The 72089-nt window shown below is 43.1% G+C and overlaps 2 non-coding genes across 2 annotated transcripts; one reads left to right on the forward strand and one right to left on the reverse strand.

Annotated features, from left to right (window-relative positions):
- The first annotated feature begins 29529 nt into the window (after positions 1 to 29529).
- trnam-cau (transfer RNA methionine (anticodon CAU)) lies at positions 29530 to 29601 on the forward strand. The gene has a single exon. It is a non-coding gene; the product is annotated as a tRNA-Met (tRNA).
- Positions 29602 to 31278: 1677 nt separating this feature from the next.
- Positions 31279 to 31350, reverse strand: trnag-ccc (transfer RNA glycine (anticodon CCC)). The gene has a single exon. It is a non-coding gene; the product is annotated as a tRNA-Gly (tRNA).
- Between the last annotated feature and the right edge of the window lie 40739 nt (positions 31351 to 72089).

Here is a 72089-nt window from a genome sequence, read left to right on the forward strand (position 1 = left end):
TTACTTCACTTCCGGTTGTTAATTCCTTGTTTAATCTCATTTCCACTTTCGTTTCTTTCTCTTTCATTTTCTGGACCACCCAGCTAATCTCTGTGTGTAATTGTTGCTTTATCCCATCTTGCACCTCGTTCCCGATATTTTACCATTGAATGTGGTTTTATCCTATTTAATTGTTGACGTGGACAATTCATCTCTCGTGTGCCTGCTTATAAAAACGACATTTTGAGCCACACTCGGGAGTCACTACGTTCACTCCCGAGGTTCCGTTAACGTTCCAATCCTGTCTTGATCATTGAATAAATGTTCGATTCCACGTTGAACCAGAAGTTCACCTCGTCTCCCTGTGAATGGAACTCGCGCATTTAGATGCTGACTTGGTTTCCGCATTGCAAGCACGTACCTCAAACAATTCCTTCATCGGGATTTAGTTAGACCATAAAACATAAGAAAAGAAATCGGTCATTCTTCACGGCTGATCCCGGGTCCCACTCAACCCCATACACTTGCCTCCACCGCTGTCTGCGGCTGAGCATTCCACAGATTTGTTACACTGTCTAAAAAGCAAAATCCCCCTTACCTCAGTCTAAATGGTCGCCCCTCAATTTTGAGGCTGTGCCCTCTAGTTTTGAACACCCACGCCAGTGGAAACATCCTCTCCACGTCCACCTTATCCTGGTTCTTCAACTTTCAGTAAACTTCAATGAGAATTATAGTTGTTGCACTAAAGTTCAGAGCATCACGGCTGAGCTTTCTTCCCATCCATAAAAGGTGGGGTGCTTTTAGAATTTCCCTACCAAGGACTGATAAGGAATGAACCATTTTTAACTGTCCCACGTCTCACAGGCTTATCCCGGCGTCTGAACGACGGCAATGAAAGGGTAACCATCCTGCGGGATATTTCTTCATCTGGGATTTTCCGCCCAGGTTTCAAACTTCACAAACAACAGTGTGGTAATGCTGCGTTTGAACCATGGACTTCACGCATGCGCTCCTCCACTGAGCTACGTCCCCAGCGGCAAGTGAACGATGGTATCTTCTGTCTGAGACTCTGATCACAAAAGATGGCCGTTGAAAGATAGAAAATAGAAGTCGGAGTAGGTTATTCGGCTTTTCGAGCAATTCCGCCATTCATTTCGATCCTGGTCGCTCACCTAACCTCAGTTTCTCCTCCCGATCACTACGCACGCACCTTCATCCCTTCTGTATATGAAGATATGTCTGACCTCTCCTTTATTTATTCTCATTGTGGGGAGCTGCTTCAGGGACAAAAAAGGGGACGGGACTGTCTGACGGTCCCACACCACTGACCTGTAAAATTTAAGGAATTTAAGGCAAAGAGCAAACAGGCTTCTTAAATCAAAGTATTATTTTAAAAGGTCGACGTAAAGGCGGATGAAGTAAATATTTCACCAAAGACTGCATATTAGTGCTATATAGAAACAGGAAATTTTTGGAAATTCGCATCCACGCCAAATTAAAGAGAGAATATTTTAATCGGAAATCACTTGTCACATTCTTGCAGACTGAAACAGAATGATCATTAACTACCCAAATTAACATTGTTCCTTGCAGTCGGGAATGCCGTCAACCGAGTCGTGAGGATGTCAAGTTGTGGATTTACTTAACTTGCACGACGACGTGAACGAAACATCCGGACTCTTGAGCCACGTGTTGAGAACAGGATGGGAACGTTAATGGGACCTCGGGATTGAACGTAGTGACTCCCGAGTGTGGCTCAAAATGTCGGTTTTATAAGAAGCCACACAATTAGGATGAATTGCCCAAGTCAACAACTAAATAGGGTAAAAGCACTTTCACTGGCAAAATATCGGGAACGAGGTGTAAGATGGGATAAAGCAAAAATTACACAGAGAGAATAGCTGGGTGTCCAGAAAGTGAAGAAGAAACGAAAGTGGCGACAGAACGAGGTAAAACAAGGAATTAACAACAGAAAGTGAAGTAAGTGGGTAGGAATAAAGGGGGGGGGGTATGGAATTGATGCAACATGCACAGACACAGATGGAGACCCAGACATATAAAGACATAAAGAGAGAGAGAGACAGTAAGGTCAATAAATCAGCCAGCTGCCACAGAGGCCATTGAGGGTCTTGGTCTTGCGTTACAGTCAGCTGCCACCAGAGGGGACCGAGGAGCTGAATCCGATATAACCGCCGCAACACGCAGAACAAACTTCAGATTTTCTGGTGGCAAATGAGAGTTTGTATTGGTTGCATATTCATGTTCTGTCCATTCATTTCATGACAAACTGCATGAAAGGAAAGGCAATTGGGGGTAGTATTCTATTTTATATATGTGGTTATCGCTTTTAATAAGTAAAATAGGAACACACACAACAGACAACAAAAGCTGCAGGATTTCTAGAGACTATGAGTGGCCTCGACCACTGATGTTCCGACTAACAGCGCAAGGTTCTGATCGATAGCGCCACAGAGACATCCTGAAAGAAATTGGAATAAATCGGCTTTCCTGGGTTTAGATACGATGACCAGATATTGGTGTTTGGAGCGGTTCTTTTAAAATCTGTGTCCGTGAGACGGATCAGAGATTCACGAATAATATAAAACAAAAAAAAAGGAAGCGACAGGTAATTGACAGGATTCGACCCTATGCAGGGTCAACACAATCCATGTGTTGCACATCGCCTTAAACGTTCGGCCACAATAACTATGTTCCCATGTAACAGGAGTAGCAGTGATCCAGAGTCAGAGAAACAGAAGTGATCCTGAAGTGAAAACAGAAACTGCTGGAAATGCTCAGCATCTGTGAAAGGAGAAACACAGTCCACGTTTTGCTCGGTGACCTTACACCCTAAATTCCATGGGGCATTTGGGCGGGAGAAAAACTCTATAATAGCGGGATAGGTTTTCATCATATCGCGATTATAAACCCAAAGATCCCCATGTGGGCCTCAGCAGCGGGGACAAAGGCGTTTTCCGATTCCCAGCTGTCCTGGAGAAGGCGAAGCCGGGTCTGATTCCTGTCACGTGTGCTGACGGAGCCCACAATGGGCTCTCAATGACGGGGCGCCAGGACTGACTGCAAAGGTAAAGTCGGCAGTGTAGCAGGGGCCGCCGTCCCGGACTTGTTTCACTCTCCTACTTTCTCCCATCAGCTGCATTAGCACCACCTACTGTAATGGAGTAGGAAGGGACGCTTGATGGGGATCAGATGCGACGTTCCAAATCTATTTTAACTAAAACGTTCGCCAGGTTTCTACATGAAATAACTGTCCCTGCCTCAGGTACCAGTATACCCTGCAAATACCAGCTCCACCCATTAAATGCCTAAACAGCTTCCTACGTTCCAAAGAATATCTGTGGCACATCATAATCACATGATCCACCGTCATCTTCACCATTACAAAAACCACGTGACACATTCACCTACTACCCAACAAGTGCCAACGAGGAGTGCAAACCCGTATGTCCGACCATTAGTCTCATAAACCACACATCTTCCCTCCTATTCCTTCCCAAAAGGTACCACTCTTGGACTGATGGAAACAAACTATAATACCACCTCCCTGTGCAACTGTTATCCCAGACTGTCTGCTATTTCCCAACCCCAGGCAACCTAGTGCAAAATTTGACTTCATGCTTTCCCATATGAACTATAATATCTACCTCAGAATTAGCAAGCGTTTAGCTGTAACATCTGCCCTTTAATTACCCGACACACCCACATGTGCAAGTATGTAAGAAAACTGAACAACACTGGTGAGTGTACTTGGCCTTTTCTCCTTTGAGCGACGGTGGATAAGAGGTGACCTGATAGAGGTGCATAAGATGATGAGGGGCATTGATCGTGTGGATAGCCAGAAGCTTTTATCCCCAGGGTTGAAATGGCTAACACGAGGGACATAGTTTTCAGGTGCTTGGAATTAAGTACTGGAGGGATGTCAGGGGTAGGTTTTTCACACAGAGAGTGATGAGTGAGTGGAATGCACTACCGGCGGCGGCGGTAAGAGGCGGATACTTTTAGGGGCCTCTTAGATAGGTATATGGAGATTAGAAAAATAGATGGCTATGGACGGGAAATTCTAGGCAGTTTCTGGAGTAGGTTACATGGTCGGCACAACATTGCAGGCCGAAGGGCCTATAATGTGCTGTAAATTTCTATGTTCTGTGTTCTGTGTTCTTCCCGCACACTTCAGAGCATATAGATCATAATACACTTCTATCAACAGATCAGACATGGTCTTCTTAAAGACTTCGATTCCAAACTCTACAGTTCCAAGGCAAATCACAACTCCGTTTGAATTAACTTGTTCAACCCATTGCAGACTAATGATAATGGCCATAAATTCTGCTGTACAGACAGACAACCTTTTCCCACCTCAACATTAAACCAGGGGATAAATATCCCTGAGGCCATCCGGTCACTAACTGGGTTTTTTGAACCATCTGTAAAGATAGGCAAAAAGGAAATGACACTGGCTGACGTAAATGACCAGATGTCCTCTCACCACCACAAGAGTTTGTTTGTCCTCTATAAATCTCAAATCTATTCCCACAGCTGGAAATGATGGACCACCTGGCCAGAACCCTTGTCCAAATATCCCTAAGACCATATTCCCACCCATAGTCTGTAAGTGTCTGCAGAAAACATTTATCAGCTATGCTGGTATATTCCCAACAACCCATTAAAACAAAATTAGTCCGACGTGACGTCCTCACCCGATTAAGCAGGTCCAGCTTGCAAGGCTCATTTTTTCCTCTCGGCACGTTAAGAGGCATCTCGCCTGTTTAACCTTCGATGCATCTCTACCTGCGGTCCACTACAGATTCAAAATACTCTGGTCTGTAGAGTGTTACGTCCGTAGACCCCTACTTTGTGAGAATCGCCAGATCACTGTTGGGTTGCGTCAAACGGGGGACCCAAGACATGAGGGGGAGACGTGCAGGATGTCACGTCCCCCCACCCCCACCCCGCCATAGCGATGTAAAGCTACGGGACATGGCCATTGTCTCTGGGAGACAGATTTGTGGTTTGAGATGCTCTGCTACGTGAATGCCCTCGGGCAAAGTGGGCTGGTTGAGGGAGAGATTGCATCACCCCCAACCTGATTGACATCTATGACCCTGCGAGTCAGAATAAAAGAGAGGCTGTAGGATCAACCCCTCAGACGCACCAGAAGAAACGTTAAGCGACCACGTAACAGCAGACGGCCATCGGACACCAAGCCACGTGCGTTCAATTCCGTGGCTGGAATTGATGGCTGAAACCACGGAAAACGGCTTTTTTAGCTAACAACGGGGAAACCTGCTCCCCTGTCTCAACGGATTGACATCATAAAAGACTTGGGCAAGTTTAAGCCGCATCACTTTTAAACCCAACAACGCTGCAGCTTGAACGAACCGATAGTGACTTTCCATCGGACAATACAGTAACCCCTAGACAACGATAGAGTTTTTTTCTTATCGGTTATTATGATACCCGCGCTTAGATTTAGTATTGACGACGCATATTTTCTGTATGTTTGCATTAATCTTCTTTTTGTGCCCTTTATCAATAAATACTTTTAAAAATAGTACCATCAGACTTCAACGGACCTCTCTATCTTTGCTGGTAAGTGATCCAGCTACGGGAATTTCGTAACAAGAGCCTCCGACCTATATAAAACTGAATGAGCTGCCTTTTTACAAATGAAACAACCTGTATTAAAGGACAATAAATTGTCAACAGAACACATCTGGAAGAGCCACCGTCATGTCCAGTTAATGACCTGTTTACATTTATCCGCCAAAAACTTTATATAAAACTTTACATATGCTTTCCACATCAGCCAAAGCCCGATATATTCAAACACAGGAACACTAGACAGCAAACTCTCAAACACTGTAAGGTGAATACAATCCGCACCATGTTTCAGAGTAAAACACACTCATTTCGATTTAGACACAGAAAACTTAAAACCCAGTCCAAAGATCATTCTTCCATTGCTGTTAACACTGCTTGTACAAACCATACCACACAGACATTATTGCAACCCCTTTTCCGCAGACCCCATCATCTGCACACAAAGCCAAACTAAGCCCAGGCCCAACATCATGGATATATTATTAATTCTCAGATGAATGAATATTGGACAAATTACACCATCCTGGGTGTGAGGCGTCTGGAAATTCTGATGACATTTCTTCACAACCCGCCACCACCCTGAATGACTGGCCAAAGAAAAAAAAACAATGCCCAGTTGTCAAGAGTATCACCAATGCAAAGAGCGGGGCAGAATAAGCTGTCAGTCAGAGCAGCTAATGGGAATCCTGCAAATGATGAAAATAATTCATGGAAAATTCTAGACCTACCAGACGGACTCGTGCGAGCATCAATATGAACACAGTGTTGCAGCATTGGCTAACAACACAGCCATAATCCTATATAAAAAAAGTCTTGTCACCAAAGACATTTCTAACAAAGTGGCAGAATGCTGCAATGTGGCTTTTCAAAACAGAACAGCATTAAACTTTCTGTTGGATGAGAGAGGAGGTAGTTGTGCCATCATTGTCTGGGATGATTCATAAACATCCTTGCTATATCGGAGAACATCACCCACTTGGAAGCTATTAAGGTTAAGAAGTTTGGACAAGAGAGACACGCCACTCGATCATCACTTCTGGAATCCATTTGATTAGCTTCATTCCCTGGTAGGGAATGGTTATATTCTTGCCGGTTTTGAAATTTGTTCTAATGTCTTTCCTGAGAGCACTCGCTGAAGTGATGGTTTAAAGAACATCTGCCTCCATTATAGATCAGCAATCCTCCTCTTCAGATAGTCGATGACAGGATCACTGAGGACACCCGAATTCTCTGTGCAGTTCAGCTGCAGCCACAATCCATGCTGTCCTTCACAGGACGAAAGGGAAGTGGGGAGTGTGGAAGTTACAGCAAGTTAAATTAATGTCGCGCCTTGGCAAGGAAAGTTTACAGATAGTGTGCAGTCAAACTTGGCAAGAAAGGTCGTCAGAGGCCCTGGTTCACCTTTGAATAGCAGGGTAACTGGAGCTATTTGCATACCAAATCAAGATGAGAATGCAAATGACGAGTTGTAGGGTGAATTTCAATTTTGGTCACAAACAAGAGACATCTGCAGATGCTGGAAATCCAAGCAACACACACAAAATACTGAAGGAACTCAACAGTCTGGACATCATCGATGGAAAAGAATAAACAGTCCACGTTTCGGGTCGAGACTCTACATCAGGTCTGATATTGTTCAGTAACTTTACTAAAGTGCTGGGACCATGCGGGAGTTGATAGCTGACAACAAAACCACCGGATTAAATGTGTTTGAAGTGATACAACGAATGGTGCTGAGATACTGACTCTCGGGTTATTTTTGAGGAAAGAGGTTGAACACAATGTCTCTCTCTTCTGCGATCCACCGTCCCGATCTCACAGCAGCCGGGCTGTTCCATCTTTCCAATGTCCTTCAACTCCGAATTCCTTGTCCGCACTTATTTTTTTTAATTCACTATTCCTCGCATATATATAAGAATACAGAAGTGTAAATATAAAGATTTTGATTTTTGTTGACTGCAATATTGAAGCCTTTCACTCGTGTTCTTCCCACAGAAGTGTCTCAGGTTTCTCCAGCCATTCAGTCACCTGCTGTGCTCGAAGATTATCAGAACAAACTTCTCACATTAAATCCCAATTCCCTGTTGTTGGAAACCTTATTTATAATCATATTTATATTTTATTTCTGGTTCTATAATGCGATGGGCAGAAAACAATGTGTAACTCTTCGAATTTAGAAGGGATAACTCCCACTTCAGTCCGATTCCGGCTGATTATTCACTGGTTAAACACAAAATATACCGCAGATGCTGTGGTCAAAGCAACACGTACAACAGGCTGGAGGAACCCAGCAGGTCGAGCAGCATCCGTGGAAACCAGCAGTTAACGTTTCCTGACAAAGGGTCCCGGCCCGAAATTCTGACTGCTCGTTTCCACAGATTCTGCCCGATCTGCTGAGTTCCTCCAGCGTATGGTACGTGTTGCTATTCACTGTGTGTTGTGCATCTCCGGTCTGCCGGAGGGTGGCGAAATCAACTGGACATACCAGGAACTGCATCAGAGTGAGGAATCAGAGTGACCAGAGACAGAAAGCAGCTCGATAATGGTAAACACAAAATGCACTGCCGATGCTTGGTCAAAGCAACACACACAACACGCTGGAGGAACTCAGCAGGTCGGGATCAATCGACGTCATACTACACTGGAGACAGTCAGTACCTGAGTCTCCGGCAGAATGATGGACCAATGGTGATATGAAGGTTATATAAGGAGATTTTTTCCCCAGGTTTTTTTCCTGTTATATAAAAGGTAAAATAGTGGTGAGAGTTGATTTGGACCACAGGGAAATTATGCTGGTGAGGTAGTAATAGGAGACAAAGATATAGCAGAAGAACATCATCGGTACTTTGCTTGTTTCTTCACTGCGGAAGACACCAGCAGTGTGCTGGACGTCTGTCACCGTCACGGAACAGGAGTGACTGCCATTGCTATTACAAAGGAAAATGTGCCATGCAACCTCAAAGGCCTTAAGGTGGATTAATCACCTGCGACTGATGGAGGACATCCCAGAGTCCTGACCGAGGCAGTTCAAATGGTGACGGATGCATTGGCAATGATCTTTCAAGAATCGCTTGATTCTGGCATGGTCCCGGAGGACTGGAGCATTGGGAATGTCACTCCACTCTTTAAGAAGGGAGGAAGGCAAAAGAAAGGAAATTATAACCCAGTTAGCCTAACCTCAGTGGTTGGATAAGTGTTGGAGTCTATTATTAAGGATGAGGTTCCGAGGTACTTGGAGACCAATGATAAATCAAGTCAAAGTCTGAATGGGGAAATCTTGCCTGGCAAAGCTGCTAGAGTTCTCCGAGGAAGTAACAAGCAGGATGGACAAAGGATGTAATTTACCTGGAATTTCAGAAGATGTTTTATAAGGTGCCACGCATGAGGCTGCTTATCAAGATAAAGTCCTATGGAGTTACAGGAAAGATACCAGCATGGATAGAGGAATGGCTGACAGGCAGGAGGCAATGTGGGAATAAAACGGGCCTTTTCTGGTTGGCTGTTGGTGATTAGTGGTGTTCAGTCAGTATTGAGACTGCTGCTTTTCACAATGTTTGTCAATGATTTAGATAATGGAGTTGATGGCTTTGTTTGCGGATGATATGAAGGTAGGTGGAGGGGTTTGATAGTGCTGAGGAAACAATGCGATTGTAGTAGGAATTAGACGCATTAGAAGAATGGACAAAAAGTGGCAGGTGGAATACAGTGTTACGAAATGTGGGTACAACACCTCACACTTGTCTGCATTAAATTCCATCCGCCAATACAAAGATACAAAGTACTTATTTAGTATCTCATCCACTTACTTTGGCTTCTGGCAGAAATTCCCTCGTTTCTTTTTGCGAGGTCTTACATACTTTATGGTAACCATCCTGTTTTAAAAGCGTATAAAAATACCATTGAATGTTCTTAATCTCACTCATGACATGTCATGTTCCCTTTCTTGGAATATGGAACAAACAAAACAGTGCAGTTTTGGAAAGGCCATTCAGCCCATGATGTTGTACTGATATTGATGCCAATTCATACTAAATGCACTCCTGTTTATGATCCATATCCCTCCAGTCACTTCATATTCACCTGTTCATCTAAAAGCCTCATAAACTCTCCTAAACACTGCCTGCATTACTATCAAATGATCAAAGCATGTCGTCTGCTATTTGGATTTCCATGGGGAATTGATTCTGACTACCTATCCTATCTGATAGGAAATGAACTCACTGGTCTATAATTTCCTGGGCTATCTCTACTCCCTTTCTCGAATAAAGGAACAACATCCACAACCCTCCAACCCTCCAGCTCAGCAATCTCCTTCTGGAACCAGAAGGGGCCTTGGTGGCAGGATTAAGGAAAACCCCAAGTCATTCTGCAAGTATGTGAAGAGCAAGAGGATAAGATGTGAAAGAATAGGACCTATCAGGTGTGACAGTGGGGAAGAGTGTATGGAACCAAAGGAAATACCAGAGGTACCTAATGAATATTTTACTTCAGCATTCACTATGGAAAAGGATCTTGGTGATTGAAGTGATGACTTGTAGCAGGCTAAAAAGCTTGAGCATGTAAATATTGAGAAAGAGGATGTGCTGGAGCTTTTGGAAAGCATCAACTTGGAAAAGTCATCGGGACCGAATGAGATGTACCCCAGGCTACTGTGGGAGGCGAGAAAGGAGATTGCTGAGCCTCTGGCGATGATCACTGCATCTTCAATGGGGACGGGACAGATTCTGGAGGGTTGGAGGGTTGTGGATGTTGTTCCTTTATTCGAGAAAGGGAGTAGAGATAGCCCAGGAAATTTTAGACCAGTGAGTCTTACCTCAGTGGTTGGTAAGTTGATGGAGAAGATACAGAGAGGCAGACTTTATGAACATTCGGAAAGGTGTAATATGATTAGGAATAGTCAGCATGGCTTTGTCAACGGCAAGTCGTGCCTTAGGAGCCTGATTGTATTTTTTGAGATGTGACTAAACACATCGATGAAGGATGAGCAGCAGATGTGCATATATGGATTTCAGCAGGGCATTTGATAAGGTACCCCATGCAAAGCTTATTGAGAAAGTAAGGAGGCTTTGTGGATCCTGAACTGGCTTGCCCACAGAAGGGTGGTTGTAGACCGGTTATATTCTGCATGGAAGCCGATGATTAGTGTTGTGCCTCAGGGATCTGTTCTTGAACACATACTCATTGTGATTTTTATAAATGACCTTGATGAGGAAGTGGAGGGATGGTTTAGAAACTTTGCTGATGACTCAAAGGTTGGAGGTATTGTGGACAGTGTGGAGGGCTGTCAAAGGTTACACCGGGACATTGATAGGTTGCAAAACTGGGCTGAGAAGCGGCAGATGGAGCTCAACCCAGATAAATGTGAAGTGGTTCATTTTGGTAGGTCAAATATGATGGCAGAATATAGTATTAATGGTAAGACTCATGGCAGTATGCAGGATCAGAAGGATCTTGTGGTCTGAGTCCACAGGACGCTCAAAGCTGCTGCGCAGGTTGACTCTGTGGTTAAGAAGGCATATGGTGCATTGGCCTTCATCAACCATGGAATTGAATTTAGAAGCCGAGAGGTAATGTTCCAGCTATATAGGACCCTGGTCAGACCCCACTTAGAGTACTGTGCTCAGTTCTGGCCGCCTCACTATAGGAAGAATGCACACGCCATAGAAAAGGTGCAGATAAGATTTACAAGGATGTTGCCTGGATTGAGGAGCATGCCTTATGAGAATAGGTTGAGTGAACTCGGCCTTTTCTCGGAGTGACGGAGCATGAGAGGTGACCTGATAGTGGTGTATAAGGTGTTGTGAGGCATTGATTGTGTGGATAGTCATAGGCTTTTTCCCAGGGCTGAAATGGCTGCCACAAAGGACACAAGTTTAAGATGCTGGGGAGTAGGTACAGAGTGATAAGTTATTTACTCAGAGTGGTAAGTGCGTGTAATGGGCTGCTGCCCACGGTGCTGGAAGCGGATACGATAGGGTCTTTTAAGAGACTTTTCGATAGGTACATGGAGCTTCGAAAAATAGAGGGGTATGTGAAATCCTAGTAATTTCTAAGATAAGGACATGTTCGGCACAACTTTGTGGGCCGAAGGCCCTGTATTGTGCTCTAGGTTTTCTATGTTACTGTTAACTTAGTTTGGATTAAAATTTTGGTTTTGACAATATTTTTCCGTAAAGGTCTTCTTTCATAAAGGGTTCAGTGATCTAGTTACAACGATTTTTACCCCAAATCATAAAAGATTATACACACAAAAATGTAGAAAATACAAATATTAAATATTTATAAGACCGAAGAGTCAAATTAAAATGTGAGTACTACTGTCTATTACACAATCAATTCCCGTGGGGGGGGGGGGTGTTCACTGTTCCCTAAAGTTCCCCTCACCATTTCTCCAAGATGGCGGCGCGACGCAGCTTGCAGCCGTCACTCCAGAGCTGATTATCTGTTATTTGTGAAGTGGGGTGTCGTGCGCAATCATAATCGATTGAAAACGGACATGGGAGCACAGAGGACCATAGGGAAATCTCCAGGAAAACCGTCTTCGTGCTGCTGATGCTGTGAGGTCCGGGTCTCTGCTTGAAAGAACAGACTCCCAGTGCTCGGCGTCGCGTTGCCAATGGCCGATGGCGCAGAGGAAGAGGATGATGCTCGGAGAAGCTGTGCCGGAGGGGATGGTCGTCGGCTCAGAGGTTCGACGGAGTCGGAGTCCGTGCGGTCAGGTCGCTTCCGGTGTGTGCTGCGTCTGTGAGGCTGGGTTTGACGGAGCTTTCACTGCGTGCTGCGTCTGCGAGGCTGAGTCGGGCGGCGCCGTGGTAGTCCATAGCGGGGGTATTCTCTTCTGCCGCCGGCGTGGGACGGCGAGTCTGTCGGGACCCTGGGGACTTGTGGAAACTGTGTGGTGACTTATTTTGAACTTATAGTCCTTTAACATCTTTAGATTATTTTTACTGTGCCCATGGTCTGTTTTTTTTTTTATCAATTATGCTATTGTTTGCACTGTTGTAACTGTGTGGTTTTGTGTAGGTCTTGTTGCTTCTGTTTTTGGTCTTGTTTGTTTGGTGGATTTGGAGCTCCTTTCCGGGGAACGCGCTAAAACGTTAGCGCGATATTAATACGCAACTGCCTCTCCGGACTCTGGATTGGGGATTGCCAAACGTTATGTGGATTTTCTGGTGTAGTCTGTTTTGTCATATATTTTTGAGATATCATTCTGGAGAAACGTTGTCTCAGTTTTTAACTGCATTGCATTTGTGGTTTCTAAATGACAATAAACTGAATCTGAATCTGTACCCACTCTGTTACAATGTGCCCAATTTTTCAGCCTCTCCATTGATTGACAGCTGTCTCAGCCCTGCCTCCCGGGCTGTTGACTCAGCGTCACGTGATACCGTGTTGCTCATTGCTGATCTGTGACGGGCTGACGTCACAGATAACCCACAGTCACCGACGTCGTTTCCTGGGGAACGGTCCGGTGCGGGCGTTTAGTCCGGGTTGGTGGACACGGGGTTGTAGTAAAGTGGAGTCGGTCTCTACTTTGGGTTTCGGCTCCACTGTGGGAATCTGCCTCTCCTCCTACCCATGGAACAGTGACTGTCTGTCAGCGCCTCAATGCACCGGCTCTCTGCCTCAGGTACAATATTTAAACCGTATTTGCACAGTTACATGGATAGGAAAGTTTGAGAGGGGCATGGACCTAATGCAGGCGGATCGGAAGAGTTCAGGTCGACAACTTCGTCGGCGTGGATGACTTTTACCGAGGGGACTGTTCCAGTGTTTTATAAGTCACCTACTCTATTTTAGGCAGTTCAACCAGGACAGGATGAACACAGTGAATGACAGGTTCCCGGAAAGTTTTAATGAACAAAGACTTTGTGGGTTTCTGCTCCCACACCTCCTCTGGCAGCTAATTTAGGATAGCAGCTATTTTCTGTGTGAAGTGTGTACCCTTCAGATCCCCTTAAAATCTGTCTTTAAAAAGTTTTGTACAATTCTAATGAGAGCTGTTCTTTGGCTGATAAGGCAAGTAGAACACATAACCTTGTCTACCTGTGATGCCACATACAGGGAATTGTGTAACAATATTAGAGACACATGCACAGGTGAGCAAGGCCTGGAGGGATATGAAACTAATGCAGGAAAGTGGGATTAGTATAGCTGCAAACACGAGAAAACCTGCAGATGCTGGAAATTCAAACAACAACACACACAAAATGCTGGTGGAACACAGCAGGCCAGGCAGCATCTATAGGGAGAAGCGCTGTTGACATTTCAGGCAGAGACCCTTCGTCAGGACTAACCGAAAGATATATAGCTGTGCATGATGGGGAGCATAAATGTGACGGGCCAGAGGGTTTGTTACTGTCCTGGAGAACACTGCAGTTGGGTTTGTTACTTTCATTCTCAGCTGTGAGCTTTTTCCACTGAATCCCTTATCCCCTGAAAGGGTACTTGCATCCTTCCATTCTGACCAAGCTGTCCACCATCTCTCCTGATATGAACCAGTGTTCTTCACCAAATTCCCATTTAAAGGTCCTGTTACTAGTGCACGTGGAATGGGAGCATTTAGGTAGCCTTTTGAGGGGGGTGATTCACTACTAACCCTATTGCTTTAATACCTTTGTCCAACAAAAATCCATTCTCCTGTGTTCTGAGTGTTTTAGGTAAGTCCAGCCTGAAGTTCTGTGTTCCAGGTTCCCACTGAACTTTCACAGTCAGTGGTTTCTGCATGTCCATACTGACCAACGAGAATCTGTCTCAACTAACTCAGCACTTGATCTGTCTCCTACTCTGCCCTGGTGATTCAAATGCTCATCCAGATGCTCCTTAAATACCAGCCTGCACCACCCCCTCAGGCAGAGTGTTACAGATTGTAACCTTCTTCGTTTTTCCAGCTGGTCCACATCCCACATCAAGATTTTCTAGCCGCCTTTGCTGTCCATCATACCCCTAATCTTGGTGTCATCTGCAAACTTGCTGATCCAGTTTACCACATTCTCATCCAGATCGTTCATACAGATGGAAAACAACAATGGACCCAGCATCGGGGAGTTAAACCAGGGCAGGATGAACACAGTAATGACAGGATCCTGGGAAGTGTTCATCAACAGAGACTTTGTGTGTTTTTGCCTCCACCACCTCCTCTGGCAGCTCATTCGGGATACCAGCTATTCTCTGTGTACATTTGTATTAACAACATGCACCGTCCTCTATGATGTCCGGCTGCTCAAATTTTCCTTCGAAAATCCTGCAGCTGCTCCGAGACCATCAGACAATAAAACACAGGAGCAGAATCAGGCCATTTGACATCTGCAGACCCATTCTGCCAGGAATAAGAGATCATGACAGATCTCTTAACCCTCTCAAACCCTCTTTGCCTCCTGACAATCAAGAATCTCCACATTAAATATACCCAATGAATTGGCCACATCCGTCCGTGGGGATGAATTCAGAGTCAGGACCAGAATCAGGTTTATTATCTCCGGCAGGAGTCAGGAATTTTTTTTAAATTTAGCAGCAGCAGTTCAATGCAGGACATGATAATATGGAAAGAATAAATAAATTACAGTATGTGTGTGTATATGGATAAGTATATAAGTGAATTAAATATAATGCAAAAACAGAAATTATATTTAGAATACTTCTACAGCAGCTTTTGAGTGTTTTAAAGTGATAAACCCAAGTATCTTCAAACTCCTGATGAAATATATCCGCTGTCTTGCCTTCTTTATACTGTAGCTACACCCAGGAACATGAAATTGTTCACTGTCCACTTCTGATCCCTCTGAAAATTGGTTCATGTTCCCTCATCTTACCCTTTCTTCAATCAGCTGTTTTGTCTTACTGACATTAAGCCCAAGGTTGTTGCTGCGACACCACTCAACTAGCTGGTATATCCCACTCCTGTATGTCCGATAATCTCCATCTGAGATTCTGCCAACAATGGTTGTATGAGGCATATTTATAGATTGCATTTGAGCTATATTTAGTCACATAGTCATGGGTTTAGAGGGAGTAGAGCAGTTGGCTAAGCACACATACTTGAGGTGCATCAGGGCCAGTGTTGATCGTCAGCGAAGAGGAGACATTTGAATTTGAGTTGACTTTATTTCTTGCATCTTTCACACAGATGAATAAAAATCTATATTACGTCTCTGTCTAAATATGCAATGTGCAATCATAGTAATATATAATAATTGATTAAACAAAAGAACAGCCAATGTATCAGAGAGGTACCCTCAAATGAGTGGGAGTGAATCAATCTGATGGCCTGGTGGAAGGAGCTGTCCAGAAGCCTGTTGGTCCTATCTTTTATGCAGCGGTACCGTTTCCTGGATGGTTGCTGCTGGAATAGATTGTGCTTGGGGTGATTTGGGTCCACAATGATCCCTTGGGCCAGCTTCTCACACCAGTCTTTGTAAATGTCCTGAATCATGGGAAGTTCACAGCTACAGATGCACTGGGCTGTCCGCACCACACTCTGCAGAGTCCTGAGATTATGGGATGTACAGTTCCGATACCAGACAATGATGCAACCTGTCAGGATGCTCCCAATTGTGCCCCTGTAGAAAGTTCTTAGGATTTGGGGGCCCATAGCAAACTTCTTCAGTTGTCTGAGGTGAAAGAGGTGCTATTGTGCCTTTTTCACCACTCAGCATGTACGTACAGACCACATGAGATCCTCGGGTGTGTTGCTGCTGAGGAACATAAAGCTGTTTACCCTCTCAACCCCAGATATTTTGTTGTCAATAGGGGTTAGCCCATCTGCATTAATCCAGAAAATCTATGTGGATTATCACCAATCCTCACAGATTGTTGTCTTCTGATTAGGAAGTCGAGGATCCAATTGCAGAGAGACCAGGTTCCGTAGCTTATTGATCAGGACTGTGGGAATGATGGTGTTAAACGCTGAGCTCTCGTCAATGAACAACATTCTGACAGGCAGCACAGATTCACTGCCCTTTACTAAGGAAATGGCTCCATGTCTTTGTTCTAACGGTGTGTCCTAGTATTTTGAGGCTGTGCCCTGTGGTCCTAGACTGCCCCACTATCGGAAATACCCTCCCCACTCCATTCTAGACCTTTTGATATTTGATTGGTTTCAATTAGATTCCCTCATTCTTCTGTAGTCCAGAGAGTACAGGCCCAAAGCCATCAAACAATCCTTATTCATGAATCCTTTTATTGCCAGGATAATTTTTGAGAACCTCCTCTAGACCCTCTCCTATGTGAGCTTTTAGCTTTGTAGATAAGGGGCCCAAAACTGTTCACAATACACCAAGTGTGATCGGACCAAGGCCTTATAAAGTCTGAGCTGATCCTATATATCCCTACCACTCCAGTAATATTCCTACCACTAATGTAAGAGTCACCAGGGTACAGTTTCCCTGTTCCTGTCGTGGTCACTCAATAATCTGCAGCCTGACCTCAGGTGTGACCAACTCACTGAATCTCCGGTCTCAGCATCCTGGAAACTCTCGGTCCGTCCATCTCCTTCTTCATTTCCTTCACACTGTCAGTCAGGAGCTGCACCTCGGTGCCCTTCACTCATGTGAAGTTATCGGGGACACTGAGTGACTCCCTGATCTCCCACATCCTGAGGTGGAGCATACCAGTGCCATAACTGTAATTCCAGATACTCCAATAGTGAGAGGAATTCCAAAGAAATCCTCTGACATTTGACTTCCCAGAGTACACCGACTTAACTCCCATTTCCCTGCCCACATTTCCAGCTGGTCTATGTTCTGCTGAATCCTTTGACAACTTCCCTCACGATCCATAACTGCACCAATTTCTGTGTCTCTGCAGACCAACAAATCAGCCCTCCTTCATTTTCATCCAAATCATTTCACAAAGAGCAGAATTCTTTGTGGGGCACCACTGTTCGCAGGTTTCCAGTCAGAATCAGACCCCTCAACCATTACCTTCTTTTTTTCTCTGACCAAGCTACATTTTGAACACATTTCACCAAATTTCTTTTGAGTCATGTGCTTCCATGCTCTGGATCAGCCTACCATGGGGACTCTCCTTGAAAGATTTACCAAAGTCCTTGTGTCCTAAACATACTACCCAGCTCTCATCAATTGAATTTGTCACTTAAAATGTTCGGCCAAGTTTGCAAGACTTGATGTTGCCCATGCAAAGCGATATTGGCTACTCTGAAATTGTTTATGCTTTTTCAGATGCAAGCTGATCCTATCATTAAATATATTTTCCAATAATATCCCTCCCACAAACGTATGAGTCACCAGGGTATAGTTTCCTGTCTTGTCAGTATTGCATTTCTTAAAAAGGGGAAAAATATTTGTAATTTTCCACTCTTCTGCATTCTGGCCTGTAATTAAAAGAGCATCAGTTTTAAGTTTGTTAAATTTTTGTCCTTATTTTATCCTTCAAGCATCAGGTTTTTGAATCAAAGTTCAAAGTAAATTTATTATCAAAGTCCGTATACATTCTACAACTTTGAGGTTTGTTTTAAACAGGTTGCCATAAAACAAAGAAAGCCAAAAGAACCCACTAATAAAATAAGACGACCATCAGACACCCAATGTGCAGACATAAAGACAAATCCTGCAGACAATAAACACAAGCAAATTCTGCAGCGTTTTGAACTGAACTGCTCAAAGAGAGTCTGGACATAGATGCTTAGTTCAGTGTACAGTGGAGCAGCGAAATGAACCGGCTTGTCCCTGGCCTCAGGCAGAACAACCTGACCTTTTCAATCTGATCCCGTGTCTAAATCGTCATCCGAACATTGATTTCAGTTGCTTTGATACGATCCAGGTCCTGGTCCCCACCACCTCGATTTGACCTGTACCTGACTTTTCCATTTCAGCCTGGAGTTTAAATCAACCATACTTTGGGTCTTCCTCATTCTCTCTGATGGGCCGGCTGCCTCATCTTGGTTCTGCCACATCAAATTGCCTCCAAGTGGAAAGGGAATTTACAGGCTATTCATTTACCAGAAAAAAGAGATTCACTGGTGTCACCGTAAACCAGAACCAGTGGAGATAACTCCATTTAACTTCACTTAACTCACCACTGAGCTGTTTCCCACAGTCTATCACTTCACTTTCAATGATTCTACATCTCATGTTTTCTATTTATATTATTATTATTATTATTATTATTATTATTATTATTATTATTATTATTATTATTATTATTATTATTATTATTATTATTATTATTATTATTATTATTATTATTATTATTATTTTCTTTCTTATATTTACACAAGTTATTGTTGTTTGCACATTGGTATTTGGCCACCCTGTTGGGTGTGGTCTTTTTGTTGTGGTTCTTGGATTTGCTGAGTAAGACCGTATGACATCACAGCAGAATTAGGCTATTTGGCCTGTCGAGTCTGCTCTGCCATTCAATCATGGCTGACCCTTTTTTCTCTATGCAGCCCCACTCCTCGGCCTGCTCCTTGTAACCTATGTTGCCATGTTTAATCATGAGCCTATCAAGCTCTGCCTTAAGTACACACAAGTACGTGGCCTCCACAGCTGTCTGTGGTTCTAAGTTGAACTAATTCAGCACAGTCTGGCTTAAGAATTTCTCTGCTTTTCTGTTTTAAATGGACACCCCTCTATCCTGAGTTTGTGCCTTCTAGTCCCCAACAGGAAACATCCTTTACACATCTACTCAATCCAGGCCTTTCAACACTCGAAATGAGATTTCCCCCCCCCCCCACCATCCATCAAAATTGCAGTGAGTACAGACCTAGAGCTATCAAATGTTCCTCGTATGATAACCGTTTCTTTCCCAGAATCATCCTTGTGAACCTGTTCTGAACCCTTTCCAATGCCAGCACTTCTTTTAGATGAGGAGTCCAAAACTCTTCAAAATGCTCAAGGTGAGGCCTCACCAATGCCTTATAAAGACTCAGCATCACATCCCTGCTCCTGTATTCCAACTGCTTGATGTGAATGCTAACATTGCTTTTGCCTTCCTCACCTCCGACTCTACCTTCAAGTTATCTTTAGGTTGTACTGCACAAAGACTCGCAACTCCCTTTGCATCTCAGATTTTTGGGTTTTATCCCTATTTGGAACATGGTCTGTACATTTATTTCTAATACTAAAGTGCACGACCATGCATTTTCCAGCAGTGTATTTCATTTGCCATTGTCTTGCCAATTCTCCTAATCTGGCACCATTCTCCTAATCTGTCTAAGTACTTCTGCAGCCTTCCTGTTTCATGAAGAGTACCTGCCCTTCTTGTCATCTGCGAACTTGTATCAAAGCCATCAGTTAAATCATTGATATACAGCATAAAAAGAAGTGGTCCCAACACGGATCCCTGCGGAACACCACTACTCACCGGCAGCCAACCAGCAATGATCCTTTTATTCCCACTTGCTGCCTTCAACCAATCAGACACTGCTCTAACCACGCCAGTAACTTTCCTGTAATACCATCGGCTATTAGCTTGGTAAGCAGCCTTATGTGTGGCACATTTTCAAAGGCCTTTTGAAAGTCCAAATATATGACATCTGCTGCATCCCCTTTATCTATCCTGCATGTAATCTCTTCAAATAATTCCAACAAGTTCATCAGGAAAGATTTTCCCTGAAGGAAAAAATGCTGACTTTGTCTTTTCTTGTCCTGTTGTTCCAATACTGTATAACCTCATCCTTAGCAATTAACTCCAACATCCTCCCAACCACTGAGGTCAGGCTAACTGCTCTATCATAGCCTTTCTGCAGCCTCCCTCCTTTCTTAAAGAGTGGAGTGACATTTACCATTTTCCAGTCCCCCAGCACCATGCCAGAGTCCAATACATTTTGAAAGATCATTACTAATGGCACTACAATCTCTACCGCTACCTCTGTCAGAACCCCAGGGTGCAGTTGATCTGGACCAGGTGACTTATCTACTCTCTGGTCTTTCAGCTTTTTGAGCACCTTTGTCCTTATAATAATAACTGCATTCACTTCTCTTCCCTAACACACTTCAACATCTGGCACATGACAAGTAACTTCCACTGATGCAAAACACTAATTTTCATCATCTGTCATCTCCTTCTCTAACAACCCTCCCCCCAACCCCCGACCCCATTATTATTTCTCTGGCCTGACTTTCTAGCAGTCCAATATCCAGTCTCATCTCTCCTTTATGTTTTACATACTTGAAAAAGCTTAAACTATCCCTTTTGATAATATTTGCTAGCTTGCTTGTATATTTAATCTTCATCCTCTTTAGGTTGCTCTCTGTAAGGTGTTAGAAATTTCCCAATCCTCTGTATTTTGACTATTTTTTTCTTTGTTTTATGCCCTCCCTTTTGGTTTTACATTCGCTTTGACTTCTTTGTCAGCCACAGTTGTACTATTTTGCCATTTGAGTATTTATTTGTTTCTGGAATACATTTATCCTTCACCTCCCTCATTTTTCTCAGAAACTCTCACCTTTGCTGCACTGCTGCCATCTCTGCCAGCATCCCCTTCCAATTTACTTTAGCCAACTCCTCTCTCATACCACTGTTACTACCTTTACTCCACTGAAACACTGCTATGTCAGACTGTACTCTCTCTCTATCCAATTTCAAGTTGAACTCAATGATACTGTGATCACTGCCTCCTAAGGGTTCTTTTACCTGAAGTTCCCTAATTGCCTCCTGTTCATTAAATAACACACAAACCAGTATAGCTGATTGACAAACTGCTCAATGACAAACTGCTCTAAAAAGACATCTCTTAGGCATTCAACAAACTCACTCTCTTGAGATCTATTTCCAACCTGATTATCCCAATTGAAATCTTGTTAAAATCTCCAATAACATTGCCCTTTTGAGCTGCCTTTTCTATTTCCTGTTGTGATCTGTGGTCCACATCCAAATAACTGTTGACGGCTTGTTTATAACTGCATCAACGTACATTTACACTTGCAGTTTTTTTTTAAACTCTACTCAATGATTCAACATCTTCCAATCCTATGGCACTGATTTGATACCATTCTTTACCAGCAGAGCCATGCCATCCCCATTGCCTACCTTCCTGTCCCTTAGATCTGTCTAACTTGTGCACTTAGCTCCCAACTATAAATATTTTTCAGCCGTGATTCCGTGATGATCACATTATACATGACAATCCGTAATAGGGTGATAAGGTTATCCAGCTTATTTTTTATACTCTGTGCATTGAGGTATAACACTTCAAGAATGGGATTTGCTACCTTATTGATTCTGCAACCCTCTACTGACTGCTGTTATGTCCTATCATCTGCTCCTTCTTCCTGACAGTGTGACTGCATGCTATCGTTTCTTTCTTTTCTATCTGTTCTATCCTGAGTCCTTTCAGGCCTGTTCCCACGCCCCTGCCAAATTAGCTTATACCCTGCCCAAGAGCTCTAACAATCCAGCAGTATGCCCACAAGAAAATAAATCCCAGGGATGCGTATGATGACAGAAATGTATTTTGATAATACATTTACTTTCAGTTTTGAACTTTGTAGTAGAGAGCCGGGTGTTGTACTGGTCTTTGTCCACACTGGCCGGTGCTGTGCTCCTCAGTTTGCTTGGAATATGATGTCAGTGTTTTTACAAAAGTGTGTCCTTATTGCACAATTGATCTTGTCCAACTAAAAGCTCAGAAGAAGCTCTGGAGACTAGAGTAATTTTTTCAGACTATTACAGGTCACAGGATCATTCTGGTATGGTCTGGACGATTTGACCCATCAAGTTTATACCAGCTCCTGCCACAACATTTCCACAGTCCCATTCCCCACTCTGTTCCCACAGCTCTGCAGGTTATTTCCCCTGAAGGACTTGTCTAATTCCTCTTTGAACACTGGTTGTTCCTGCCACAATCTGGTGAGTCCCATATTTCCCAAGGCAAAGTCAAGAAATTCTCCCTACTGGTGGATCATCTACATACTGTTTCAGGAAACCTTGCTGAAAACACTTACCAAATAATGACCCATCCAAGTCTCTGGTGGTAAGGGAATACCAGTCAGTCTGGGGAGATTATTCACTACAGATACACTGTTGTTCTTACGTCAGTCCATAACCTGCCAATATATCTGTTCCTCGCTCCTAGTGGTTATTGGGAGCCCTACAGTATAATCCCATCACAGCGATGGCACATTTCTCATTCCTGAGTTTCACCCACATTGTCTCACTGGATGAGCCTCCGGGATGATCTTGAATTTGTGACATTCTGCCTGATCAGCAGTACAGCTCCCCAACCCTCATTCACCTCCCTCTGGACTGTCTAAATCTGAATCCTGGAATGATCAGCTACCACTCCAGTCCTTCTCTATAATGGATGAATCTCTGTGTCATGTACTAATCCAGGCTCTAAGTACGTCTGCATTAACTGTTCCACACCTGGCACTGACACAAACACACTTCAGCCCCTCGGTGCCACTGTGCTCATTAACTATGCAGTGGTATACTGGGCAAATGGCATCAATACGGGTGATGTCATCTGAGAATAAACTGATTAGAAAGGCTGACTCTGTTATAGTAGTCAAATTAGACACACCGGAGGCCATGGTGGAACAAAGGACCCTACGGAACATCCTGACAATTCTGGACAATGTTTCTCACCCTCCGCGTGCCTCCTGGGCTGAACAGAGGAGCATCTTCAGTAACAGACTAACACAACTGCGCTGCTCCAAGGAGCGCTGTATGAAGTCATTCTGACCCTCGGCTCTGTAATGAGTCAACCTATATCCAGGGAAGTGATGAAAGCCCTCATGTTAGACTGCTTCTGGTAACTTTTTATTATTTCTCTTACTTCTAGTATTTGTTTATCTGTGCCCTTGTACTGCTACTGAGACACTGTAATTTATCTATTTGGACTTACTTCTTGTGTTAATCCACATCGGTCAATGCCACTACTGATTTTTCACTCTTCCCATCTCCTCTCCTGAAAAAAAGTCAATGATCCATTTAACTAAAACCCTCCGTCCTGCATCAGCCTTGTCTCCTGCTGGGAAGGCGGAATCACGGGTCCTCAGCAGCGCACGCACTTCCGCGGTCATCCGTGGCTTCTGATTAGCGCGTATAGTGATGGTCTTGGACAGAGTAACATCATCAATGCACTTGCTGATGTAGCTGGTCACTGACGCTGCTTACTCCTCTAAGTTGGTAGGGTCGCCATCAGTTTCAGCCTTCCAGAACATGTGCCAGTCAGTGTGCTCAAAGCAGTCTTGAAGAGCAGATATGGCTCCTGCTGGCCAGGTTTTCACCTAATTCTGAGCTGGTCTGCAGCGATTTACGAGCGGTCTTTATACTGGGATTAGCATAACAGAGATGTGGTTTGAGTAACCGAGGTGGGTCGGGGCTCTGCCCAGTACGCGTCGGGGATGTTTGTATAAACAAGATTCAACGCGTTACCCCCACGTTGCAAAGTCCAGATACTGATGGAACTTGGGGAGCACTGACTTAGGTTTCACGTGGTTAAAGTCACTGGAGACAATAAGCAGTCAATTAGGGTGTGCGTTCTGACTGCACACGTTGATCTTCATTTAACTAATTATATGAATTAACTAATCGGATGCACCAGTGATTATTGGGTGTGTCATATTAAAGGGGGGCGGGTGTGAATACACATAGAATGGATCATTTTCGTTTTATCACTTTGTAGATTTCATTTTCATTTTGACACGGAATAGTCGTTCAGTGTCAAAAAAGCCAAATTTAAAAAGTATGGATTAATGTTGTAAAACAATAAAACATGAAAACTTCGAAGTTGAGTATGAATACTTTCTGTAGGTGCTGTTATAGTAGGACCGATGTTGTACTTGATCCTGCTGAATGTATGTTCTCACTCTTGTATATCTGCTGCCCAATGGGGGGTGTGGGAAGAGAGAATGACAACGGTGGGAAGGGTTTTTGATTGTGTTCACTGCTTTCCCAGGGCAGCAGGAAATGCAGTCGGAGTCAATGGAGGGGAGAAACGTTTCTTTTGACAGACTGGCCTGTGTTCACGAAGTCCTCCTCTGATATGACTTCACAAGTTGCCACACCTCTCTCATCTGGACTCAACACCATTTACCATTCCTCAACCTACTCACCTGGCTGATCAACAATCCCCGGCATCAGAATGAGAATCGGGTTTATTATCACCTGCAAGTGCTGTGAAATTCGAAAACTGTTCCCATCAGGCAGGAGGTACAGAAGCCTGAAGGCAAACATTCGGCGATTCAGGAACAGCTTCTTACCCTGTACCATGCGATTCCTAAATAGGCACTCAATCCTTACGTTTGGCGACTCACATTCCAGCGCACTCGATCCGGCTCACAAAGTGGCGCGCGCCCGCATTGAGGCCAGTCCCAAAATGGGCGCCAAGTCTGCTTCACCAGCAGGGGGAAAAGCCCGCACGCGAGACGGGACTGTGAGTACGCGCCTCCTCCAGTATTCCCGCCCGGGGAGGGCGGGATCAGGAAGGCTTTAAAACGAGGCCGCGAAGTTTGAATAAATCTCTTTTACAACTGCCACTCGCCGACTGCGTGTCGTTTATTGCAGCGCTGCTTATAACACACTACTACAATTGGTGACCCCGACGGCCCAAACCATATTTGGGCCGAAGATGAACTACGCCGCATCTGTTCATGCAGTTTCGTTAAAACTGCCAAGCTTCTGGACGCTGCGACCTCACCTGTGGTTCCAGCAAGCAGAAGCTCAATTCCACATTCGGCAGATAACCTCCAATGACACACGTTACGACTAAGTGGTGAGCTCCCTCGACCAGGAAAGAGCAGCCCAGGTTGAGGAGTTCATACAGTCGCCCCCAGCGGACGGCAAATACACAGAATTAAAAGCCCTGCTGATAAGGACTTTCGGACTCTCACGGCAAGAGCGAGCTGTCCGCTTACTGCACCTGGATGGTTTGGGAGACAGACCGCCATCGGCCTTGATGAACGATATGCTGTCCCTGGCCGGAGGACACAAGCCCTGCCTCATGTTTGAGCGGGCATTCCTGGAGCAGCTGCCCGAGGACATACGCCTGCTGCTGTCTGACGCGGATTTCAGCGACACCCGGAAGGTGGCGGACCGGGCGGACTTGCTGTGGAAATCCAAGAAGGAGAGTGGGGCGACCGGAGCACAGATCACCAGGCCACGCACCCAGCAGCAAACCAGACCAGTCCCGGCCTCAGAGCCCGCTAACCCCAGAGGGAGGGGTGACGAGACCAACGAACAATGGTGCTTCTACCACCAGCGAGGGGCGCAGAAGCCCACCGCTGTAGCCCGCCCTGCATGTTCCCGGGTAACGCCGGGGCCAGCCGCCGATGACAGCTACGGCGGCTGGCCATCGGGAAAGCCTCCTGTATGTGTGGGACAAGCGGTCGGGATGCCGCTTTTTGGTCGACACCGGAGCCGAAATCAGCGTCTTACCTCCGACAAGTTACGACACCCGCAACAGGGCACCGGGTCCCACCATGAGGGCCGCGAACGACATCACAGTAAGGACCAACGGCACCCGTACGGTGCGGCTACATTTCGGCTCCAGCCAGATCACGTGGAACTTCACACTGCCCGCCGTAGCACAACCGCTCCTGGGCGCGTATTTTTTGCGGGCTCACAGCCTACTGGTCGACCTGCCCAGGAAGCGATAGGTCCACGCCAAGACCTTTCAAACGTTCTCCCTGGGTAAAACCCAGTTGCCGGCCCCACACTTAGACTCCATCACGCTGTCCGACAATGACTTCACCAGAGTCCTAGCCGATTTCCCATCGGTTCTGACACAGCAGTTCACGGCAGCCATGCCCGGACACGGCGTACAGCACCACATCCCGTCACACGGACCACCCCTCCACGCCCAAGCTCGAAGCCTTCCCACGGAGAAGCTCCGACTGGCGAAGGAGGAGTTCAAGAGGATGGAGGAATTTGGGATCATACGGCGGTCCGACAGCCCATGGGCCTCCACCCTGCACATGGTGCCCAAAGCAACTGGGGTCTGGAGAGTATGCGGCGACTACCGCAGGCTGAACGAGGCTACAACACCGGACCGCTGCCCTGTGCCGCACATTCAGGACTTAGCAGAAAACCTGCACGGCGCACGGATCTTCTCCAAGGTGGACCTCGTCCGGGGATACCATCAAATCCCGATGCATGCGGACGACGTCCCCAAAACGGCACTCATCACCCTTTGCGGCCGTTTCGAGTTCCTCCGCATGCCGCTCGGCCTAACGAATGCCGCATAGACGTTTCAGCGGTTAATGGAAGCGGTGGGACGCGACCTGGAATTCGATTTCATCTATTTGGACGACATCCTCATAGCCAGCAGCAGTCGTCAGGAGCATCTGTCCCACCTCCGTCAACTCTACACCCGACTGAGTGAATATGGCCTGACAATCAACCTGGCAAAATGCCAGTTCGGGCTCCACACCATCGACTTCCTGGGCCACAGAATTACTAAAGACGGGGCAACCCCTCTGCCCGCTAAGGTAGACGCAGTCCTCCATTTTCCCCGACCCAACACAATCAAAGGCCTTCAGGAATTCGTGGGTATGGTGAATTTCTACCACCGCTTCCTCCCTTCAGCTGCCCGAATCATGCGCCCCCTGTTCGCCCCGTTGTCAGGTAAGGGCAAGGACATTACCTGGGACGAGGAGTCTGCCGCCGCTTTCATTAAAACTAAAGAAGCCTTAGCAAACGCCGCGATGCTCGTGCACCCCAGAACGGACGTCCCTACCGCCCTCACAGTGGACGCATCTAACACGGCAGTCGGTGGGGTGCTGGAGCAATTCATCGAGGGTCGCTGACAATCCCTGGCGTTTTTCAGCATACACCTGCGACCACCCGCGCTATACCTGGCAATCCGGCATTTCAGGTACTTCTTGGAAGGTAGGCCCTTCATCGCGTTCACGGACCACAAACCATTTACCTTTGCGTTCACGAAGGCATCCGACCTCTGGTCGTCCCGCCAGCAGCGACATCTGCCCTACATCTCCGAATGCAAAACGGATGTCCGTCATGTCTCGGGAAAGGACAATGTCGTGGCGGACGCCCTTTCCCGCCCTAACATCCTCGACCTGTCCCAAAGGGTAGACTATGAAGCACTGGCGGAGGCGCAGCAGGCAGACGAGGAGATCCCTAGTTACAGAACCGCATTCTCCGGTTTGCAGCTCCAGGTCCTCCCCGTAGGCCCAGGTGAGAGGACCCTACTCTGTGACGTCACCACCGGCCAACCCCGTCCCGTCGTCACGGCAGCCTGGTGGCGGCGCGTTTTCTATTCCATTCACAACTTAGCTCACCCCTGCATCAGTACAACCGTCCGGATGGTTTCCAGCAGGTTCATTTGGCACGTACTCCGCAAGCAGGTCAGTGAATGGGCCAAAACGTGCATGCACTGCCAAACAGCCAAGGTGCAGCGGCACACCAAGGCGCTGACGCAACAGTTCCACCGGCGTATCCACCGCATTCATCTGGATATCGTGGGCCCCTGCCAGTGTCGCGAGGAGCGTGGCACCTCCTGACTATCGTGGACCAATTCACAAGATGCCCAGAGTCGGTCCCGCTCACCGAAACCACCTCCGAATCTTGCGCCCGAGCACTGATCGCCACCTGGGTATTTTTCTTTTGTGTACGGGCCCACATTTCCTCCGACAGAGGCGCCAAGTTAATCTCCAGCCTGTGGTCAGCTATGGCCAGCCATTTGGGGACACAGCTGCACCAGACAACTGCCTACAACCCACAGTCGAACGGACTGGTGGAGCGTTTCCACCGTCACATGAAGTCGGCTGCCATGGCCCGCCTCAAAGGGCCTAACTGGGTGGACGAGCTTCCCTGGGTCCTGCTCGGAATCCGCACGGCCCCGAAAGAAGATCTGCACACCTCGTCGGTCGAGTTGGTATACGGCGCACCCCTGGTGTTCATACCAGCCTCAAGGGAGCAAGAGGAAGGACCCGCAGCAGTCAATAGACAATAGACAATAGGTGCAGAAGTAGACCATTCGGCCATTCGAGCCTGCTCCGCCTTTGTGAGATCATGGCTGATCATCTGCTATCAATACCCGATTCCTGTCTTCTCCCCATATCCCTTGATTCTCCTATCCATAAGATACCTATCTAGCTCCTTTTTGAAAGCATCCAGAGAATTGGCCTCCATTGCCTTCCAAGGCAATGCATTCCAGACCCCCACAACTCTCTGGGAGCAGAAGTTTTTCCTTAACTCTGTCCTAAATGACCTACCCCTTATTCTCAAGCCATGCCCTCTGGTACTGGACTCTCCCAGCAGCTGGAACATATTTCCTGCCTCTATCTTGTCCAATCCCTTAATAATTTTAGATGTTGCAATCAGATCCCCTCTCAGTCTCCTTAATTCAAGCGTGTACAAGCCCAGTCTCTCTAACCTCTCTGCGTAGGACACTCCGGATATCCCAGGAATTAACCTCGTAAATCTCCGCTGCACTTCCTCTACAGCCTTCAATTGCTTCCTTAACCCTGGATACCAAAACTGTACACAATACTCCAGGTGTGCCAGTCCTGGGCAGACTTCGCTAGAAGCTCGGTAACCTGGCCTCCATACCCACGTCGCAGCACGGGCAGAACCCCAGCTGCGTACCGAAGACCTGCGAAACTGTAAGTTCGTTTTTGTACGACGGGGCGGAGATCGGGCACCGCTAGACTGTCCGTCTGGACATTTAAATAATGTAAAACGCATTTCAGTGGGGAAATATCGGTAACGAAGTGCAAGACGGATAAAGCATAAACGGCACAGAGTTAATAACTGGGTGGGTCAGAGAGTAGGGAAGGTGGAGAAAACGAGAAAGAGGAGAAACAGAGGTACGTGGATATGAAAGGGGAAAAAAGATGGAATGGACCCAGATATATACAGACTCAGAAGCAGACCCAGACAAGTACAGACAGAGGTGCATACCCAGACTTTGACATGCACAGATACAGATACAGACATAAACGCATGCATACACACAAAAAAGCGCAGCATTCACAGCTCAACATTGATTATACTTCCTGTAGCAGAGTGGCGCAGCGGAAGCGTGCTGGGCCCATAACCCAGAGGTCGATGGATCGAAACCATCCTCTGCTATATTCTCTGTTGTCGGCAGCAAGTATTCAACTTTGTTTTTTAAAACACTGCGCAGCTGTACCAAAAAAATCACATTTGAATTGAAATTTGTCATTTATTCGTACTCTTTTAAATACTTGTCTCTATGGCGCAATCGGTGACGCATTCGGCTGTTAACTAAAAGGTTGGTGGTTCGAGCCCACCCAGAGACGCTACTGATCTAGTAGTATATTTTCTCTCGTACAAGAGAAAATGTGCAGCAGCATCTATTCCAAAGTCGATTTTTCATGCCGAAACCCTTCTTCAGGATCACGAAGCAGCCTGGCCTGCTGAGTTCCTCCAGCATATTGTTGATGTTGCTTGGATTTCCAGCATCTGCACATATTCCCGTCTATGATTCGACTGCTACACTGTGAAGTCTCTTCCGTCGAAATATGTCTAAATATGCAATGTACAACTTAGCTGATTTCCGATTACGTTAGTGATTCGTTTACTTTTGGGGGGTTTGTTTTCAGTGTTCAATAAACGTGCTATTTGTTATAAAAACCCCTGCCTAACTCATATATTTATTGTTGCTTGAATCCGTAACACTGTAAATGTCCAGAATACTGGGAAGGTCACATTAACAGACACGCTAGTGTGCCTTGAAGATTCCTACGATTGAGGGAATTACGGTTCCCATCCCAGGCAGTGATGCATCCATTCAGGATGGTCCCCTGTAGAAAGTCTTTACGATTTGGGGATCCATATTAAATTTCTTCAACCGTCTGTGGTGAAAGAGACGCGGTTGTGCCCTTTTCACCACGCAGCCGGTGTGTACAGACCTCGTGAGATCCTCGCTGATATCTGCACCGAGTAACTGAAAGCCGTTCACCCTCTCAACCCCAGATCCATTGATGTCAATAGGGGATGCCTGCTCTGAAGAAGTGTGAATCTTCCCATCGATGAGAGTTCAGTGAAACCCTCTCTCACTGCTCCCCCTCTGTGATCTCAACCCTTTTTTTCTGCTGCGTTTCATTACCAGCTGGGAAACTCCGCGCTGTCCGGCCGGCGTTCCCTACTGCTGCCGCAACGGGCTCAATGGGAATTGAATCTGTTCAACGTGTTTCAGTCACATATACCGAAACACAGTGAAACGCTGCTCATCCTCACTGCTCATAGAAATCAAATCATTACACAGTGTATTTGGAGAGAACAAGGAAAAACAATAACAAAATGCAGAATAAAGTGTAACAGCGACAGGGAAAGCATGGGGCAGGTAAATAATAAGGTGCAGCTTCATACCGAGGTGGATTGTGAGGACAAACGTCCATCCTACCTTACGGGAAACCGTTCAATAGACACAGCAGTGGGACTGAAACTATCCCTGAGACTGTGAATTGTGCTTTGAGGCTTTTGTACCTTCTGCCGGATGAACGAGAGGAACGAGAGAATATCCGGGCCGCGTTGTGTCTTTGATCAGGATTCTGTATGTTCGATTTGACCAAAGAGTGTACGTTTCCTCGAGCCGAGTCCTTGGAACTAACGGACTTCCCGGGTCTAATGTTGTGTTTTTCATTCAGTTTGGGGTCCTGGCTCATCCTACGTGAGGGTTCACCACCATCGTACATGAGGGTTCCATCCGATCCATTGGAATGAATGTCATTCACAGCAAATTGCCCGTGAATTCCGCGTTCATTGTGCTAAAAGTGTACAACCTGCGATGGCCGGGAATCGAACCCGGGTCAACTGCTTGGGAAGCAGCTATGCTCACCACTATACCACCATCGCACCATGATACAAACGTGATTCTGCTGCTGATTGTTCTCTTGTGCTACAAGATTCTGTCAGTCGATTATCAGTTTCTGAGCTGTTTTCTGAAGGATCAATCCTCACTCTGTTGCAGTTCCTTTTCTGACCAATGGATGTCACGACGTTCCGACAGACCGGAGAAACACAGCACCTGGGATCCGAGTAAAGGGAGAATCGACCCGAGAGATTCGAAGGGCTGCAAATCTTTTTTTGGCTCACGAATTAGAAAGTGGGAAACAACTGCTGATTATAAATATCTGTTCAAACAACACGCAGTTGGACACTAATGGGAACCCTTCCTTTGGCCAGTACTTGAACTCATTAAATGACTGAATCACAAAAGAATGCTGAGACCCCTCCAGTCCCTCAGTGAGGAGGGGATGAGAAAAAAGCGCCAGCTCTGCACTCAACGAACAAACATCAGAGTAACTTTACGAACTCTCCTAAACCCTGACATCCGTATGTAAGATTCCACACTCTTGTTGATTCCTCGTTAGTTCAATCCCCGCCTGCCACGCAGGAGACGGGGGTTTAATTCATCGAAGGGGAGACCATTTTCCTGCTTCAAATGAAACCGGTATTAGAGACAATCTTTTTATCTGGGGACCTTTCCTAAATTACTTTTCCAATTTATAAAGTTTAACACTGCACAGACTTTTATGTATATTTCTATCTTCTCAACTTAAGCGAATTTTTTTCTAATTATCCATTATCATCCATCATCTTTATTCTTTGGTAGTTGCTAGGGTGTTGACATTTTTATGTAAAAAGTTATTTTATGATGTATGACTTATCTTTAAATTTGTGATTACAGTGTGGTATACATTTTTGTGATATGCTATAATATTTTGATCAATTTTATTACAATATATGAATTACACAATTTATGTTGAGATGTATTGATGTGTAGCACTCTGTAAATCTTATTTTTTCTTCTGAATAAAATTACTGTAAAATGAAAAAGAAAGAAAAGAAGATGGGACAGTCTAGTGTGCAAATCGCCCGGAACTGGAGAGTTTCCCGAGAACAAGGGACGGACGTTCAGCGTTTTATATTCATCAATTTTCGCTCATCGTGACTCTATCTCCACGCCGTAGCCGTTACACTCGGTGACCAAATCCTTCACTCCGAAACATTAAACAGGGGCTGTTGCTGTGAGATATGAACTCCCGCACTTTCCCAGCACTCTCAGTTTGTCTGGGTGACTATGTGAAGAAGATAGGCAAAGGAAAATCTGAAACAATTTGGAGAGAACTATACCATGCAACCGTGTTTACCGCCGGGTTTAAAGCCACCTTGCCCGTCCTGCAAACCAGCACCCTCCGAACAGACACTCAGGAAGTGCACTGGAGGAATGTACGCTTAAATTTTGTGACGATAATACAACACAGGTTGCGTGGCTCCGCCCCTGGACCTGATTCATAGCAGAACACGTGAAGAGGGTTCGAGCTGCAGACAGTGGCGGTTGATGACCCTGCTGTGAATGTGTGGGAATGTTGGGAAATCATGTGAGTGCGGGTGGAGGCTGGAACGAAGTTGAAACTAGATCTGGAAAACGAAAGGAAGTTATACAATATCGGAATGATTTCAACAGATCGAGAGGAAGGGCTGGATATTTTGATAAGAAATACTACTTCGACGTAAGTATTGTTTAAATTCGACCCGGAACAACCTTTTTTTATCAATCCCATTTAATTAATTGCAGCAACACACAAAATGCAGGAGCCATCAGCAGGCCAGGAAGCATCTAAGAAATTCAGTCGACATTTCGGGCCGAGACCATTCATCAGCCTTGATTTCCTCCAGCAATTTTTGTGTTGTTTGGATTTCCAGCATTTATACGTTTTCGCGTTTGAAATTAACCACAGAGTTGAAATCTCCTTCAGGGAATATAGATTGTGCTCAACCCTGAAGAAGAATTTAATAGCAAGTACGATGATTTGATTACGAAAATACGTCTAGGTACATCTGATAAAATTAAGAATGAGTGGGAAAGAGAACTTCAAATATCTTTATCTACAGAGAAATGCAAGAAAATTCTTGAACTAGTTAATACTTTTTCAATGTGTGCCAGACACGCTTTGATACAATTTAAGGTAGTTCAAGGAGCTCATACGTCCAATGATAAGTTAGCTCGTTTTTACCCTCATATACATCCTGTTTGTGATACATATAATTCTGAAGTACCTTCCTTGACACATATGCTCTGATCTTGTTCTTTTCTCGGAAAATATTAGAAAGATAATTTTGATAGTATTTCTGTAGTTCTGAGCGTTGATTTACAACTTCATCCTATCACGGCAATTTTTGGACTACCATGATAGACTCCAGTCATCTACCCCATCAACTTGTCGAGTAATTGCATTTGTGACATTATTAGCCAGACGGTCCATTGTACTTAAATGGAAAGCTTCCAATCCGCCCTACCACACCTCAGTGGTTTTCCCAAACGATAAGATGTCTAAATTTGGGAAAAATTAGCTGTGGTACTATGGACCCTTCGGTTGAATTTGTAGAAACTTGGAGGGCATTTATTCAATATTTTCATATGATGTAAGTCGACATTTTCTGAATCCTTTTTTAGTTGCTTTTGTTCATGTATATAGGAGCAGTGTTAACAACAAATTATAATTTTACCCGATGGAGCATGGCAGCCCATTCTTTTTTCGCTTTTTTTAGTTTAGTTATTTTTTAGTCAAGGGTTATTTTTCTCTTTTTATAAATATATTTTCTCATGGTTAATTACTAAGAGATTGGGAGGCAAAACTCTATTTGCTGTTCTAAATATGTGTTTTACATGTCACCCGTTATTAATACAATCCTGATCTCTATGTACCATTACCAATATCGATATGCTTATTAATTTGAAATTTAATAAAATGATTGAAAAAGAAAGTAAGAAGAGGTGATGTGCTAATCATGAGTCAGGTTAAGAAACTGTGACAGGCATTATATTTGAATGCTGTATTTGAATAAAAGTAAGATAGAATCTATGTTGCCTAATGAAAATAGAGGTATCAGGGGTGTTAAGACCGGTGTTCCGGTGGAGATTTCGGTAGAGGAGATTACATCATTAAAACTCATTTACAGGAAGGCAAGGTAGGTTAGATAAAACGATTACGTTGCCAGAAATGGAGATTTTAACTGTGTTGATATGTTAGTTATAATGTACAAGCTTATATTCCACCTCTGCTTCAATGTTAACAATGTCAAAGAGTTGGGCATGTTGTGGCAGTATATCATGAGAAACTAAGGTGTAGGGAGTGTGGTGGGCACATAAGTATGGAGATTGTGAAGCTGTAAAGTTTAATTAATGTAATTGTGAGAACATTTTTTGCAGTTTATAAGGATCTGAGGTGCTTAAGAAGGCAGCTGTTTGGTCAGGTTAAAGTACAATTAGGTGTGTCGTATGCAGAGGCCTTGCAAAAAAGTTAAACCAAATGTTGATCAAGTATTATCAGTAGGAAAACAGAAAGTGAATTCAGTGGCTATATGCCTCATTACTAAAGTTCCATTACTAAACATACTTTACTAGTTGGTACAGACCTACTTAAATGAGAGGAATACTGATACATTGCAGGACTCTTCTAATTAGCTGAGGAGTATGTTTTAATCCATAAGAATAAATTTCCTCAGGGCAGAATTTTTAAGAGGAAAAATAACACAGAGACTCAAGGTAAACCAGAAATTAAATCAGTAGTTACTGAGAAAGGTAAGGAGGAAGGAAAACCTGTGAAGGAAAGACAATTTGGTCCTAGATGTAACTATTGTAAGAAATCAGGCCATGTTTCCGAATGAAAAAAAAAGCAATCAGTTCCAGATGTTTGACTGCAACATACTGACGCACCTGTAAAAATACAGGGTTTGCTAAACACAAATGATGTTTTGTTAGAGTCTGACCAAGTTAAAAAGGGTTTTATAACTGAAGGGTTTGCATACTTGAAAGAAGGATCTACTCCGGTACCAATAAAAATCCTTAGTGATACTGGAGCTTCTCAATCACTGATGTTAGACAATGCATTGAAGTTTAATGAAGAGTCTGACACTGGCGTGGTAAATTTTATCATAGGTGTTGGGAGTGCCTTTATGCCTGTACATTTGCATAAAGTAAATTTAAAGTCAGGGTTCGTTACAGGATTTTTTAAAGTAGGATAACAGCCTAGCTTACCTGTGAAGGATATTTCTTTGTTGTACGTAATGACTTGGCAGGTGGACAAGTTTTTCTTGAAGTGCATTTGACAATGGAGTCAGAGGAACCACAGATGAATTCTAACATAGATTCTTCCTGTGTTGTGACTAGAGCTATGGCTAAAAAGATTGATGCACAGAATGAGTTTGTTACTCATGACTGTTCAACTCAGGATTCGAGTTTTGAGGATGTGTCAGAGACTTTCTTACCCTCATTGTTTGAACAAGATTCTTGGAGCATGTCTGACTATGAAGATTCATCTTTGTCTCGGAAGAGGATGATAGCAGAGCAGAGTAGAGACCCTGAGATTTTAAAGTTAAGAGAACAAGCTATACCAGATAGTGAAATTGAGAAGGTGCCAGTAGGATATTACTTTGAAAAAGGAGTGTTGATGAGGAAGTGGAGACCTCCTACAATTCCAGCAAGAGATGAATGAAATATTGTTTACCAGGTAGATGTCCCTAAAGTTTCTCGAAATGAGATTTTGACTTTAGCTCATAGTGTGCCCTTAGGTGCACATCAAGGGATAAGGAAAACTGTGGACAAGATTTTAAATCATTTTTACTGGCCGTGTCTAAGAAAAGATGTGGCGATGTTTTGTAGAACGTGCCAAACTTCTCAAATTGTGGATAAACCAAATCAAGTTACACCCGTGGCTCCATTACAACCTATTCCAGCATTTGGTGAACCGTTTTCTAAAGTTATTATAGATTGTGTCGGTCCATTACCAAAGACAAAAGCTGTTCATTAGTACTTGCTGACTATTATGTGTACTTCCTCTAGGTTTCCGGAGGCAGCAACACTTAGGAATATAACAGCTAAGACTGCGACAAAGGCTCTTATAAAATTCTTTACTTATTTTGGATTATCTAAGGAATTGCAAACTGATCAAGGCAGCAATTTTATGTCTGGATCGTTTCAACAGATAGTTTATAAATTGGGAGCTAAGCAAATCACTTCGTCTGCATACCATGCGGAATCGCAAGGTGCCTTGGAGAGGTTTCATTCTACCCTCAAGAATATGATTAGGACATATTGTGTGGAAAATGGAAGTGATTGGGATGAGGGTATAAACTTACTTTTATTTGCAGTAAGGGAATCGGTACAAGAATCTTTAGGTTTCAGGCTATTTGAACTTGTATTTGGGCATAGAGTTCGAGTACAATTAGCTTTATTAAAAGAACAGTGGATTAGCAAGGAAGTACACACTAATTTGTTGGACTATGTTTTGAAATTTAAGGACAGGATACATACAGCTTGTAGCTTATCTAAGGAAAGTTTAAAATTGGCTCAGGAGAAAATGAAAATTTGGTATGATAAAGAAGCTAGGATGAGGATGTTTAAGCCTGGAGATAAAGTGCTGGTTCTTTTCCCAGTGCAAACGTATCCATTACAAGCTAGATTTCATGGTCCTTATGAAATTGTATCTAAAATCAATGATGTGAATTATGGATGAAAACTCCAGATCGTAGAAGGCCAACAAAAATTTGCCATATAAATATGATAAATTCATATTGTGAGAAACAGTCTGCTACCCTAACTGTTGTGGTTAATAATAATGAGTTTGTTTTAACTAGGAACATGTTAGATGATTCATCTGAATTTCATTCTAAATCCAACATTGCTATGTGAGGTTACTAAATTCAATCATTCTGGAAAATACTGATGAGAAATTACCACCTTTACAGCCAGAGCAGAAACAGCAAATGAGCAATTAATTTTTTAATATAAGGATTTGTTTCTAGATATTCCGAGAAGGAATACTATAGCTTCTCATGGTGTCGATGTTGGTGATGCCAAAGCCATTAAACGACATCGATATAGGATGAACATGGAAAAATGTGAAATTGCTGAGAAAGAAATTAAATATCTGTTAGAAAATAATATTATTACACCTTCTACCTCGAATTGGAGATCACCTTGTGTTATGTTGCCAAAACCAGATGGTAGTATTAGGCTTTGTAGGGAGTATAGGAACGTGAATGCTGTAACGAAAACAGATGCATATCCAATTCCTAGAGTAGATGATTGTGTAGATAAAGTTGGAAAAGCAAAGTTCCTTTCAAAGATTGATTTATTGAAAGGGTATTAGTGTTTCCACTAACGGACAGAGGTAGAAAGATTTCTGCATTTGTAACTCCATCTGTGCTATATGAATATAATGTTCTTCCAATTGGGATGAAGAATGCCCCAGGTACTTTCCGGAGGATGACTAACTCTGTGATTCAGTGATTGAAAGATACAGATGCTTATATTGATGATTTAGTGACAGGAAATGATACTTGGGAAGCACACATTATTGCGGTGGAGAAATTGTTTGAAAGGCTTTCAAAAGCTAACTTAACTAAAAAGCTAACTTAACTATGAAATTAGCTAAAAGTGAGTTTGGACATGCCACTGTGACTTACTTTGGTTATGTTGTGGGTCAAGGTAAGGTAGCTCCTGTTCAGGCAAAAGATCAGGCAATTTTAGAGATTCCCACTCCAACGGGAGAAAAAACTCTCAGGAGACTCTTGGGAATGGTAAGCTATTATGGAAAATTTTGTAAGAATTTTGCTAATGTGGCCCTTCCATTAACTGACCTTTTGAAGAAGAATGAGATGTTTGTGTGGACAGTGCCTTGTCAAGAAGCATTTGAAAAAATTGAAAATAATGATATGTCAACAACCTGTGTTCAAGGCACCTGACTGAAAAAACCTTTCTCATTAGCTGTAGATGCTAGTGATGGGGCTGCAGGAGCAGTATTATTCCAAAGGAATGAGGGTGATGAGGATGAACATCAAGTAGCTTTCTTTTATAAGAAATTTAATCAGCATCAAATAAACTATTCGACAATAGAGTAATAATTGCTATCACTTGTTTTAGCTTTAGAACATTTTGACGTGTAAGTGGGTACAACTCAAAAACTACTTATTGTTTACACTGATCATAATCCGTTAGTGTTTCAGAGTACGATGAAAAACAAAAACAGGAGATTATGAGTTTGAAATTTGATGTTACGAGCAAAATATTGTGATAACATAATAAATGTGAAGATAATATGTTTGCTGATTGTCTATCTTGTTGTTGAATGTACAATGTAAATTTATTTAATGGAGTTTTTTTTTACATTTGTAACAATCCTACTGTATTGTAAATTGTAAGATGTTATATGATGATACTATGTATACTCTGTATGTTATAAAATTTAAATTTGTTTTTTTCTTGTAAATAATTGTTAAAATTTTGTTCTTGACAGACCAACATTTTTTTGGAGGGAGGTGTTACCTGTGAGGGTTTTGAGCTGTTGAAGTTATACTGGGCTTTAGGTAATGGCCTTGTGATGGTGGAGTGACGTCATTTTTCCGCCAGTAGAGGTCATGTGACATGTGTTTTGTTTTTTGACAGAGTATGAAAGGAGGACACCCCTGTGAGGGGGGGGGGGCAGTTCGTGGCTGAACTTGCCATTTTTACTCCATGCTTCAGCGTGGTCCAATGTTATGACGCAGTTTGGTTGAAAGGTGGAGTTTTATTTAAAGCCTAAAATTTAAAAGGTCATTGCCGGCAGATTCTTTATAATACTACAAGTTAAAAATCAGTGGAGAGTGAAGATCGGAGTTCGGGAGTTAAAAGATCGAGGAAAGTCGATTTCGACAGTGAAAGAGGTTTGACCTTGTTTGATCCTCATTCGGAAGGATTTCGTTGGTTGTGCCCGCGTAAGCCCCTGCGCTGAGATCAGAAAGGGTTTGGTGCAGTTTCTGTGCCTGTAAGCCATTTCATTTTCATCTTCGTAAATTCTCCGGGAAAAGTATACTTCGACTGGGAACTGCAACAAACCGACATGAAAGAAAATTTAAATCGCCTAAAAAATGTCTCTCCTTAATGAACTATAAGCATTTCACAGTACTACTTTGAAGAACTGTTTTTGCAACATCACTTTAAGAACTGTTCTCGCTTTACTCCTTTAAGAACTGTTTAAGCTGCCGCAGAGCAGCTGATTTCCGGTTGCTTTAGTCGTTTGTTTACTGTTGGGGGTTTGTTTTTCAGTGTTTAATAAATGGTTTATTTGTTATTAACGAAAACCCTGCCTCGTGTCAGGAACGCGGCCGGATGGACCCAAACGCAGGACGCAGACACTGAAGTACTGGAGGGGGGGGGGAGACAGGATGGGGATGCCATGGCACTTAAGAATAGAGCTGGGGTTCAGGAAGATATAGTTCAGGCAGGCAGAGCGGAGCGGGCTTCCGAAATTTAGGCAGGCAGCGCGGAGCGGGCTCCCGAAGTTCAGGCAGGCAGCGAGGCAGGTCCCCGGGATTCAGGCAGGTAGGCAGGCAGGTCCAGGTGGCTAGATAGGCTGGGTAGATATGTCCCGGGTAGGGCCGCCTCCCAGGCGGAAACACCGGAGGCCTGGGCACGACGCGAACCCGTAGGCGGGTGGAAGAGGAGGACGGGGCAGAACCCACGCCGGGCAGCGGCAGGTCGGCCGGAGCTGTCCGACTGAGGCAAGGGGTAGGAACGGGCATAGGTCCGGGGTGACCAACACAACAGTCATGATAACGGTAAAACCGGAAACGGCCGGCAGACAGCGCGTCCGAGCGCGCAAAACAAACGGACGTAGAAGCGTGCCAGCGCAGGGGAAGAAAGGTGGGGGGAGAGTACCAATCTGACATTACTGATACGGGGCATAGAAGCACGATGAGGAGTAAATCTGAGCCCAGGCAGGATAGCAGAATGCAGAGAAGTATTCGGAGCTGGCGGAGCAACAGGAAACAGAACAAAACGACCACCCAGTCTGGTCCCAGTCGCCAGGCCCCTTATATACACCTGCAGCTCAATGAGTTACAGGTGTGCGTCCTTGAGCGACGAGGGTCCGAACCAGATCACGGGTGAGGGGAGGGACAACTGCAGGACCCGGAGTCCGGAGCCCTCCGACCGGATCAAAACCCGGAACGCGGAATCAGAATCGGAGCCTGACAACTCACTTATATATTTTTTGTTGCTGAATCCGTAACACTGTAAATACCTGAAAGATAATGAAGCTGAAATTAGTATCCTATTGTGCCAGATGTCCCAACACACTAGACCTCTACTGCACTATGATAAGGAATGCCTGTTCCCGAGACCGCATTTTGTTAAGGCAGATCATTTGACTGTACTCGTCCCACCTGCATACAGACAGAGCTTAAAGACCAAGGCTCCAGAGATCAAGCATGACTGAGTGGCATAATAACAACAACCTTTCACTCAGTGTCAGTAAGACCAAGGGACAGATTGCAGTCTTCAGGAGAGGGAAGCCAGACATCCATGAGCCAGTAATCATTGGACAATCAGAAGTGAAGAGAGTCAATAACTTTAAATTCCTGTGTGTCACTGTCAGAGGATCTGTCCTGAACCCATCATATAAATATTATTCTGAAGAAAGCACGACTGCACCTTTACTTCCTCAGTGCTCTCAGAGATTCAGCATGTCATCGAAAACTTTGCAAAACTTCTATCTTGTCTGAGGTGGATAGTGTGCTGACTGGCTGCATTACTGGCTGTAAAGGATCATCGATGCCTTTGAGTGGAAAATCCGACAAAAGGTAGCGGATTCAGCTCAGGTACATCATAACCACTGAGCAAATCTACATGAAACATAGCTGTAGAAAAGAAACATCCATCATCAAAGATCCTCATCACCCAGGCAATGCTCTTTTCTCACTGCTGTCATCAGATAGAAGGTACCGGTACGTCAGGACACGCAGCAGCAGGTTCAAGAACAGTTACCACCCCTCAGACATCAGGGGCTTGAACAAAAGGGGACAGTATCACTCATGAGAGGACTCATCTAGGGGCTCTGTTTTATTGTTATTTCATGGTCATTATTTATTGCTACTTATTTTTCTGCATTTGCACTGTTTCATTGCAGTTTATAGTTCCTCATATTTACATTTCACAATTACAGTTCTATAGATTTGCAAAGAATGCCTGCAGAAAATGAATTTCAGGGTTGAATGTGGTGACGTGTATGTACTGTGAGAATAATTTTTACTTTGATCTATATGGTGAAGTATGCACACTGTGATAACAACTGTGAAATGACCCTCGTCAGGTTTCAGATCTCTCAGTGGGAGAGCATTTTGGAGATAGTGATCACAATTTTACCTCTTTACATAGCATTGGAGAGCGATAGGAACAGATAAGTTAGAAAAGTGTTTAAATTGGACTAAAGGGAATCATGAGTCTGTCGGGCATGAAATTAGAAGCTTACGTTGGAAAAAGATATTCTCGTTCCAAAGAAGAGAAGTATTGAAGAAATGTGGCAAATGTTCAGGGGATGCTTGAGTGGAATTCTGCACAGTTACGTTCGAGAGAGACAGGGAATTTATGGCAGGGTACAAGAACCATGGTGTACAAAGGCTGTAATAAATCTAGTCAAGAGGAGAAGAAAAGCTTACAAAAGTTTTATAGAGCTAGGTAATGTTACAGCTCCAGAGGATTATAGGGCTGACAAGAAGAAGTGTAAGAAGGAAATTAGGAGATCCAGGAATGGCCATGAGAAGGACTTGACGGGCAGGATTAAGGAAAACCCCAAGGCTCTCTACGAGTAACTGAAGAGCAAAAGGATAAGACGTGAAAAAATAAGACTTGTCAAGTGTGACAGTGGGAAAGTATGTATGGAACCGCAGGAAATAGCAGAGGTACTTAATGAATACGTTACTTCAGTATTTACTATGGAAAAGGATCTTGGTGATTGTAGTGATGACTTGTTGCAGACTGAAATCTTGAGCCTGTAGATACTAAGGATGTGCTGGAGCTTTTGGAAAGCAACAAGTTGGTTAAGTTGACAGGACTTGATGAGATGTGCCCCAGGCTACTGTGGGAGGTGAGGCAGGAGATTGCTGAACCTCTGGTGATCATCTTTGCATCATAAGTGGGGACGGGAGAGAATCCAGAGGATTGGATTGCAGCGGATGTTGTTCCTTTATTAAAGAAAGAGAGTAGAGATAGTGCAGGAATTTATAGACCAGCGAGTCTTACCTCAGTGGTTGGTAAGTTGATGGAGAAGATACAGAGAAGCAGGATTTATGAACATTTGGAAACGTATAATATGATTAGGAATAGTCAGCACGGCTTTGTTAAGGGCAAGTCGAACCTTAGGAGCCTAATTGAATTTTTTGAGGATGATGAAGGAAGAGCAGTTTTCGTAGTGCATATGGATTTTAGCATGGCTTTTGATAAGGTACCCCATGCAAGGGAAAGTAAGGAGGCATGTGATCCAATGAGATATTGTTTTGTGGCTCTGTAGCTGGATTGCCCACAGAAGACAAAGTGTGCTTGTAGACGCGCCATATTCTGCATGGAGTTTGGTGACCGGTGGTGTGCCTCAGGGATCTGTTCCGGAACCATATTCTTTGTGATTTTAATAAATGACTTGGATGAAGAGGTGGAGGGATGGTTTAGCAAGTTTGCTGATGACACAAATGTTGGAGGTGTTGTGGATAGTGTGGAGGGTTGTCAGAGGTTACAGCGAGACATTGGTAGGGCTTGAGAATTGAAAATTGGGCTGCGAATTGGCAGAATATGATGGCAGCACATAGTATTAATGGTAAGACTCTCGGCAGTGTGCAAAAGGATCTCACTGCGGGAGGTTGCTGCGCAGGTTGACTCTGTGTTTAAGAAGGCGTACATCAACGTGGAATTGAATTCAGAAGCCGAGAGGTAATGTTTCAGCTATATAGGACTCTAGTCAGACCCCACTCGGAGTATTGTGCTCACTTCTGGTCGCCTCACTAGCGGAAGGATGTGGAATTCATAGAAAAGGTGTAGAGGATTTTCAAGGATGTTGCTTGGATTGGGGAGCATCCGTTATGAGAAAAGGTTGAGTGAACTCAGCCTTTTCTCCTTTGAGCAATGGAGAATGAGAGGTGACCTGATAGAGGTGTATAAGATGATGAGAGGCACTGATCGCGTGGGTAGTCAGAGGCTTATTCCCAGGGCTGAAATGTCTGCCACAAGAGGACACATGTTTAAGGTGTAGGGGAGTAGATACAGAGGAGATGTCAGTGATAAGATTTTTACTCAGAGTGCTGAGTGTGTGGAATGGGCTGTCGGCAACGGTGGAGGAGGCGAATACGATAGGGATTTTTAAGAGACTTTTGGATCGGTACATGGAAGCTTCGAAAATAGAGGGCTATGGGTAAGCCTTGTAGTTTCTAACGTAGGGGCATGTTCAGCACAACTTTATGGGCTGAAGGGGCTGTATTGTGCTGCCGAGTTTCCATTTTTTCCGTTAAAGTACTTTGGATTAAAACAATAGACAATAGGTGCAGAAGTAAACCATTCGGCCCTTCGAGCCTGTACCGCCATTTTGAGATCATGGCTGATCAATTACTATCAATACCCGGTTCCTGCCTTGTCCCCATATTCCTTGATTCCCCTATCCATAAGATACCTATCTAGCTCCTTCTTGAAAGCATCCAGAGAAATGGCCTCCACTACCTACCGAGGTAGTGCATTCCAGACGCCCACAACTCTCTGGGAGAAGAAGCTTTTCCTTAACTCTGTCCTAAATGACCTACCCCTTATTCTCAAACCATGCCCTCTGGTACTGGACTTTTCCAGCATCTGGAACATATTTCCTGCCTCTATCTTGTCCTATCCCTTAATAATCTTATATGTTACAATCAGATCCCCTCTCAATCTCCTTAATTCCAGCGTGTACAAGCCCAGTCTCTCTAACCTCTCTGCTTAAGACAGTCCGGACATCCCAGGAATGAACCTCGTGAATCTACGCTGCACTTCCTCTACAGCCAGGATGTCCTTCCTTAACCCTGGAGACCAAAACTATACACAATACTCCAGGTGTGGTCTCACCAGGGCCCTGTACAAATGCAAGAGAATTTCATTGCTCTTGTACTCAATTTCCTTTGTAATAAAGGCCAACATTCCATTAGCCTTCTTCACTGCCTGCTGCACTTGCTCATTAACCTTCGGTGACTGATGAACAAGGACTCCGAGATCTCTTTGTATTTCTCCCTTACCCAACTCTACACCGTTCAGATAATAATCTGCCTTCCTGTTCTTACTCCTAAAGTGGATAACCTCACACTTATTCACACTAAACGCCATCTGCCAAGTATCTGCCCACTCAACCAGCCTATCCAAGTCACCCTGAATTATCCTAACATCCTCATCACATATCACACTGCCACCCAGCTTAGTATCATCAGCAAATTTGCTGATGTTATTTTCTGTGCCTTCATCCAAATCGTTAACGTAAATAGTAAACAGCTGTGGCCCCAATACCGAGCCCTGTGGCACCCCACTATTCACCACCTGCCATTCCGAAAAGCACCCTTTCACCGCTACCCTTTGCTTTCTATCTGCCAACCAGTTTTCTGTCCATGTCAATGCCTTCCCACCGATGCCCTGAGCTTTGATGTTACCCACCAATCTTCTATGTGGGACCTTATCAAATGCCTTCTGAAAATCGACGTACACTACATCCACTGGATCTCCCCCGTCTAACTTCCTGGTTACATCCCCGAAAAACTCCAACAGCTTAGTCAAACATGATTTACCCTTGGTAAACCCATGCTGGCTCGGCCCAATCCTATCAGTGCTATCTAAATATGCCACTATTTCATCCTTAATAATGGACTCTAGCATCTTTCCCACCTCCGATGTCAGGCTAACAGGTCGATAGTACTCTGTTTTCTCCCTCCCTCCTTTTTCAAAAAGTGGGATAACGTTAGCCATTCTCCAATCCTCAGGAACTGAACCTGAATCTGAAAATGATGACCAATGCATCCGCAATTTCCAGGGCCACCTCCTTTAGTACCCTAGGGTGCAGACCATCTGGACCTGTGGATTTGTCAGCCTTCAGTCCCATCAGTCTTCTCATCACCGTTTACTTCCGAATCTGTTTCGTTTCCTCTGTTACCCTGTGTCCTTGACCCATCCATACATCTGGGAGATTGCTTGTGTCTTCCTTAGTGAAAACAGATCTAACGTACTCATTAAATTCTTCTGCAATTTCTCTATTTCTCACAATAATTTCACCCAATTCAATCTTCAAGGGCCCAACATTGTTCTTACATATCTTCTTTCTCTTCACATACCTAAAAATCTTTTGCTATCTTCCTTTATATTCCTGGCTAGCTTGCGTTCGTACCCCATTTTTTTCTCCCCGTATTGTCTTTTTAGTTAAGTTCTGTTGTTCCTTAAAATCTTCCCAATCATCTGTCCTCCCACTCACCTCAGCTCTGTCATATTTCCTTTCTTTTAACGCTATGCAATCTCTGACTTACTTTGTCAACCCCTGTAGCCCCTTTCCCCCTTTTGAATCCTTCCTTCTCTGGGGGATGAACTGATTTTGCACCTTGTATATTATTCCCAAGAATACCTGCCATTCCTGTTCCACTGTCTTTTCTGCTAGCCTATCCGTCCAGTCAGCTTTGGCCAGCTCCTCCCTCAATGCTCCATAGTTTCCCCTGTTCATCTGCAACACTGACACCTCCGAGCTGCCCTTATCCTTCTCAAATTGCAGATAAAAGCTTATCATATTGTGATCACTACCTCCTAATGGCTCCTTTACTGCGAGATCGCTTATCAAATCCTTTTCATGAAATAACACTAAATCCAGAATAGCCTTGTCCCTGTTCGGCTCTCGTACAAGATGTTCGAAGAATGCATCCCGTAGGCTTTGACAATATTTTTCCGGAAAGTTCATTTTTTTTGAAGGGTTCTGTGATCAATTTGCAAAGATTATTTACCCCAAATTATAAACCATTATCCAGACAAAAATATACAAAATACAATCATTAAACATTCATTAGACCGAAGAGTCAAATTAAAATGTGAATATTACTGTCTATAACACACTCAAATCTCGAGGGTGCGGGTGGTCACCGTTCCCGGAAATTCCCCTCCGTACCCATTTAGTTACAATGCTCGCAATTTCTCAGCGTCGCCACTGACTGACAGCTCTCTCTGCCCCGCTTCCTGGGCTGTTGACACTGTCATGTGATACAGTGTGTTTTCTCACCGTCACTGACATTGTTTCCTGTGTAACGGTCCGGGGTAGGCGGTTTGTCCAGGATGGTGGGCACGGGGTTGTAGTAAAGTCGAGTCGGTCTCTACTTTGATTTCACTGTGGGAATCGGCCTCTCCTCTTTCTGCCCACCGAACAGTGAGTGTCTGTCAGCGCCACACTGCACCGGCTCTCTGCCTCAGGTACAATATTTAAACCATATTTGCACAGTTATATGGATAGGAAAGGTTGAGAGGGACACGGACCTAATGCAAGCGGATGGAACGAGTTGAGGTCGACGACTTGGTCGCTGTGGATGCGTTTTACCGAAGGAACTGTTTCAGTTCTGTATAAATCAGTGACCATATTCTGGGCGGTTCAACGAGGGCAGGACGTACACAGTGAATGACAGATTCCTGAGAAGTTTTAATGAACTGAGACTTTGCGGGTTTCTGCCACCACACCTCCTCTGGCAGCTGACAGGTATTCTCCGTGTGAAATATGTACACTTCAGATCCCCTTTAAATCTATCTGTCTTTAAAACAGTTTTGTACAATTCCAATGAGAGGCAAATCTTTGGCTGATAAGGAGAGTGGAACTCACAACCCTGTCTACCTATGATGCCACATACAGGGAACTGTTTAACAATATTAGAGACACATGCAAAGGTACTTCGGTGAGCAAGGCCCGGAGGAATATGAAACTAATGCAGGGAACTGGGGTTAGTATAGCTGTGCGTGATGAGGATCATAACTGTGATAGGCCAGAGGGTCTGTTTCTATCTTGTACAACCCTGGCAACAGCAGTCCTCCACTGCAGTGGGGTTTGTTACCTTAATTTTCAGCTGTGATCTGGTTCCACTGAACCTCTTATCCTCTGAGAAGGTATTTGCATCCCTCCATTGTGAACAAGCTGTCTGCAATCTCTCCGAATATTGACCAGTGTTCTTCACCAAATTCCCATTTCAATGTACTGTTACTGGTGCACGGGGAATGGGAGCGTATTGGGAGCCTTTACCCTAAAAGCATTAAAAATAATTAACCCTAATGCATTAATACCCCTATTCAACAAAAATCTTTTTCAATTTTTATATTGTAACTGCACTTAGAATGCTTCAAAAAAGAAGAAAAGATCTTAAGGATTGAAAATTTTTGTGAATAAAAAAAATACCCTACTAAGCACGAAATTTGAGGGAAAAAAACCCATTGGAGGTACAACCCCGGAGCTATATGTCATACAAAAAGCTTCTAAAAATAAACATCAAACCGCCAACAAGAAAAAAATATATATTAAAAGAAAATTATATCGTGGAGGAAATCTATCAGTTAACTGAAATGATAATAACGAGCAAATGAGCTCAAACTCTTCTCGAAATCAAATAAAAGTTCACAGTTTCGACTTCTAATTTTCTCAAGCTAAGACATAGCATCACTTGAGAAAACCATTTTGACAAAGTAAGAGCTGATATATCCTTCCATTTCAACAAGATGGCTCTCCTAGCTATTCATGTAACACACGCAATAACATTTTGGTCAGACACAGAAATACCATGGATATTCTGAGGAATTATTCCAAAAAACACAGTCAAATTATTAGCTTGTAAATTGATTCTGAGAGTTTTAGAAATTGTCTAAAAGACTGGTTTCCAAACCTGTTTTAATATAGAACATGACCAGAACATGTGTGTCAGTGTAGCAATCTCAGTTTTACAACTATTACAATACTTGTCAACATTGGGCAATATTTTAAAAAGTCTCTCCTTCATCAAATAGTAATGATGTAAAATTTTAAATTGAATCAGTGAATGACTGGCAGAGATCGAAGAAGAGTTAACCAGCTTCAGAATCCGTGTCCAGTCCTCCCATATAAAAGTCAAACTGAGTTCCTTCTCGCAATCCTGTTTAATCTTTAGTAAAGGATACTTATCCCATTGTAATAATAAATTATAAATTCTTCCAATAGAACCTTTCAACGAGGGATTCATATAATAGTATCTATCAAGTTAGCCTCCGATTTGTAAGGAAAATTACTGAAATATTTTTGAATAAATATCTAACTTGATATTGTAAAACGTGTGAATATGAGAGAGAATACATATCAATTAATTGTTCAAGAGACATCAATCTGCCTCCTTTAAATAAATTAATTATACCTTTATTATACCTTTATTAAATAAATTAATACCTTTATTTTTCGAAAGTAAAAATTTGATCCCTCCATGAAGGTTTCAAAAAGTAATTATGATAAATTGTACTACAAAGTTTAATTTTTTTAGATTAAAACAATTGCAGAACTGGAGCCAAATTTGTAAAGAGTGTTTAACCACAGGATATGCTAATAAGTGTGAGGTGCTACATTTTGGAAGGAATAATCCAAATAGGACGTACATGGAAAATGGTAGGGCATTGAATAATGCAGTAGAATAGAGTGATCTAGGAATAATGGTGCATAGTTCCCTGAAGGTGGAATCTCATGTAGATAGGGTGATGAAGAAAGCTTTTGGTATGCTGGCCTTTATAAATCAGAGCATTGAGTATAGGAGTTCGGATGTAATGTTAAAATTGTACAAGGCATTGGTATTGTCGAATTTGTATTGTGTACAGTTCTGGTCACCGAATTATAGGAAAGATGTCAACAAAATACAAAGAGTACAGAGAAGATTTACTAGAATGTTACCTGGGTTTCAGCACCTAAGTTACAGGGACAGATTGAACAAGTTAGGTCTTTATTCTTTGGAGCGTAGAAGGTTGAGGGGGGACTTGATACAGGTATTTAAAATTATAAGGGGGATAGATAAAGTTGACGTGGATCGGCTTTCTCCAATGAGAGTATGGGAGATTCAAACAAGAGGACATGAGTTGAGAGTTAGTGGACAGAAGTGTAACACAGGGGGGAATTTCTTAACTCAGAGAGTGGTAGCTGTGTGTAACGAGCTTCCAGAAGAAGTGGTAGAGGCAGATTCGATATTGTCATTTAAAGCAAAATTAGATAGGTATATGAACAGGAAAGGAATGGAGGCATATGGGCTGAGTTCTGGTCAGTGGGACGAGGTAGGAGTATGCGTTCGGCACGGACTAGAAGAGCTGAGATCGCTTGTTTCCGTGTTGTAATTGTTATATGGTTATATAGGTTTAAATTAGCAACTTTAGCTAATTGTAAAGGTAGGGCAACTCCTAATAATGAAGTTAAATAAAACTGTTTCACAGCTCACAGTTCCAAGTCTACCCAAATTTGCCGATCATTCCTATCACCCCAAAATAACCAAAAGGACATATACCACAAATTAACAGCCCAATAATACATTCTTAAATAAGGCAAAGCGAGACCGCTGTCCTTTTTCAGCTTTTGCAAATTACATTTACCAATTCTTGGTCTTTTATTATCCCAAATAAAAGGTAGAACAATAGAATAAATCTGATCAAAAAACTTCTTATCAAAAAACAGGAATATTCTGAAATAAATATAAACATTTTGGTAAAATCATCTTTTTAACTATATGAATACAACCAACAAGTGAAAATGTAAGTGGGCTCCATCTACTAAAGGAATACTTCAAGAGTCCACTAAAGGAGAAAAATTAGCTTTATAATGATCCTTACATTTTTTAGTAATTATAACACCTAATTATCTAAAAGAATCCATAACTTTAAAAGGAATATTATCATATATGGAGACAGATTCTTTGAAAGGAAGTAATTCACTTTTACTAAAATTTATTTCATATGCTGAAAAGTCTCCAAATTTGGCAAATAATTTTAGCAAAGCAGGGATAGATTCTTCCGGCTTAATTATAAATACTAATAAATCATAAGCGTAAAGAGAGAACTTGTGCATGGTCTCATTCATAAAAATCCAATGAATATTTTCTGCTTCACGAGGAGCAATAACAAGGGGTACTAATATTAAGCTAAATAACAAAGGACAACCTTGTCTTGTCCCCTGGGATAGCTGACAAAAGGAGACCTACAGTTATTAGTGACAACAGTAACAATAGGAGCTTTATATATCATTTTAATCCAATTATTAAAAATAATAACAAAACCAAAGTTTTCGAAAACATTAAATAAATATTTTCATTCGACTCGTTCAAGTTGTTTTTCAGCATCCAAAGATATAACGCATTGTGGAGTTTTAGAAGAAGGCGAATATATAATGTTAAATAATCTCCGTACATTTGAGAAAGTATAACAACCCTTTATAAAGCCTGTTTGATCTTTAAAAAATATTTTACCGTAAGACTCTCCAACCGATTGGCCATTACCTTTGAGAGAATCTTACCATCAACATTCAATAAAGAAATCGGTCCGTATCGCAGCCAGCACCCTGCCACCAGACATTTTCCTTGTATCTTGAGTGTAAGAAGCAGGTGGTGATGCTGAAGCCGACTGTCCCATGGGAAGATCACTTGTAAGAGGCCTTTAAAAGGAAGCTATCTGAGTATGCAGGGCTGGTCAGAAACTGCCAGCAGGATGGATAGAGAGAGAGGTGTTTCCCAGTGGAAGTCGGTTGTAGGGTATTCGCAGCCCGCTTCTAAGCCAGAGCCTTCAGCAATTTCGGCATCGAGGGAGAGAGGAAGAGGAGAGCCATCCGCAGTACCACCGATGCGGCAGTGATGACCTGAAGGTGGCTGTGGCTCAAGAGAGGGGAGCCATGGAGTCAAGTGTAGCTAGCCATCTGGACACAAACTGGGGTCTGATCAGTCCCGGCTAGGTCACCTGGGAAAGACCCGAAACACCCAATGATTCCAGGAACATCACTGATGATGTGTCCAGAAGCATCAGTAGATGTATTCACACAGTGTATGGACACAATCAGTAGGATCTTTATCCTTACTGAGAATTAAAGAAATAGAAGCTTCATAAAAAGTAGAGGGTAAATCACTTTTCACAGAAGAATCTTTAAACATCTCCAACATATATGGAGAAAGCAATTTTACAGATTTTTTTTCTAAAATTCTACAGGATAACCATCAAGTCCCCGGGCCTTACCTGATTGCATTGAAAAAATAGCTTTATGAATTTCGGATTCAGTAATTTGGGCATCAAGAGTATTTTGATCCTCAGCAGAAATTTTAGGAAAAACAATCTTTCGTAAAAAAGCATTCATTTCTGAAGAGTCTGCTGGACATTGAGATTTATAAAGTTCAGTATAAAAATCTTTTGAAAAATCTTATAAATTTCTTCATAATCCCGAGCCAGGGTACTATCTTTGCTACGAATTTTCAAAATTTGCCTCTTGGCTCCAGCCGATTTTAATTGAGATGCATGTAGTTTATTATTTTTTTTTTATCTCCAAACATATAAAATTGGCTCTTTAACTGAAGTAGATAACCTTCAATTGGATGAGTTAATAATAGGTTATATTGTGATTGGAGTTCCACCCTTTTTTACATGTCAATATTAGGGGAAGTTGCATAGATATTATCAAAATCTTTAATTTGTTTTGAAATTTTATCTAATTCTTCTGTAGTCTGTTTTTTTTTAAGTTTAGCTGAATAAGAAATAATCTGACCACATAAAAATGGTTTGAATGTATCCATATAATTAATTTAGACATACCTCCTATATCATTAAAAGAAAAAAACTATTTTATCTGCCTTTCAATAAAACTGATAAAGTCAGAGTTTTGCAATAAAGTCTGAGACATGCGCCGTGGTGTCGGCCAAAAATGACATTGTCAAATTCAAAGGCGCATAATCAGATATAGCAATAGTTTCATACTCACAGTTGTTAACATTTGGCAAAAGTCAGGGATCAACTATAATATAATCAATCCTCGAATATTTTTTTATAAACATGTGAAAAAAAGGGTTATCTGTTATCAGGGTGTAAATGTCTCCACAATTCGATCAACCCAAATCGGTCAAAATGGAGTTAATAACTGATGCAGAACGATTTGGAAGTCGCTGATAAGATGAGCTCTTGTCAATCATAGGATTTAAACAACAGTTAAAATCCCCACCCATTATCAACATATACTCATTTAAATCTGGCAGGAAAGCAAATATCTTTTTTTAAAAAAGTAGGATCATCTAAATTAGGACCATACAAATTAAACAAAACAACGTTCCTATTACAAATCACTCCTTTAACAAAAAAAAATCTACCATTAGAAACTGATTCAATATCCTCGAGTAAATATATTAGATTCAATAAAGATGGACACGCCCGTAGTTTTGCTCTGAGAAGTAGCATGGAGCTGTATCCATTCCATCAGCGAAAAAATCTATTTTGATCTCCCACCCTGATATGCGTCTCCTGAGCAAAAATTATATCAGGTTGGAATCGATTAATAATTTTAAGTCTTTTTTTTCTTCTTAATAGGATGATTCCAACCACGTACATTCCAACTTATTATATTAATCCGTTTAATTGCCATATTATATTTTTTTTTCCAATTTACTTTATACTTGCGCAGACCACATACCAATAAGTACTTGCTGTGTGAGTATTGTGTTCATCTATGGGTGCCAATCTTCTGGAAAGGTACAAAGCGTTACAGAGATACAGAAAAGATCTAGTAGAATAAATCTGAGGTATGGTATTTTAGCGATTCGGTAGATTGTTGAACGCTACATTGTTCATCTTGAAACCGTATGGCTTGCGAGCGGATCTGATGAAGATATTAAAAATTTGAAATTAAATTGATTCCACTGAATTCAGAAGTGAAGCTCACGGTGAAAGGAAATGTGTTGATGAAGCAGTTAAAGATGTTTGAAGCCAAGGAATGTTTGTGAGGAACTGTTGTCGAGGTGTCCTGCGACTTGACTGATAGAGGCTGACACACATACAACTGTTTAACGTTGTGCAGGAGATGACTGCAAATATTATTGCCTCGGACTCTGTCCAGTGTGTGCTCAGATTCTCAAACCATCTGGTGAAATGTCAGCACATTCCAGCTAATCTGATGTCCTTTAATTTTAGATTGGAAAGGACATTTTAAAGTACTTCTTTAAAGTACTTCTTATGTGCCTAAAATCAATCAATGTTCATTAAATTGTTTACATCTGCTATCCTATGTGTTTTATTGCTTGTGCGTTTTTGTTATATTTCTTATCTTACAGTGTTTCTACGCCTCATAGGATCCAGAGTAACAATAATTTAGTTTCTGTTTTATCTTTCTACACTGGAAATTACGTTATAAAATCAAATACACACTCTCGCGATATAAGATGCATCTGGTTAATTGTGTTGAAAGGAACGATTTACAGAGCGAGGAGAGCTTTGAAGTTAGAGTAGTCTTAATCGGAGGGCTGAGTGTGAGTACCCCAGTTGCCAATTGAAATTTCCAAAGGTGGAAGACAGGTATTCTGAAGAGGTACGCGGCCGAAGGGCGGTGACTGTCATGGGAAGGGCAACGGTGGTTAATACTTGCATAAGTGTTACGGATTCAGCAACAATAAATATATGAGTGAGGCAGGGGTTTTTATAACAAGTAAAAACATTTATTAAACACTGAAAAACAAACCCCAAAAGTAAACAAACCACTCACGTAACCGGAAGTCAGCTGCTGTGCGGCAGCTTAAACAGTTCTTAAAGCAAGGAAGTATAAACAGTTCTTAAAGCAATGAAGCTTAAACAGTTTTTAAAGCGATGTTGCAAAAACAGTTCTTCAAAGCAGTATTGTAAAAGTTCAAAATGCTCACATTCCATTTAAGGGAGAGACTTTTTAAGACGATTTAAATTCTCTTTCACGTCCTGTTGCTGCGGTTCCCAGTCGAACTACTTTTCCCACGAAAAATTTACGAAGATGGAAAATGAAACGGCTTAAAGGCACTGACCTTTCCTTTACAAAACTGTTCCCAATCCTTTCTGCTATTCACAGGGATTAACACGGGGACAGTCAACGAATTCCATCCGAATGAGGATCAAACAAGGTCGAACCTGTTTTACCGTCGAAATCTTTTAACTCCCGAACTCCGATCTTCACTCTCCACTGATTTTTAACTAGCAGTATTATAAATAAACTGCTGACAATGACCTTTTAAACTTTAGGCATTAAATAAAACTCCATCTTTCAACTAAACTGCGTCATAACATTAAATCACGCAGTGACATGAAGTGAACATGGCAAATCCAGCGACGAACTGCCCCTCCTCACAGGCAGGGGACCTCGTTTTATACCCTGTAAATAAAACTTGTCACATGACCTCAACTGGCGGGAAAATGACGTCACTCCAACATCACAAGACCATTACCTCAAGTCCAGTATAGCTTCAACACCTGTCACGTGACAAGTACGTAAAACCTCCCTCCAAAAAAAATGGGGTCCGTCAAGAACAAAAATTTTAACAATTATTTGCAAGAAAAAAATGTATAAATTTTATAACCTGCACAATATACAATACACTGTCACCATATAAACTTTTTACAACTCACAGTACAGTAGGAGTGTTACAATTGTAAAACAAAACACTCCATAAAAAAATTACATTGTACTTTCATCAACGAGATAGACAATCAGCAACCACATTATCTTTACCTTTAATATGAGTTATCACAATATAGTACTCTTGTAACATCAAACTCCAATTTAATAACATTCTGTTTTTGTTTTTCATCTTACTCAGAAAAACTAACTCATTCTCATTAACCACAACAGTTACAGTATCAGATTGTTTCTCAAAATATTGTTTTATCAGATTTATATGACAATATTGTGTTGGGCTTCTAAGAGCTGGAGTTTTTATCACGTAATCCACATCATTGAATTTAGACACAATTTCATAAGGACCATGAAATCTAGCTTGTAAAGGATTCGTTTGCACTGGGAAAAGAACCAGCACCTTATCTCCAGGCTTAAACATCCTCATCTTAGCTTCTTTATCATACCAAATTTTCATTTTCTCCTGAGCCAATTTTATATTTTCCTTGCTTTATATTTATAAGCTTTATGAAACCTGTCCTTACATTTCAAAACATAGTCCAAAAAATTAGTGTGTATTTCCTTACTAATCCACGGTTCTTTTAATAAAGCTAAAGGTCCTCTAACTCTATGCCCAAATACAAGTTCAAATGGACTGAAACCTAAAGATTCTTGTACCGATTCCCTTACTGCAAATAAAAGTCGATTTACACCCTCATCCCAATCACTTTCATTTTGATAACAATATGTCCTAATCATAATCTTGAGGGTAGAATGAAACTTCTCCAAGGCACCTTGCGATTCTGGATGGTATGCAGACGAAGTGATTTGTTTAGCTCCCAATTTATAAACTATCTGTTGCAACAATCCAGACATAAAATTACTGCTTTGATCAGTTTGTATTTCCTTAGGTAATCCAAAATAAGTAAAGAATTTTATAAGGGCCTTTGTCACAGTTTTAGCTGTTATATTCCTCAGTGCTACTGCCTCTGAAAACGTAGACGAAGTACATAATTATGTGTAAGTACTGATATCCAGTTTTGGTCTTTGGTAATGGACCAACACAATCTATAATAACTTTAGAAAACGGTTCACCAAATGCTGGAGTAGGTTGTAATGGAGCCACTGGTGTAACTTGATTTGGTGTACCCACAATTTGACAACTATGGCACGTTTTTCAAAACATCGCCACATCTTTTCTTAGTCCAGGCCAGTAAAAATGTTTTAAAATCTTGTCCACAGTTTTCCTTACCCCTTGATTGCACACTAAAGGCGCACTATGAGCTAAAGTGAAAATCTCATTTCGAGAAACTTTAGGGACAGCGACCTGGTAAACAATATTCCATTCATCTCTTGCAGGAATTGTAGGAGGTCTCCACTTCCTCATCAACACTCTTTTTACCACGTAATATCCTACTAGCACCTTCTCAATTTAGCAATCTAGTAGAGCTTGTTCTCTGAATTTTATAATCTCAGGGTCTGTACTCTGCTCTGCTATCATCTCCTTCCGAGACAGAGATAAATCTTCATAGACAGACTTACTCCAAGAATCTTGTTCAAACAATGAAGGTAAGAATGTCTCTGCCACATCCTCAAAACTCGAATCCTGAGTTGAACAGTCATGAGTAACAACCTCATTCTGCGCATCAATCTTTTTAGCCATAGCTCTAGTCACAACACAGGAAAAATCTGTGTTAGAATTCATCTCTGGTTCCTCTGACTTCATTGTCAAATGCACTTCAGGAAAAACTTGTCCACATGCCAAGTCATTACCAACCAATAAAGAAATAGAAAGGGGAGAAGAGAGCGATAGTTTTAGGGGATTCTATAGTCACAGGGCCAGATAGGAGATTTTGTGGGGCAGATCGGGAGTCTCGGATGGTATGTTGCCTCCCTGGTGCCAGGGTCCGGGACATCTCAGATCGGGTGCAGACTATTCTTGAGAACGAGGGCATGAACCCAGATGTAGTGGTCCACGTAGGGACCAACGATGTAGGTGAGGTGAGTAAGGGGGTCCTACTTAGAGAGTTCAGGGAGTTAGGAGTGAAGCTGAAAGGCAGGACCTCCAGGGTGACAATCTCGGGATTGCTACCTGTGCCACGTGCGAGTGAGGCGAATAATAGAATGACTATGCACATTAATACGAGGCTGAGAGCATGGTGCAGGAAGGAAGGATTCAGGTTTTTGGATAATTGGTCTTTGTTCCAGGGACATTTGGATCTGTTTCGAAGGGACGGTCTACATCTGAACCGAAGGGGTACTAACATTCTTTGAGGAATGTTTGCCAGTGCTGCTCGGGGGGGGGGGAGGTTTAAACTAGATGTGCAGGGGGCAGGGATCCAGATCCAGAGGGTTGGTCAGAAGGAGCATGGGGTTAAATGTGTAGAAGGTTTGGGTGATCTTGAGAAGGTCATCAAAATTCAAGGTGCAATTAGCCCGATGGAAGTTCAAGGAGCTGGGTTAGGTACAATAGACAGTTTTTTAAGCAAAAAGAGGAGGAATGGGCTAAGAATTCTATACTTGAATGCGCGTAGTGTCAGAAATAAGACAGATGAGCTTGAAGCTCAGATGAAAATGGGGAACTACGATATTGTTGGGATAACGGAGACATGGCTGCAAGGGGATCAGGCCTGGGAATTGAGTGTACCAGGGTATACGTGCTATCGTAGAGACAAAAATATGGGAAGAGGGGGTGGGTGGCCCTGTTGGTGAGGAATGAGATTCAGTCCTTAGCAAGAGGTGACTTGGGAACAGGGGAAGTAGAGTCTGTGTGGATTGAGCTGAGGACAGTAAGGGTAAAAAGACCCTAATGGGTGTTGTGTACAGGCCCCCAAACAGTAGCGTGGATATTGGGTACAAGTTGATTAGGGAGTTAACATTGACAAGTGCTAAAGGTAATCCAGTCGTTATGGGAGATTTCAACATGCAGGTGAACTGGGAAACTCAGGTAGGTGCTGGACCCCAGGATAGGGAGTTTGTGGAGTGTCTAAGGGATGTATTTTTGTAACAGCTTGTGCTTGAGCCAACCAGGCGCGAGGCTATTTTGGACTTGGTGATGTGTAATGAACAGGAATTGATAAGTGATCTTGAAGTAAAGGAGCCATTAGGAAGTAGTGATCATAACATGATAAGATTTTATCTACAATTTGAGAGGGATTATTATTAAGTCCATTATTAAGGAAGAAATAGTGGCACATCATGATGGCAGTAATAGGATTAGGCCGAGCCAGAAAGTATTTACCAAGGGCAAATCATGCTTGACTAATCTGTTGGAGTTTTTTGAGGGTGTAACAAGGATGTTAGACGAGGGTAAGCCAGTGGATGTTGTGTACTTAGATTTTCAGAAGGCATTCGATAAGGTGCCACATAGGAGATTTGTGAGTAAAATCAGAGCTGATGGCATTGGGGGCAGGGTTTCAACATGGATAGAAAACTGGTTCGCAGATAGAAAGCAAAGGGTATGAGTGAATGGGTGTTTCTCGGACTGGCTGGAGGTGACTAGTGGGATACCACAGGGCTCTGTATTGGGACCACAGCTCTTTACGATTTATGTCAACGATTTAGATGAGGGCATTGAAAACTATATCAGCAAGATTGCTGACGATACTAAACTGGGTGGCAGTGTGACATGCGAAGAGGACGTTAGGAGAATACAGGGAGACTTGGATAGGTTGGGTGAGTGGGCAGATACTTGGCAGAATTCATTCAATGTGAATAAATGTGAAGTTATCCACTTTGGAAGCAGGAACAAGAGGGCAGAGTATTGTCTGAACGGTGTAGAGTTAGGTAAGGGAGAAATGCAAATAGACCTAGGAGTCCTAGTTCATCAGTCAATGAAGGTGAATGAGCAAGCGCAACAGGCAGTGAAGAGGGCAAATGGAATGTTGGCATGTATTACAAGGGGAATTGAGTACAAGAGCAAGGATGTCCTTTTGTATTTGTACAGGGCCCTGGTGAGACCACACCTGGAATATTGTGTGCAGTTTTGGTCTCCAGGTTTAAGGAAGGACATTCTGGCAATTGAGGAAGTGCAGCGTAGATTCACTAGGTTGATTCCTGGGATGGCAGGGCTGTTTTACACAGAGAGATTGGAGAGATTGGGCTTGTACACGCTGGAATTGAGGAGATTGAGAGGGGATCTGATTGAAACGTTTAAGATAATTAAAGGATTTGATAGGATTGAGGCAGGAAATATGTTCCAGATGTTGGGAGAGTCCAGTACCAGAGGGCATGGATTGAGAATAAGAGGTCAGTTATTTAAAACAGAGTTGAGGAAGTGCTTCTTCTTCCAGAGAGTTGTGGAGGTGTGGAATGCACTGCCTCGGAAGACGGTGGAGGCTAATTTTATGCATGCTTTCAAGAAGGAGCTAGATAGATATCTGATGGATAGGGGAATCAAGGGATATGGGGACAAGGCAGGGACTGGTTATTGATAGTGAATGATCAGCCATGATCTCAGAATGGCGGTGCAGACTCGAGGGGCCGAATGGCCTACTTCTTCACCTATTGTCTATTGTCTAAATATCCTTCAGAGGTAAGCTGGGCTGTCCTCCTACTTTAACAAATCCTGTAACTAACCCTGACTTTAAATTTACCTTATGCAAATGTACAGGCATAAAATCACTCCCAACACCTCGTATACAATTTACCTCTCCAGTATCAGACTCTTCATTAAACTTCAATACGCCGTATAACCTCAGTGATTGGAAAGCTCCACTATCTCTAAGGATTTTTATTGGCACCAGAGTAGATCCTTCTTTCAAGGATACAAGCCCTTCAGTTATAAAATGATCATATCCCTTTTTAACTTGGTCAGACTCTAACAAAGTCTCATTTGTGTTTATCAAACCCTGTAATTTTACAGGTGCTTCAGTATGCTGCACTCAAGCATCTGGAACTGCTTCCCTCTCTTTCTTTTTCAATCGGAAACAGTTAGCTATTACATGGCCAGATTTCTTACAATAGTTACATATAGGACGAAACTGTCTTTCCTTCACAGGTTTTCCTTCCTACTTACCTTTCTCATTAACTTCTGATTTAATTTCCGATTTAGTCTCCGTGTTATTTTTCCTCTTAAAAATTCTGCCCTGAGGAAATTTATTCTTATGGATTAGAAAATACTCATGAGCTTATCTAGCAGAGTCCTGCAATGCATCAGTATCCTTATTTAAATAGGTCCTTACTTCATCAGGGATGATTCTTTCAAATTCCCCCATTAAAATCAGCTCTTTCAATGTATTATCGTCCCCATTTACATTTTTAGAAGAAACCCAACTCTCAAAACACGCAGCTTTAGCATAGGCAAATTCAACATAAATTTTGAAATTGGTGAAAACGAAACGGCTTAAATGCACTGACCTTTCCTTTTCAAAACTGTACTCAATCTTTTCTGCAACTTCACGGGGATTAACCCGTGTACAGTCAACGATTTAATTCCGAATGAGGATCAAACAAGGTCGAACCTATTTCTCCGTCGAAATCGACTTTCCTCGATCATTTAACTCTCGAACTCCGATCTTCACTCTCCACTGATTTTTAACTAGCAGTATTATAAAGAAACTGCTGGCAATGATATTTTAAACTTTAGGCATTAAATAAAACTCCATCTTTCAACTAAACTGCGTCATAACAATAAATTACGCTGTGGCATGAAGTCAACATGGCAAATCCAGCCACGAACTGCCCCTCCTCACAGTGAGGGGTCCACCTTTTATACCCTGTAAAAAAACCTGTCACATGAACTCCACTGGCGGGAAAATGACGTCACTCCACTATCACAAGACCATTACCTCACGTCCAGTATAGCTTCAACACCTGTCACGTGACAACTACGTAACATAAGGAATAACAGATTTAATATCAAATCATTGACCTAGTAGAAGCCAGTGAGAAGGAATGATCAATTGTCTCGAGCAGGAGTGACTAAGGATACGGGGAGCGTTCTTTCGGATGTCTGCCCCTTTTTGGAGATTGGAACAGTGATGCTGACCTTGAATGAGTGTTATTACAGTTATCAGGGGGAGGTAATCGAGGAGGAGGCCAGGAGTACTAGAAACAACGCAAGGCTACGGATGAGAGATCTCACTAATAGCTAGTTCCTGTCTCGCCGTCGTTTCTGGAGGAAAAAAAAAACAAATATAATGAAATATCGTGAACAGCAGGGAAGTGGGTGCTTCTGGACTCAAGGACATATAGTGCATCAGGGAAACAAACATGCAACATCTTTCTTCCATGTTCTTCATTTGCAAGTATTATTTGACATTTCACTGGTCGTGGACTGGCTGTGCAGAGTTTCATGTGGAAGTAATTATGCAGTCTAATTACATACAATGCCCTCCATTATCATTATCAGGATTAGATTCTGGAAAAACGTCGATTGTTGCTTGGAGTCAACAAAAACTTGACTGACTGTGGGTTACGGAGAAGTAATGAAAGCATGAGACTTCTCAAATCCGAAATGGGTTACCAGAAGCAAGCCTGTCAACACGAGACTTGGGCATGTGTAGGGCAACACCGTCCCAAAAATTACTTTGTTACAGAAGTGCCAACCGAAGCTCTAAATACCTCATCCCAGCGAGTGGAAGGTTACACCAAGAATATAAACTGCAGCTGCGAACAGCTTGAACGACGAGCTCTGTTAGAGGACTTTGGCTAGTTAGTGGTATAGGGCATGCAATCGTGCAGCATAATTAGATATTGGCAGAAAAGACGTCCTGGGAATTAACGAATGGTGACTGAAAGATCATAGTTAGGAGCTTATTGTCCCGGGATACACATTGAATCGAAAGGGCAGGCAGATAGAAAAAGGAGTGTATGGCTCTGTTGGCAAAAAAACTGAAATCTAATTTTTAAAACGAGATGAAATAGTATTGGTGAATGTAGAATATTTTGCGGGAAAGGTAAGGAACTGTACGGGTAAAATATCCCCGTTGGGAATTATATATAGGCCACTAAATAGTGACCTGGATGTGGAATACACGGTACAACAGGAGATTGAAAGTAATTTAAAAAAGGGCAAAGTTATCATCGTGATTGGGGAGATTTCAATATGCAGATAGACTGGGAAGTTTAGATTGCTGCTGCATCTGAAGAGAGGGTATATGTAGAAGGCCTACGAGCTAGAATTTTAGAGCAGCCTGTGTTGGAGCCGACTTGTGAAAATAATATTCTGGATTATGTGTTCTGCAATGAACGAGATTTGATTAGGGAACTTAAGGTAAAGGAAACTTTAAGAGGCAGGGATAATAAAATAACAGCATTCACCACGCAGTTTGAGAGGTAGAAGATAAAGTCAGATTTGTCAGTATTACAGTGGAGGAAAGGAAATCACAGAGGTTGTCCGGTGTTGACAGGGATAGTTGACTTGTATGGATGACGGCAGATGGCTGGAATTTTGGGGAGCAATTCAGAAGTCGCGCGATAGATGCATCCCAACGATGAAATGGTATTCTAAAAGGAGGGTGAGGTAACCGTTGCTTAAAAGGAAAAGGAAGGAGATATAATATAGAAATAATTCCCGGGAAGTTAAAGTATGCGTAATATTTTAAACGAACAAATTATAACTAAAACACTGTGAGAGAGAGAAAAAAAGACGAAATATGATAAAACTATAAAAGAGTAGACGTAATGTCACTCCCCCCCGAAAAAAAAAACTAAATAAGAATAAGAGAGGCGACGGTAGATATCGGTCCGCTGGGAGATGGCGCAAGAGAGATCATAGTAATGTGCAGACAAAAAAAAACTAAAAATGGATAAAAACTGGTTTGCGTCAGGCTCCACTGTGGAAAACCCTTACAGTATGTCAGAGATTCGAGAATGTCCAAGCTTAGATGTGAGTGTAGTTGTTATTAATAAGGACTGGAAATCTGCAAATGTCACTTTACTCTTTTAGATGTGAGTGAACCAGTAGAAAGGAAACTATAAGCCAGTTAGCCGGACTTTAACGATTAGAAAGTTGTTTGAGTACATTCTTAAGAAGCGAACTCACATAACGTTAATAGGCCCAAGTCAGCATGGTCATAGAACATAGAACATGGAATAGTACAGCCCATTACAGACCCTTCGGCCCACAAAGTCTGCCGACCCCCAAACCCTACCGCTCATATAACCCTCAACTTATATTTCTCCATATACCTGTCTAGTGGTCTTTTAAACTTCACTAGTGCATCTGCCTCCTCCACTGACTGAGGCAGTGCATTCCACGCATCAACTACTCTCTGCGTAAAAAACCTTCCTCTAAGATCCCACTTGAAATTCCCTCCCCTTACCTTAAAGCCATGTCCTCTTGCACTGAGCACTGGTGCTCCGGGGAAGAGGCTCAGGCTATCAACTCTATCTATTTCTCTTGATATCTTGTACACCTCTATCATGTCTCCTCTCGTCCTCCTTCTCTACAAAGAATAAAGCCCTAGCTCCCCTAATCTCTGATCATAATCCATACTCTCTGAACCAGGCAACAACCTGGCAAATCTCCTCTGTACCTTTTCCAGTGCTTCCACATCCTTCCTATATTGAGGAGACCAGAACCGGACACAGTACTCCAAGTGTGGCCTAACAAGATTTTTATAGAGCTGCATCATTACATCGCGACTCTTAAGCTCTATCCCTCGATTTATGTAAGATAACACCTCATAAGCTTTCTTAAATACCCTATCTAACTGTGAGACAACCTTCAGGGATCTGTGTACATGAATCTGCAGATCCCTCTGCTCCTGCACACTACCAAGTGTCCTGCCATTTACTTTGTACTCTGCTTTGGAATTTGTCCTTCCAAAATGTACCACCTCACACTTCTCCGGGTTGAACTCCACCTGCCACTTCTCAGCCCACTTTTGCATCTTATCAAAGTCTCTCTGCAATCTTCGACAATCCTCTACACTATCTACAACACAACCAACCTTTGTGTCGTCTGCAAACATGCCAAACCACCCTTCTACCCCCACATCCAGGTCGTTAATAAAAATCAGGAAAAGCAGAGGTCCCAGAACAGATCCTTGTGTGACACCACTAGTCACAACCGTCCAATCTGAATGTACCCCTCCACCACGACCCTCTGCATTCTGCAGGCAAGCCAATTCTGAATCCACCTGGCCAAACTTCACTGATCCCATGACTTCTGACTTTCTGAATAAGACTACCGTGCGGAACCTTGTCAAATGCCTTACTAAAATCCATGTAGATCACATCCACTGCACTACTCTCGTCTAAATGTCTGGTCACCTCCTCAAAGAACTCTATCAGGCTTATTACACACGATCTGTCCTTCACAAAGCCTTGCAGACTCAAACTGATCAGATCATGATTCTCTAAATGTCCATAAATCCTATCTCTAATAATCCTTTCCAACAGCTTTCCCACCACAGACTTAAGGCTCACTGGTCTATAATTACCCGGACTATCCTTACAACGTTTTTTGAACAAGAGGTCAACATTCGCCTCCTTCAAATTATCGGCTACCATTCCCGTGGATGACAAGGACATAAAGGTCCTAGCCAGAGGCTCAGCAACCTCTTCCCTCACCTCGTGAAGCAGCCTGGAGTATATTCCGTCAGGCCCCGGGGGCATCCGCCCTAATGTATTTTAAAATCTCCAACACCTCCACTCCCTTGATATCAACATGCTCCAGAATATCGACCTCACTCATATTGTCCTCATCGTCATCAAGTTGCCGCTCATTGGTGAATACTGAAGAGAAGTATTCATTGAGGACCTCGGACACTTCCACAGCCTCAGCCACATCTTCCCACCTTTATCTGTAATCGGTCCTACCTTCACTCCTGTCATCCTTTTGTTCTACACAACATTGAAAAATGCCTTTTTTTTTCCCTTACCCTACTCGCCAAGGTCTTCTCATGTTCCCTTCTTGCTCTTCTCAGCCTCTTCTTAAGCTCCTTTCTTGTTACCCCTCGAGTTCAGGGGCAACCCATCCAATCTGTGCGGGTCCCACCATCCCCAAAAGAGATCCCAACGATCCAAAAATCTGGTACCCTGCCCCTTGCACCAACTCCTCAGCCACGCCTTCAACTGCCATCTCCTCCAATTCTTACTATCACTATCACGATACCTTCTTCAGTAGAAAACTTGACTGAGAAATCTGATGGAATTCTTTGACGAACTCAGAGCAGGGATAGACAGAGGAGAATCAGCGAATAGGCTGCTAAATTGAAAAAGATCCCATGGTATTACTGCAAATATACGGACATGGATAGACATTGAGTGACTGGCAGAAGTCGACCAGAGAATAATGGGTGGCTTTTTAGGTTGGCTGTCGGTGACCAGTGGTGTTTCACGGGGTCAAAGTTGGAATCGCTTGTCTTCACTTTAAATGTTGAAGATTAACCCCGTGGCCAAGTTTGCGGACGATACGAAGACATAAAGCGGAGCAGGTAGTGTTGAGGTAGCAGAATTTCTGCAACAGGACTTAAAGAGCTTATGTAATCACCAAAAAAGTGGCATATGGCAGATTTTGTAGGGAAATATATGGTCATGCATTTCAGTAGCGGGAGACTATGTACCAAGCGGGAAGCAAATTCAAAAATCAGAGGCGCAAGTGAATTTGGGAATTCTTGACAGCATTCTCCAAAGGTTATCGTGCAGTTTGATTGGGTGATAAGAATGACAACTAAAATGTTAGCATTTATTGTAATATGATTAGAATATAAGAACGAAATTGTATTGTTGAGGTTTTACCAAGACACTTTTATTGTCATTTCGACCATAACTGTTGGCAAAGTACATAGTGAAAATGAGACAACGCTTTTTCAGGACCATGGTGTTACATGACACAGTACAAAATCTAGATTGAATTACGTAAAAACAACACAGTAAAAAGATAAACTACACCAGTCTACAGACCTACCCAGGAATGCATAAAATACGCAAAACAGTGCAGGCAAAACAATAAATAATTAGTAGGACAAAGGGGCAGTAAGGTGTCAGTCTAGGCTCTGGGTATTAATAGCTTGGGGGAAGAAACCGTTACGTAATGTGGACGTGAGAGCGTGAATGATTCGGTGCCTTTTCCCAGACAGCGGGGGGGGGGGGTGGGGGGGGAGAAGAGTTTGCATGAGGTCCTTCATAATGCACAAAGCATAATTTACTTTGTGGATGCAGCATGTTGTGTAAATATCCGTAATGTCCGGAAAAGAGACCCCGATGATCTTCTCAGCTGACCTTACTATTCGCTGCAGGGTATTGCGATCCGAGATGGTGCAATTTCCGAACCAGGCAGTGATGCAGCTGCTCAGGATGCTCTCAATGCAACCCCTGTAGAATGTGATGAGGATGGGGGATGGGAGATGGACTTTCCTTCTCAGAAAGTAGAGACTCTACTGGGCTTTTTTTGCTACAGAGCTGGTGTTGAGGGACCAGGAAGATTATGATGTATTGGTCAGACCGTGTGGAGTATTATGATTAGTTTTGGGCTCACTATTCACGAAAATATTTGCTAATATGGGAGGCTGTCTAGTGGAGCTTCACAACAATAATTCCGGGAAGGAAAAGGTAAACATATGAGGGGTCTTTGATAGCTCTGGGCCTGTATTCGCTGAAGTTTTGAAGAATGAAGGGAAATCCCATTGAACAATCAAATATTGAAAAGTCTGGATAGAATGGATGCGGGCAAGATGTTTCCTATGGTGTGTGAGTCTATGACTATAGGGCAAAATCTCAGAGTAGTGGGGCATCCGTTTAGAGAGGAGGTGAGGGGGAATTTCGTTAGCCTGAGGGTAGTACATGTGTAGATTTTTTTTTGCTACAGACGCTGTGGATCCATGTCGTTGAGAATATTCTATGTGGTGCTTTATAAGTTCCACATTAGTCAAGGTATCAAAGGTTACGGAGGTAAGACTCAAGAATAGGCTTGGGGGAGATAATCAATCAGCTGGAACAGTATGGTGGAGCAGACAGGATCCGCCGAATGGCCTAAATCGGCTCCTATGTTCTTATCGTCTTATGGGGGTACTCTCGATGACCCATGCTCCAGAAGGTGTAATGAGCTTAAGCATGTATGTACTGGGAGTTCACAGATACAAAGACAGCGCCTGTAGAAGGCATTCTCATTTTATGCTGTTTTGTTTTGGAGATTTTCATTATATTTGCCTTAATTACAATATGTTATAAATCATGCAAGGAAAATCATGGTCCTAGCGTAAGAATTTATGGATAACATTTTAGATTTTACTTGGCTTTAGACTTAATACAGCATTCTAGTAGATTTTGCGTCTTGCAAAATCTTCAACAAACGATAGAATAGATATAAAATGGGTAATATATGGAAATAAATCACCAAGAAATAGCACAAACTGTCAGCTGTGTGTGGCAAAATGAACCGTTATCCTATTGATAAACTGAAATCCGGTATTTCGGGTTAAACAGTACAATTCTATGCTAGATTTATTTTCAGCATTCTGCCTGCCATAGGCTACAGATACTTCCGCCCTTACGTTTTGAGAGATGTTGCTCATATCATTGTCGATTTCGTGATGTTTCTCCAGGAACATAACTACTACAATCAGCAACTAACTTACTTCTCAATTAACTTGACAACTATTTCAGCACCAAGAAAAGTGAAGGCAATAAGGAATTGTACATCCTCGCCTTGCAATGAAACACGTGCCTACATTAACAGGCAAACAGAATGCCTTTCGTACCATACGAATATTAATGCAATGCACCGAGTGATTAAAATGATAATTATTTGAGTCAGATATTGCAACTTGTAAAAGTATTGAGTCAATGAGTTGTTCCTTCTGAAAATCACAAACCTTTTTTTGTCATAGCGACCTATGTACAACATTATCATTTGAAAGGGAGGAGAAACAAAATTAAATACAATTGTTATTTTATTATCTCACAGAGAAGCGATTTCCTTTGCAAGATCAGACAGCTCGTATAAATGACTTCCCTAATGTGTTTATTCAGTGGACTGTCACTGATGTGACTAATGAGTTGGTGTGATTAAATGCCTATTGCGCGTTCGTCTCCTGCATAAAAGCTTACGATACAATCAACAGCAGATATCGGCACTTTGACCATTTTGACCTGATCGCTGTTTCACACCGAAAATGGGTTATGCAACAAATTGCTACATAGCGAGTATTTACTATCCTGTATTGGCAGTGATTGGTATCCCTGCTATGTAACTGGAGTTCACTTTTGTCTGTGTGTTGGTTCTTATCAATGTACTTGCTGCACGGCATAATAGTACCATAAAATCTGTAATAGATGGTGCCTCAAATGGTGAGCGTTTTAAACCTGTTCATGTTTAAACACATATCCTCCTTATTTTTCTTTGACATTGCTAATCGTTTTGTTTGACCGAGTTTTTCTAAATTTTAGTATGTAATAACTTTACTATTGATTCTGTCCCAGTACTTACCTTATTGGACTTTTCAAAGCTTTACCAGCGTGTATTATTTTAAATCTTTATTGAATTGACATCAATTTACATAAATCATAATATACATCAGTATGACAATATTTACGTTACTTTTCCGTCTAAATGTGCAATGTGCAATTTATAGTAATTTAAAATAAATAGTACGTTCAATAGGATATTCAATAAAATACAGTGGTGTCGGCATGATATAAGCATTATGTAGGCCTGGTGGAAAAAGCTGTAGTGGCACCTGTTGGTCCTGGATTTCCGGGACGGTAGCAGCTGGAGCAGTTTGTGGTTGGGGTGACTCGGTCTCCAATGCCCGTTTTGGACAGCTGTCTTTGTAAATATCCTGAGTAGTGGGAAGTTCACATCCACAGATGCGCTGAGCTCTCCACACAACTCTTTGCAGACTCATACCGAGTATAGTTCCTATACCAGGCAGTTATGCAGCTAGTCAGGATCAAATATGCCACTATAAAAAAAAACTTATGATATGCGGGCCCTCCCCAAACTTCTTCAACTGTTTGACGTGAAAGATGCGTTGTTTGTGCCCTTTTCACACACAGCCGGTATGTGCAGACCACTTGAAAACCTCGGTGTTGTTAATGCCGAGGAACTTAATGCTGTCCACCCTCTCAAACCCAGATCCATTGACATCAATGGATGCGAGCCTGTCTCCATTCCTCCTGATTCCCTGTCGGATTTATTAAAGCTTTATTAAAATGAAATGCTCTTTACCGTCGCTGGAGCTCTGTCTGAGAGATTCCTTGTTTATCGCGACAAGTAGGTCCTTCTCCTCGTCAAGTTTTGTGGGTCGACCAGCTGTAGCAAATATATGTTGGACTACATAATTCCCGTTTTTACAACTGCCACTCGGACACGCCGTTTTCCTCTAATCGAAGGGCAGTTACCGAATGCGTAAACACGTATTTCCATTCTCCAAATCGAACCTAACCTGTCCCAGCATAGGGTCAAAAGAATGAGATTCACTCAATCCAGAACAAATGAATTCTCAGCATACATATCAAATTAAATGGATCAGAATTGTTGAAACGCAGAGTAAGAATGTTTCAAACTTCCTGATCTATGTTCTTTATATCTTCGCCCTCTCCCCCTCCATCACCACCCAGCACCCAGCCCACAGAGCAGCCTATGCAAGTGGGGCGCATGCGCCTCAGGAGGAAAGAGAGCGGCGCCAGAGATCGGGTTCCTGCCTTTACTGTGGTGATCCAGGACATTTCCGGGAGACATGTTCCAAGCATTCAGTAAGAGAGAAAACCCGTCAGTGGGGAGGGGAATCCTGAAGAATCGGTTATCTCTTTCGTAATGGTCGCAGCTTCCTTGTCGTAGAGGTCTCAGACCTATGAGCTTAAGGCGTTTATCGACTCTAATGCAGCCAGGAATCTCATGGAGATCCCTCTTGCTCAAAGATAGGGAGTTCCCACTCAGGAATTCAGAGAAAATTTCAATATCAAGGCGCTGGGAACTAGTGAGTTCCACCTTTCCATCCAACCTTCCAACTGTAGTCGAAGGCAACCATTATGAAGAAATATATTTCTAACTGATTAATTCACCTGATCTCTCACTAGTACTTGCTCCCCTCTCGCTAGCCCGACATAACCTACGGATCGATTGGTCTCTGAAGGTAGTCCAAGAGTAGGGACCGTCATGCCTGTCTACCTGTGTGGGTCCAGCTCAAGCTCCCTTCCATGAATCCTCTCCTGTATCAGCTAAGGATGTGGACTGCCCGGGATTCCGGCTGAAAACGCGGACCTCCTTGAGGTTTTCAGTTGATGCCCCTAAACCGACCATACGACTGTGCCATAGACCTGCTACCTGGCATTATTCCTCCCCGGAGCTGCCTCCTTTCCTTCTTTCGTTCTGAATCGGTGGCCATGGAGAAATATATTAAGGAGGCATTGAACATGGGGTTTATCCGTCCGTCAACCTCGCCGGCAGGAGCAGGCTTCTTTTTTGTGAACAAGAAAGATGGTAAGCTCCATCCCTGCATCGTTATCGGCCCCTGAACAACATCACTGTGAAGAACCAGTACCCGCTTCCCTTGATGGTGTCTGCGTTTGAACATCTCCGGAGAGCAACCATATTTTCCAAAACTGATCTGCACAATGCTTATACTCTGATTCGAGGAAGAGAAGGGGATGAGTGGAAAACGGCCTTTAGCTCCTCTAATGGCCACTATTAATATCTGGTGATGCCTTTTGGTCTGCCCAACGCACCCGCTGTATGCCAGGCCTTGGTTAACGATGTGCTCAGGGACCCGTTGAACCAGTTTTTATTTGTGTATTTCGATGACATCCTTATCTATTCCCGCTGTCATCAGGAGCACGTCCAGCATGTCCGGAGCGTACTCGGACACCTTCTTGAAAACGATCTGTACGCCAAAACTGAAAATTGTGGTTTCCATAAAGACCAGGTGTCGTTTTTGGACTATATACCTTCCACATCCAGTGTTCAAATGGACCCTAATAAAGTTCAGGCAGTTGCAGAGTGGCCCAAATCATCTACAGTCAAACAGGTACGGGGCTTCATGGGGTTTCCGAACTTTTATCGCCGTTTCATCCGGAATTTCGGCTCTATTGCTGCTCCAATTCATGCACTCAGCAAGAAGACCTCGGCAGGATTCCACTGGACGGACGATGCCGACCCAGTATTTTGAGCGCTAAAGCGACATTTCACCACGGCCCTGGTGCTGCAACACCAGACCCATCTCGACCATTCATTGTCGACGTTGATGCATCCGATATAGGCATTGGATCTGTCGTCTCTCAGCGCTCGTCTGCGGATTACCGGCTGCACCCTTGTGCCTTTCTTTCCCTTCACCTGACTCCGACCAAGCGGAGTTACGACGTTGGGAAGCGGGAGATTCGGGCCGTCAAGGAGGCTCTGAAACAACGGCGACGCTGGCTGAAGGGGACAGAGCATGCATTCTTGGTCTGGAGAGATCACAAGAACCTCCTCTATATTCAGCATGATAAGAGACTCAACTCTCGTCAAGCACGGCGGGCTCTCTTCACACGTTTCAATTCCATCCTCACGTATCGTCCGCGCAGCAAACAATACAAAGGTCGACGCCCTATCCCGGTAGTTTGACGGATCTGAGGACAGTGTCGATCCAGGGCCCGTTCTTTCTACCTCGTATCGCTGCTCCATTGATCTGGGGAATAGAGGCAGAGGTGAGGGCCGCCCAACAATCAGATCCAGGCTCGGATGGGAGACCTCCCAACCGGCTGTTTATCACTGCTGCGGTGCGTTCCAAAGTGTTGGAACGGGATCACTCCTCCCGTTTGGCTGGATATCCGGGAATTCAACGAGTTCAGTATTTTTAAGGAGACAATTTCGGTGGCCATCTATGTTCCAGGATGTCCACGACTTTATACCTGCCTGTGCTACCTGCGCTCGGAACAAGACGTCACGGCAGCGTCTTGAGGGCCTGTTATGTCCACTGCCTGTGCCCCACCGCACCTGGTCCCAACTCTCAGTATATTTAATCACAGGTCTGCCATCGTGTATTGGAAATACACTATCCTGGTCACTGTGGATCGATTTTCCAAGTTTGCCCACTTCATTGCTCTCCGCAAGCTCCCATCGGCTCATGTGACTGTAACACTCATGGTTCAACATGTGTTCAGGCTACATGGCTTCTTTCAAGACATAATGTCTCATTGTGGACCACAGTTCACATACCGCTTTTGGAAGGCTTTCTGCTCTCTCACTGGAGCCACGGCCAGCCTGTCGCCTGGCATCCGCCCACCATCTAATGGCTAGACTGA

The sequence above is a fragment of the Hypanus sabinus genome, unplaced genomic scaffold (genome assembly GCF_030144855.1).
Source record: "Hypanus sabinus isolate sHypSab1 unplaced genomic scaffold, sHypSab1.hap1 scaffold_859, whole genome shotgun sequence".
Lineage (NCBI taxonomy): Eukaryota > Metazoa > Chordata > Chondrichthyes > Myliobatiformes > Dasyatidae > Hypanus > Hypanus sabinus.